General features: G+C 35.0%; 3 protein-coding genes and 1 long non-coding RNA gene across 4 annotated transcripts; 1 reads left to right on the top strand and 3 right to left on the bottom strand.

The window, feature by feature from the left end:
- Nucleotides 1-14,264: 14,264 nt before the first annotated feature.
- LOC142643553 (uncharacterized) lies at nt 14,265-22,841 on the top strand. Its single transcript, XM_075818225.1, has 10 exons — nt 14,265-14,489; nt 15,935-16,002; nt 16,190-16,215; nt 16,787-16,877; nt 19,567-19,662; nt 20,845-20,913; nt 21,196-21,254; nt 21,339-21,461; nt 22,108-22,179; nt 22,265-22,841. Exons 1-10 carry the CDS (start codon nt 14,400-14,402, stop codon nt 22,327-22,329), a joined length of 759 nt encoding a protein of 252 aa, XP_075674340.1. The 5' UTR covers nt 14,265-14,399; the 3' UTR covers nt 22,330-22,841.
- A 14,335-nt stretch (nt 22,842-37,176) lies between these two features.
- Nucleotides 37,177-39,310, bottom strand: LOC142642089 (putative cinnamyl alcohol dehydrogenase). Its single transcript, XM_075816444.1, has 5 exons — nt 39,128-39,310; nt 38,898-39,011; nt 38,496-38,723; nt 37,939-38,378; nt 37,177-37,620 (listed from the first exon to the last, which is right to left on the bottom strand). Exons 1-5 carry the CDS (start codon nt 39,214-39,216, stop codon nt 37,418-37,420), a joined length of 1,074 nt encoding a protein of 357 aa, XP_075672559.1. The 5' UTR covers nt 39,217-39,310; the 3' UTR covers nt 37,177-37,417.
- Nucleotides 39,311-63,796: 24,486 nt separating this feature from the next.
- On the bottom strand, nt 63,797-64,315 carry LOC142643008 (uncharacterized). The gene is made up of 3 exons (XR_012845796.1): nt 64,211-64,315; nt 64,010-64,117; nt 63,797-63,897 (listed from the first exon to the last, which is right to left on the bottom strand). It is a non-coding gene; the product is annotated as an uncharacterized LOC142643008 (long non-coding RNA).
- Nucleotides 64,316-66,048: 1,733 nt separating this feature from the next.
- On the bottom strand, nt 66,049-69,625 carry LOC142644288 (uncharacterized). The gene is made up of 8 exons (XM_075818932.1): nt 68,641-69,625; nt 67,732-68,487; nt 67,422-67,629; nt 67,031-67,336; nt 66,852-66,939; nt 66,585-66,749; nt 66,170-66,476; nt 66,049-66,128 (listed from the first exon to the last, which is right to left on the bottom strand). Exons 1-8 carry the CDS (start codon nt 69,623-69,625, stop codon nt 66,049-66,051), a joined length of 2,895 nt encoding a protein of 964 aa, XP_075675047.1.
- Between the last annotated feature and the right edge of the window lie 2,464 nt (nt 69,626-72,089).

The following is a 72,089-nucleotide window of genomic DNA, read 5'->3' as shown; positions in this document are numbered from 1 at the left end:
TTAAAGCCAAGGATCCTCAGCTGCACCTAATCGACGTTACAGTATCTGGATTCATCACCTTCCCTCCCTCTGAAGGGACTCATCAATTTGAGCTACCCGACTAATGTATAGTTGAAGAGGAGGTGATTTCTTCAGACTCAGAGCAAGAAGAAAAGACACTCCGAGTGTTTGAAGTGGTGGACTCAAAGGACGACTTTGAAGTTTTTGACCGACCAGATCTTGATGAATCTTCAAAGATTACTCCAAGATCTCTACCCCCTGCCCAAGTCAGCAACAATTAAGAGACAACCGGCGTACTAGAACCAATGGTGCTACAACGCAAGAATACTAGCCTACTTGAGCTGCTGGAATCATATGTGGGAGGATCCACGCTCGAGGTAGCAGTCCATCCTAAGCCTTCAACTCCCCTTCCTTCTAGCACTTCCCCTGCTGAGCCCTTAGAAAAAAAGAGGAAAAGGGAAAATAAAAGCAAGGAGGCTTCTGAAGAAGGTCAGATCCCACCTCCTAAGGACCTAGAGCCCTAGAAAGGGGCAAAAACTACTAAAGGGCCACAAAGAAGAAATACGGCGGAGGGCTCGAGACTGAGATAGTGCCAGATCTCCGTGCTAGGGTTCTAGTATGGAATCTAATGCTCGAGCTGGACATAGCGCCTTTTCCTATGGATTCCTCCATTAGGGATTTTCAGCAAGGGAAGGTAGGCTATGTAGCCAATGCCTTGGAGCAACCCCTACTCCTTCCTTAAGACATGGCCGACTTGGGAACTTTGAAGAAGCATGAAGTTTTCCTGACCTTGAAAAAGGGACTTAACCATGGTAAGAATTTCAACCTGCAACTCGTTTTGTTTCATATTTAAAAATTCTTCTAACTGGGAGTCTAACTCATTTTCTCTTTTCATTTTTTGTAGGCAGCAATTAAAAACCTGGCCTTTATCGAGAAGAAGAATAAAGACCTCGTCACAATGTTGACCGAGGCAGATAGAGAGAGGAAGAGTGCTGAGGTTACTCTGGCTGGCGCCAAGAAACAGGTTGAGGATCAACGTCAGCATCTTTGTAAGGCTGAGGAGCAGCTGGCTATTGCTCAGGAGAAGATTAATTCCCAATAGAAGGAGCTGGAGAAGAAAGAGGAAGCTATAGCCCAAGCAAAGCAAGCTGGCAATGATGTTAGGGTGAAGGAGATAGAAGATGCTTTAAGGGCTTAAGTCACGGAGGTTTGCCAAGGTTATTGCCTCCTAGTATGGACTAAGGCATTAAATCTGGTCGAGGTGGATGCTTTCTCGGAGCTGAGGAAGACTAAAAATATTTTCTACCCTCTAGCCTTGCGGATAGCAGCCCAACCAATCACCGCGGAGGTTGCTGCTCCTACATCTCTGCCCGCCGCCCAACCTGCTAATGCTATTGCTGCTTCCTCAAAGCTGGCCAAAGAAGTAAAGGTTGAGCACTCCAATCCTCCTCCAGCAACTAATAAAAGACATTATATCCCCTTCCCTCTCCTATAACCTTTTGATTAGTTATTGTTGTTGTTGTTGTTGTTTTTTTTTTTTTTTTTAATAAAAAAATTCCTCATGTACTTTCCATATATCAATGAAAAGCTTCTTTTGTTAATGACAAGTTCGTCTTATGCTGATGACTATCTCATGTCTTATGCTGATGACTATCTCGTGCTCTTTCACATATCATTCCCCCATCTCCAGTATTTAGGGGTTCACTTACTTCTGCTAATTACTATGAAACTTCCTTTTGGGAAGTCAAGGCTCCCTCCCTTGACTAATGTCTAATAGCGGTGACAAGGCATTGCCTTGCCATAGCCTGACTTCCTACCAATTCCCTGACCTACCCCCTTGAGGGGTACTTCACCTTCATATGCAGAGTTGAAGACACTGCTCCTATGACATGGAGCCACAATCTAACTAAGATAGCGGTGTAAGGTGAATAAGCATCCACCACTAAGAAGTTTACTTCGATCACCTCAGATCCAGTTTGAATAGGGAACCTAATCATGCCTTTTGGTATAATCGTCTTCCCATCAAATCCCACCAAAGTAGAGTCATAATTAACCAGGTCCTCAAGTTTCAAATTCAGCTTGTTTTATAGGTCGAGATACATGATTTCAGCTCTGGTTCCTTGGTTTACCAGGACTCGTTTCACGTCGTACTCTCCAATGCGAAAGGTTGCCACTAAGGCATCGTCATGTGGTTAATGAGTCCCAATCTTGTCTTCATCAGAACAACCAAAAGTTGATCAGGCTTCCAACCTTCCTTGCTTAGACTCAGGGGCTTGGTTCTCGGTATCTGGTCTTGCTATGGACATGACCCTAGAATGGTACCCCTTAGTCCGAACTGAGGTTGCAAAAATAACATCAATAGTTCCTAAGGATGGCCTCGACAAAAATTCCCTTTAAACCCCGACCTTGTTTGACCCCCCTGCCCAGAGGGTTGATGCACGAATTGCTTCAGCTTTCCAGCCTTACCTATTGCTCCAAATGGTCATGGAGAGTTCTACAATCTTCAGTAGTATGCCCATGATCCTGGTGATATTAACAGTAAAGACTCTGATTGTGTTTGGTGGGGTCACCTCCCATTTTGTTTGGCCACTTGAAGTAAGGCTCACTCTTTATCTTTTCTAGGATCTAATGAACTAGTTCCTTGCATTGTTATGAGTACCGTTTCGGTTTGTCTATTGGAACAGAATAGTTCGGTATTGGCCTATTTCGGCGTACCGTTTTAAACCGTTTCAGAATTACCACTTTATATATATATATATATATATATATATATATATATATATATATATATATATATATATATATTAGTAATTAATAAAAAAAATGTTATTACTCATTGCTATTCTTAAACCAAATTTTATAAATGTAATATCATCATCATTTAATGAATGTAATATGGTGTTTTAAAAGAAATATAATAATAAAGTGATAAAGTGATTAGATTGATTATTTTAAAATTCAAATTGGGGTATTTTTGTAAATAAACATGTTAATATTTATAATATAGGAAGCTTCTAGGAAGCCCTCTTTTTACCTTTTCACCTAACCCCACTCCATCACCCATGTGCAATGAGCCAATGACTTACACTTTTTCCTCCACTTTTTCTTCTTCATTTCATATTCCCATCAGTTACTTACCCTTACAGAAGCACTTCTTGGAAAGTTTCAGAGACCTAGACCAGAATTTCAAGTGCAGGATTGAAGAAGAAAGTTTCAAACGTAGCTAAAATTTGAGCTTCCTCCACAACTGCTCTAAATTTCTGTTCTCTTCTTCCTCCTTTGATTTTTTTTTTTCATATCATTTGGTAGCTTCGTAGTAGATCTGATTTGAACTTCTTCAAGCAATCAGTGTTAGGTGGAAACATGTTGTGTTGATGGGTTTGTTAGTTTAAGTTTTTTTTTTTTTTGGGGCTAAAAACTGCTATCGGCCGAAATTTACATTTCCGCCGAAATTGACCGGAATTGGCCGGAATGACCCGAAACTGGCCGGAATTGGACCCGAGGTGGAACGGGTGGTATTATCGTTCCTGATTGCATCCCGGTACGAAATATTCCCGCCATTCTGGTCGGAACGAAATGAATTTAATAACATTGGTTCCTTGAACACCGAGCTAACCATTTGAGCATTAGGGCACCCAGTGTGACCAGCAAAATCTCTCCTAGGTCGGTTATGGTTATATCTCTTTGCTCGAGAATCTCTACGGTTAGGAGGAGCATTTTTTGCCTTCCCCTTCCCTTGCTGTTGATCCTCTTCAACCCGTTTATGCTCATCAATTCAATCCATAAATTGACGCATATTTTGCGTAGGCTTCATCATAAGAGACTTTCTCAAGTCATCCTCGGAGGGAAGGCCCATTTTAAATGTTCTTACTACTACATCTTTAAAATCTCTGTCTATCTCATTAAACATCTCCCAGTACCTATCTGAATAGGTTTTCTAGGTTTCACATTCTCTCATCACCATAGATAGTAAAGAATCCAAAGGTTGAGGAACTCTGCTACATGTAACAAATTGGGCTCCAAAAGCCTTAGTTAGCTCTTCAAAAGAGCCTATTGACCCTTCATTCAGTCCGTCGAACCACCTCATTACAATGGGTCCCAAATTAGAGAGAAAAATCTTGCACATTAGGGCTTCATTTCTGGAGTGTACGACCATCCTCTGGTTGAAATGACTAACATGCTCCAAAGGGTCGGTCCTCCTGTTGTAAATGGTAAAAGTTGGTTGCGTAAAATGATGAGGGAGTTTAGCCCTATCAATTCTACGCATGAACGGTGACTTGGAAATTTGGCACAACGCCCTACTCATCGCGTCATTCCCCATGCTCCTGGTTGTCAAACTTTTAGCTTTCTTCCTGCGATACCGCTCCTCTCTTTACAAGTGTGAATATATAGAGAAAGATTCGCTTGGGGGTGTTCTGGATCGTGGCCTATAGCTGTAATCTTCATCCGAGTCAATTTTTGAGCTATGAGGAGATGCTTCTCGTTACTTATGATGCAACTTCTTGCGCAAATGATCAATTTCATGTTAGGATGTGTGCCCTTAAATCCTATTGTATGATACTATGTATGACATTATGTATGACTTAATGTTGTAATTAATAAAGTTATTTTATTATTATCTAAAATAATGGTAACATGAATATTAGGACATTATCATATAGTCTATGAGATGCATAGTATGTGATTTAGTCACATAAAATATAAATTACAAGTTCTTTGTAAACTCAGAATTGTAGTTCGTAGTTAGTGATGAAATTGAACATTTCATCTGTGAAAACTATAACATATCAACTAAGATGATTTGTCTTGATCATAGAAATTGAGATTTCTAGTTGGTATGTTGATATGTTTTAAGAGTTAAAATATATTGAACTTGATCGCTGTGAGATTTATTATTCTCCTAACAACTGTCAAATGAATAATAAACTCACGACTTCTATTTACATGAACTGTTAATCCTGAGAGAATAATGGACCTAATCATGAAGTGTAAGTTGCTTTGATATATCAGGAGTGAGGTCTAAAGTCACGATCAAAATCTCAGTATGTTGGACAACCACATTTAGTGTTGATGAAACATATATTCTCAAGATGGAATGCATAGTCTCTTAACGGAGATATAAAATATTGTGTGCCCTTAAATCCTATTGTATGATACTATGTATGATATTATGTATGACTTAATGTTGTAATTAATAAAGTTGTTTTATTATTATCTAAAATAATGGTAACATGAATATTATAACATTATCATATAGTTCATGAGATGCATGGTATGTGATTTAGTAACAGAAAATATAAATTACAAGTTCTTTGTAAACTCAGAATTGTAGTTCGTAGTTAGTGATGAAATTGAGCATTTCATCTGCGAAAACTATAACATATCAACTAAGATGATTTGTCTTGATCATGGAAATTGAGATTTCTAGTTGGTATGTTGATATGTTTTAAGAGTTAAAATATATTGAACTTGACCGCTGTGAGATTTATTATTCTCCTAACAACTGTCAAATGAATAATAAACTCACGACTTCTATTTACATGAACTGTTAATCCTGAGAGAATAATGGACCTAATCATGAAGTGTAAGTTGCTTTGATATATCAGGAGTGATGTCTAAAGTCACGATCAAAATCTCAATATGTTGGGCAATCACATTTAGTGTTGATGAAACATATATTCTCAAGATAGAATTCATAGTCTCTTAACGGAGATATAAAATATTCCCTTGAAGTAAGTTTAATGGGTTTGGTTATTCAGGGTGTTAGGCCTAACTACTTTAGTAAGGAGATACTAAAGTATATATTTATGAAATTGGATTTTATAAATATATGATGAATAGCTTAAATGATTAAATCAGGTACTCAATGAACTAAGATGTAGTAATTTCATAGTGACAGTCTATATTCATGACTTTGTATTACTACGAATATTTTATGAAGGGGTTGCATGTACAATAAAGTCTTGTGATATAATTTATTAATAAGGCCTAGAGTACAATTATATTTATATAGTGGTATTAAATATAATTAATGGTAACTTTGGACTTGTCAAGAGTTGATAGAAAAGCCCAAGGCCCATTGGAGCTAGTGTCTTATTGGTCCCTTTTGGTCCCACTCCAAGCCATACACTAAAGCCCAATTGGAAATGCCCAATAGGCCAGTCCAATTAGATAATTAGTTAGATATGAAAGGAGAAACATACAAAAATTTTTATGAGAGAGAAACATCATTATGAAATGGTGTGTATGTGTGAGTGAAGCCACTCCTTTATTTTTCATTGGAAACTAATTGAGATACCACACTTCTTGGGCGTAAAGTGGACTTGGAATGAAGATTAAAAGTATTTCCAAGTACTTCTAATATTTTGTTTTGAATTTCACTACACCAAGGTATGTTATCTTGTTCTTAAATTCTGAAATTTACATAGTGCATGTTATCAATCATGAATGTAAGAGATCCATGTTTGTTACTTCCGCTGGGTGTTTTGTATGAGATACAAATCAGATTTTTCAACATTTCCAACCTAAGATTCCTCATTTCCTCATCACGTAAAACGTGACTCCTACTAGTATGATCTGTGTACTCCGCGTCAACTTGTACACTAAGAGTCCGGTTGGTTTCACGGTCTCTCCTCCTATCAAGATTGACAAAATGATCTTTTCGCTGTGACCCTATAGATTCTTCTCTGTTTGGTCTTGATCCCACCATGAGTGATTAGTTAAAGTTGCAAGTGTTTCCCTGTTTTCCCACAGAAAGCGCCAATTGTAAGGACAGTAATTTGAACTTCAGCCCACCAAGAATAGTGGATGATAGCCCAATGAGCCCAAAACAATATATTTGTTAGAGAATGGGTCTTACAAGAAAACTTCCTAGCAAATTAAGTGCAGGTCATATCAAATAGGATCCATGTCAATAAGACTAAGGATGCAAATTGATGGAAATAATGTTTCTCAATCAAATTCGAGGATGTGATGTTCTTATATTTAATCCAGCTAATCTGTGTACAATGTTTTCTTCCTTTCTTTTCTTCTTAGATTCCATGCCCCATTTTTATGGTGGCCATTTTTCTTATATATTCCCTCACTTCTACATCTCAGCCCTTTACCTGTTGATTATTTAGGAAATCCCTTGGATGCTTGTCCCATTAGGACCTCCGAGAAGTTTTATGAGGAGCTATGAGCTAGGATGACACTGTTCATGTGTCATTTCTCCATAAATACGACCTGTTCATTTGGTGTAGTGCATTTATTGTGATGGTGACAACCTCATTCTCAAATATTTTTACTTTTGTTGTTGGCTTAGCTCTGCTACATTCCTTAAAACTTATCTTTCTGAAATGGTTAACTCCCTAAAGCTCTCCCGAGATGGCTCGGCTCCTCGGGAACCTCAGCTGCTTTGTCACTCTCTTCCTTTCTCCTCGGCCCATTGAGTTAGGCTTATACAATCCCTTTAACCATCCTCGAGTGTTTGTTCATCCTCGGGCATGGTCCATAACCCAATAAATGTGCTCGGTTTACTTGTCCTCACACACACACACACATTATAGTGTTCATGTATCATATGGTACATGATGTGATACAAAACACCATACACCTTTTTAATTAATGACTTCACCATAAATGTTCTGATGCATATGTTAAAAGGAGAGGTCATAAAAGATGTGAGATGATCTCCCTCATCAATACGCGATTATCTCGTTTGTAACCTAAAAGTTACGTTCACCAGCCAAGCATGAGGTCAAATGCTCAAATTGGGTTAACATCACTAATCACTTATTACTCCGCTGACTTGTTTATCTTTTTTTAAATAATTTTCTTGAATTTTTTCCTTTCCTTTTTTATATGTCTTAATATGTAGAACACAACTATTGTTTACATCTTTCAAATGACAAGTTTTAGGAATCTTAAAGTATTAGATTCGAGAAATTATTGAATATATCAGGATGATCACATCAAAAATGTTTAGTGGTCCTCCAACACAATAATGTATGTATGTGTGTATGTAAATACAATGTGTCTGCATGAATGAGTATTTGATCCACAATCGAAGCCCTAGTTTTTTATTCAATGAGATTTGAATTGTCTTGGGGAACTTTTCTGGCAACCAATGTTCCAATCTTTGATAAGGTTCTCAGATATATTTGTTTCCTACTAAGAAATGTTAGATCCTTTTGCCTTTGTTCACCTCTAATGCAAAACTTGGTTCCATAAGACGAAAATGAAATAAAATTCGGTATACAAATTTGTTAACTTTTGTATTATACTTAGTAGATTTTGCAATGCTTTTATACACTCCTCTACACGCTCCTCTACCCGGTTACTTTTAAGATCGTTGATGTCTTCATTGCCATGGCTATCCACATCAAGTTCTTCGACTGTTACTTGTTAAATCTATTGCAAAAGGATTCATTGTAAGAATTTTATAATGTTTGTTTCATTATAAAATTTGGTCAAATCTATAAATAACCATTGACTATAAAAATCTGTAAAAATTTTTACAACAAAACTTTGTAAAACATTTTACAGAGTCACATAGCGACACTCCTCCCTCTCATTTGGTGATTGGGTCGCTGATCTTGATGATTTGACCATCAATCTAGTGACTAGGAGACACCAATTTTAGTGTTTTTTTTAGTTGAAAATTTTATGTTGTATACACCAGACACTTAAAATTGTTACGATGTAAAATGTTTTAAGCAAAACAATTAGGGTGTTGTGAGGAGGGAAATTTGCGTCTGGTTCTCCTTATAAATGAGAACAAGCAATACCCTTGAATTATGAGTTTTTTAACAGTTTATAGCTAACAAATGCTATCTAAGGCAATAAATTTTTTACCTCACTATCCTATTAATTTATTTAGTAAGATTGTTGTATATGGTTCGTCCAGTTCAGTTAAGTTGGAATTCTTCATTTTTTATTTCACATAAGGAACATTCTAAAAAGGATTCCTCTGGGAGCATTCATCCTTATCGGGCTAAGCGATTTACGCTTATGTCCAAGATCAAGATAGAATTGAAGAAAGATAAGTGCAAGAATGCTCCTTATCAGGCTAAGCAATTTACACTTATATCTAAGAGCAAGATTAAATATGAAGAAAAAGGAATGCGAAACTTTTTCATGTTTAGGATTTTGGTTGTTTGGGAGAGTTTGTTTGGTTTATTGGACTTATAAAAATAAGTAACAAATACTTAGAGAAGTAAGATTGAATCAATTTTATGTGATCTTATAATTTTTCAAATTTTGAATTGAACCTATTAATCTACAAACGTGGGAAGGGTTTTTAAGCAAGGAAAAATGTGTAAACCTAAAATTCAACTCAGGCAAAATAGTTTGTAAAAGTTTGAGCCGTTATTCCAATGAGCTAACATGTCAAAACAACATGATACATATGAAAAGTATCAATTCACCGTGTTGATGTGGATCATCCAATTCATAAACATGTAAATTTATGAGCTTAAGCTATATCTTGTTTAGTCCAATAACTAAAAAAATAGTTTTTTTAATATAAATAATATAGGTGTATAATGCGCATATACATTAAAAAAAAAAAAAAAAAAGGCGTATACACATTTTATGCCTCTTTTTGTAATGGTGTTTTGTCTTAATTCTCTTCATCTCTCTCTCTTTCTTTTTTTTTCTTTTTTTTTAATTATATTGTTTTATCATTTCCTTCACCATCTCCTCCTCCTCCTCCTCCTCCTCCTTCTTCTTCTTCTTCTTTTTTAGGAGTCTTGGAGCTTAACAACACAACCAAAATATAACGTTTTAGTGTGACTAATTTAATGGTAGATATTATAAATATATTTATGATTGACACATTTATTTAAAGTTTTAGAAAATAAATATGTAAAAATAAATTATTAATTGAATATGTCCCAGGTTTGTATCATATGGTACATGATATGATATGATACACCATACACAATTTTTTTAATAAAAAAAAAAAATTAATTAATGACTTAACCATTTATGCTCTGATGCATATGTTAAAAGTAGAGATCATAAAATATGTGAGATGATGCCCCCTCCCATCAATATGTGATTATCCTGTTTGTAACATAAAAGTTAGGTTCACCAGTCGAGCATGAGGTCAAATGCTCAAACTGGGTTAACATTGTTAATCACTTATGGCTCCTTTGACTTTTTTTCTTTTTTCTTTTTATAAATATTTTGCTTGAATTCTTTCCTTTCCTTTTTATTTATGTTTTGATATATAGAACCCATCTATTCTTTATATCTTTGAAATGACAAGTTTTAGGAATCTTATAGTATTAACTTCGAGAAATTATTCAACATATCAGGATGATCACATCAACAATGTTTAGTGGTCCTCCCACACAATAATATATGTGTATGTATATATAAATATTGTGTGTTTGCATGAATGAGTATTTGATCCAGAATTGTAACCCTATATTTTTTCTCCGATCAGATTTGAATTGTCCTCGGGAGCTTTTCTAGCAACTCATGTTCGAATCTCTAATAATGTTCTCTAATAAATTTGTTTCCTACCAAGAAATGTTACATCCGCTTTTGTTCACCTCTAATGCAAAACTTGGTTCCACAAGCGGAAAATGCACTATAATTTCATATAAAAATTTGTATTATATTTAATATATTTTTTGATGCTTTTCTACACTCCTCTACACGGTTGCTTTTAAGGCCGTTGATGTCTTCATTGCCATGGCTTTCCACATCAAGTTCTTCGACTATTGCTCCCTTGTCAAATATGTTGTGAAAGGATTCATTTGTATAGAGTAGTTGGATCTCCCTCACCACCGGTCTAGTCCTCCGTCACTTCCAATTGGTTTGCTGATGGTGCCAATAATCACCACATCCCCTAATTATTGGTTCTGGCATGTTACTCACCTTCTTGTTGACAAGTTAAAAATAGAGATTTTAACAAAAATAAAAGAGGAGGGCGTTAGCGATGAATGATTTTGATGGCAATGGAGACGGAATCTTAACGCCTAAGTCCATGTTCTTCAAGGAAAACTAATTTAACCAATTAATTAAAACTAGTATATATTCCGTGCATATGCACGATACAATTAAAAAAAATTACAATAACACATATATTAATTCAAACTAGTATGTAACCCATGCTACCGTACGAAAATAGATATAATTTAATAAAATAATAAAAATAAATATATTGCATTTTATTATTTAAGTGATACTATTGGTTTTGTTTTTTATTCATTTATTTATTAATCATGAGTTTAGTCATGTTTAAAAGACTTAGTTTATTCATGTTTAATAAAACTTAGTATTATGTAATTTTTTAACAAATATTTTTATCATACAAAATTCTAATGAAAGAATGCTACATAGGCATATATATTCAAGGTTGATTCATACACGATACATGTAACTATGATTAAGTTGCTTTATCACAAACCATTTTTAACAAAATATTTTAATCAATTAAATGTGAATCTCATAACGTGAATCTCATAAAAAAAATTTATCAATTAAAAATCACTAAAATTATGAGCATAAAACGTAAAGACAAACAAATATGATAAGTACTAATTCCTTAAAAGAAAACTTACAGTGAGTTGAGAAAACTACACAAATAATCTTTGATATTTGAAGAATAATGAGATTACAACTTCCTTTCGAAATTGGGTAGAAACTCGTGCTGATAACGTGTTATGAAAAAAAAAAAGAAACATGCAATATCAATAATAGGAAAACCAAACAATTTTATAATTAAACAATAAAAATTATTGACAAAAAGGAAAGAAAGTATAGGCAGATAAAAGACAATAAACATACAACATCAATCATAGAAAAATCACAAAATTATATAATTAAACAATAAAAAATTTACACAAAAAGGAATGACAGTATAGGCAGATGAAAGAAAGCAGTAATCAAACCTTAGGAATGGTTGAAATTCATTTTGCAGAGCATAAACCAGGACCATGAAAATTGTAAAGACAAGTACAATTGGAATATCTGGAGAACCTTTTCTTATATAAGATACAAAAATACCCAAATACATGCATCATTAATACCGAGTGATTCTTTTGAAATTCCATGTGGAAAGGGAGGTGAATCTGAAAATACGTGGGTGTGGAAAAGGGAGGTGAACCTGAAAATACACGGGTGTGGAAAAAAAAAGAAAAAAAAGAAGCACATCGGAATTACAAATTAGACTCTAATTTCATATTTACATTGACACATGGCACAACAATAGATTAGAATTCTAATTTAGAATTCCAATTGGAGTTTCTCTCTGTTTCACCTATTATATATATATATAGATTATATTCTCTCTCTCTCTTTTATTTTTTTTAATTTTAATTTCTTTTGAATATACACATGAGTTTACTATTTTTTTTTCTTTTTTTCTTTTTGTTTATTGAGTATTTGATAATTTATTTATATTAGATCCTTCTTCTTTTGTATCTCATTAACTCAACTAGAACAAAAATTAAAAAAAAAAAAACTTAAATAGGATAAGTGGTGCAAAGTTAGACAGCAATTGGAATCAAATTCAAAACCTAATTGAATTTTCTCTCAGTTTTATATATATATATATATGTGTGTGTGTGTGTGTGTGTGTGTGTGTGTGTGTGTGTTGAGTTGGGTTTTTTAAGTGCTACATTGGGCTTATAATTGTTGAGTTAGTTTTTTATTTATTGATGTGGCTTAATTCTTTTGGACCATTGTACAACATTGTTGGAGAAATGCTTCCAAATTTATTTTTTTGGGGAAATGTTGCTAAGATGAAATAAAGTTACTGACTGGCTGAGAAGGATATGTTTATAAATTTGGCATGGAGTATTAAAAGATTTTGTTAGGTGTTAACCCAAAAACAAATGGTAAAGCCTATTTGTCAATTCCTATATTTAAGGTGGTCGATTTTATTGTTTAGGGAGATTGTGAATTACCCAATAAATAATGTGGGAAAGTATAATTTGCACATTTTCTAAGGGGTACACTATAAGCACCACAATATGTCTAAAGCCACAAATTTTTCACAACTGTGAAAATTATAAGTTGTTATTAGTAAGTAAAAATTGATATTAGTGGAGAATCTAAATGAGAATTAGTAAAAATATATCAACTCAACTTTTATGAAAATTGTTATATTAGTAGTATTATTACCCAATACATGACATCTCAAAGAAAGATTAAATTGAGTAAGAATTCAAAACTTTTAAGGAGCATCCAAACCTCAGTTAGAATTTGTAAATATCAGGATGCAAATCTTAGGATCCAATTACATAATTCTTTGCATTCCTTGTATGACACAAATTTCTCGCCTACATTCAAATTTCAATATCTAGCAAAAGTTAGGGAGAAAATCGATCCCACAACAAGTATAAAATTGAGGGAATAGAGGAAGCAAAAAAGACGTGACTACACATCTCAAATGGGCATAAGAGAGTCCTATGCTAGCAAACCATGGTGAACTATTTGATGTCTTTCATTCGTCCTTGTAGATACCTGTGGACTCGAGTAAGCTCATGCAATCAATTGTATCACTTGTATTGATTAAAAAAAAAAAGATTTTCCCCCTAATAAGTCATTAGGATGTGGATTCACACCTTTTAAAAAGGCAATCTCTATATAGTTTGAGCTATATGCAGCCACACATGGGAATTCTTAGAAATCTAAACAAAAAACCCCCAAAATTTTAAATTATTACTTTGAACCAAACACTACCTTAAGATGCTAACAAATTTTGTAACTGATAGATTGTCTTGGTGTGCATTTGGAAGCAACTTTTTATTATGCTAGAAGTAGTTAAAGTATAATCGCATTTAGAAAAAAGAAAAAGAAAAAAGAGGTTTTTAAAAAAGAAAAACTTTGATATAATCGATTGCGAGTATTGGAAAAAAATACCGGATTTTTGTGAAAGTGATTGTTTACTACTTGTAGTTCACCACCTCGATAAGTAGTGACTAAACTTACGACAAATAGTATGGATTGTGTGGTTTACTAATCTTAGAAGAACTGTTTTTAACTCAAGAAGTTGGTCTCGTAGTTACTAAGGTCTCATAGCATTCATGAGATTTTGAGTTCGAAACTTCTAGCTAGTGTATTAAGGCTACTCCCTAAAATTTCTCACTGTAATAACTTGGTACATATAGGACAGCAAAAAAAAGAACTATTTTTTTTTTATATAAAATTTTTAAGGTAATTAAGCAAATAATCAACCAAAACTTGGGCCGTAGCCGAAGTCCAATTCCAACCGAAAATCCATCTATACGATTAAAAAATTTTAGGCCCAAACTTTACTTGTTCATAGGTCGTCGTCGTTTTTACGTATCCTTCCTCATCATCCGAACTCCACAGAGAGAGAGAGAGAAAGCTGCGGAAACTTCACAGATCTTCTTCGATCGAAGAAGAGGAAGAAGAAAGAAGAAGAAAAAAGAGAGGAGATGTTGCCCACAGTCTCGAAAGGGCGCTCGCAGTCCTCTTCATCTCGAGCTAACCCCATGTTTCCCCAGTACCTCCGTCGAATTGTCAAGGTCTCTCTCTCTCTCTCAGTCTCAAATTTTCATTCTCTTTTCGGATCTGATTTCCACGCCAATCGAATTTCCAATTATCACAGAATTGATTACATTATTCACGTTCGTGAACTCGATCCACGAATACTTCACACTCTCTAATTACCATCTAGAATTGGCGTTTGATCTAAGTCTTTGTGAATGTGATTTTTGATTTTTTTGACTGCTTAGCACAACGCTGTGTTTCTATCTATGAGCTGAACTATCTTTTTGTATATGATTACTTACAGTCACTAGTACATTTAATTGTGTCAATTATTTGTATTATCAACATAGAAACATTTTGTGAATGACATGATGATTCATGTGATTCAATAATTTTCTTGCTATCGCATTTTCCTTTTTTGTCATGCTAGTAAAGTGCAAACATCATGATTCATGTGATTCAATAACTCGTGAACTGTTTTATTTCTTTATGTTTTTACACTAGATAAGTTCAATTTGTATGTAATGTTTACCCTAGTCTGTTTTGGGTTGCGGAAAAATGCGTGCACTGAGAGTGCAAATCTACGGTCTGAGAAATTGAAAAATGCAGATTCTTGATGCTTTTGTAGATCTTAGGGTGTTTTTGGCATGCTGCCAATCAGAGCGCCGGGGCATGACCCTAGGAAACAACACATGAATGTAGTGATGCCATTTTTAAAAGGACATATGAATCAAATAGATATAAATCTGAAATGGTCAAGTAAAGAAGAAGAACAAGTTCCAAATCCAGGTTTTAGTGATGGAAATGTCATCTGTTTACCGCTAGGATACTGTGAATTGCTTTTTTCTATTCTGAATATTGTGACATTGCTTGCTTGGTTGCTTTGAGGGAACCAAAAATGGACTACTTTGAGGGAGTCCATAGTCCTCCAAGTTAGATTAGCTAACAATTTGTCACGTAGAAAATCATGACTTCCAATTAGATAAATACTAGCTTCCCGTAAACTATCAATGAAACTAATTATAATTCATCCTAATCTGAGCTAACTTATTTGAATCAATAAAACACAACTCTATCATTATTTATACGACAGTAATTAAAATAGACTAGGCTCATAATAGACATAATATGGATGCTCTTTTAATAATACCCAACAAAAAGCATAAGATAAGAGAACTCCCACATTTTAAACTCTATAATAATGATTATACATGTATACCAACACACAATACGCTCTCAGTCCTGAGACACTTTTGTGTCCATTTGTTGTCAGGTTTCCGTACTAGACTTGTTTCATTTTCAACTTGATTCATTGGGAACTTTCCCTGACTGTTGGTTATGAAAAGATTTGTTCTTCTTCTTCAGGGCAAGGGCATTATGTTCGAACTCATTTGATATCTGCACTTGATCACTCATATATTTACTTCAACTTGTTTGATTTTCTCATCAATTTATTTTTGCTTTTGGTTGCTTGATTTAGTGGCAACAAATGGATGTTGAGTATACCTTTTGGCAAATGCTTCACCTATGCACCTCACCTAAAGTTGTGTAAGTATCTGCACTTAAGGCTCATCGTCAGTGTTTTTCACCTTTTCTATTAATAGTAGTTATCCTTTTCAAGTAAGAGGTTTTTTTTTTTTTTTAAAAATGCTGTGGATCAGATGTTTTGTGTTTATTAATGAACAACTTTTTATTAACTCTGTATTTTGCATGTTGAACTTTACAATGGATGTAGCTATCAGCACACCAAGTATCACAAGCGTAAGTCCACTTTCCATTGAATAATCATCTACTAGTTGTCATCTGTTTTGTGTTGATGAATGTTTCAGTGCTGTAGAGTTAGATTGTGGTATCTGGCTACTATAATCATCTAACTGACTATACATGTGTTTATCTGGATTGGTTGTTTTCTAATTAACAGAATGTTCAAATGCACTAACAGTTTGCAATTATCAACAATGTATTTCAATGATTTGAAAAGTTATGACAATAAATGAGGAAAATTAGATACCTGGTGTAATTATAAAGAATTTTGAAGTTCAAACTAAACCTTTTTTGTTATTTACTTCTCTTTTTGGTGTTTAGTTGCTTCAAGTCAGTTGTGTCTCTTAAGTGGTTAGGGCTTTTATATTATCTTAAAATATATAATGGAGAAGATCATTTAGTTATCAAATATATAGGAGAGAGTAAATGCATTTGTGAAATTGTCTACTGGTTGGTATTTTTGTACTTCCTTAATTATAGTGACTGTAAACACTGGGCATGTGGTAGTATGCATTATTTCTTATAATGTCGATACAACTGAGAAGTTTACCTCTGCTTTTGATCCCAGAAACTAAGAATCAATGGGCACGTGATGATCCTGCTTTTATTGTGATCTGCAGCTTTCTGTTGACTGTTGCAACATTGGCTTATTGTGCCGCGTAAGTTTCCGGCTACTTGCTTTCTCTGGCTAGTTTTTTAGTGCAACAAAGTAGTGACAGAAATACCACTTTTGAACTGAGTTACTGATTTGTTTAGCTGATTGAGATCTATAAACGTAGGACAGATGTTCATATTACAATCTGATGCAAGATTGTGTTGATTTCAGCATTTTATTGGGATTTAATGGTTGTGGTTTGAATTAAAATGGTCAAGTATTTGGTAGCAATGGGTTTTGAACAAAATCAAGGCTTTTTAGTAAGCTTGATGTAGTGTGAACAGCTTTGGTTAACTGCAAAAGCACATTTCAGATCTTGCTTTTCTGATTTTAGGAAGAATAAGGAAAACAACTTTAGGCCCTTGTAGCCAAGTAATATTTTTCCACTTTTTATAAGTATGTCTAGGATCAATCTATTTTGAGTTGGACATTATGGGGGTAATAGTTTGTCTATAATTTGTCAACTGAAAGAGAAAAATAAAAAGGAAGGGGGGGGGGGGGGGGATAAGGCATAAACGATCACACTTCAAGAAAGAGGGAAATACACCTACAAAGGACCTCTGAAACTGCTGCAAATTTCTCTTTGTTGTTCTTTGAAAAAATTGATAGATTAAGTTGCTTTACAATTAGCAGTGGGCACTCCTTATTTAATAGGACTAGGAATTTAATTTTTTTTAGGAACTACAGAAGACCAAATGTAAAGATTAGACACGCAACTAGTCTCAATATATGGGCCATTGCTACAGTGCAGACAAGTAAACCTGAGAATTACCACCTAAGTATCCCCCCAACCCAAAAAAACAGAAACAAAAACTACACACACACACAAAGAAATGTATGAAAATTTGTGACCCTATAATATTCATATGCACAAAGAGTCAATATGGCACTTTCAATGTAGTTTTTTAACCCAAGCCTCAAGATGAATTATCAAAATAAATAAAGTCTCAATATATAATTGTTTTGGATAATTAGTAAAATTTTATTAATATAAAGGTTACTTCATTCTCAGGATGATGAGCAGCCCATAATCTAAAAGAATTACAAAATATTTATGCACAAAACTTAAGTGATTCTGTGAAATATAGAATGGTTTTTGTATTTGTAAGACCCCATGCGTGAGACCAAGCAATGATTCCAACTGATTCTATGATCTGTTATCCCCAGAAGTATGGTTATCTTATTTCACTCCTACAATGTCAACATCTACATAAAGGGACAAAGTTCCAGATGTATGATGAATGTGTCCCAAACTGATTCATCCTCCCAAACAAAAGGCGATCCTCATTGGTAAACCCTGTTGGACCCCAAAAGTTCTAAATACCAGGCTTCATAAGTCATAGGCTATATCACAAAGAATCAACAAATGGTTTATTCTCTCCATTGCACTAGCACATGCAACACCATCCAACTAAGGTAAATCCTTGCTTGATAAGATTATCACAAGTCCCCTAGGCTGCTGTCCAAACAAAGAGTGAGACCCTCTTAGGGGCCTTTACACACAAAACACTCTTCTAGGGCAAATAATTAGCTGGTGCACCTTGGATAGCCTCATGATTAGGGCAAACTTTAAAACCACCACTCCCTTTCAATATCCATATCGTCTCATCACACTCTTCCACATAGGAATACTGGAGTGTAGAAGATCCATGAAAGAATGATTTACTCCTAACTCCCAAACATGAATTCCTCTTTGAAATCTCATGCTTATCATGAACTTCCCCACCTATTGGGCTATCAATGATTGAATGGATTGAGGCAATGCAATCAAGTGAGCAAGCATACAGGCCAGGGTACAATTCTTTTAGAGAATGACTCCCACTCCATGCATCATGCCAAAACTTTACACGAATATCAACCCCCACCTCAAACAATACGTATAGTTGCAAAGTGCCCCATCTTGCCTCAAAACTTCTCCAAGGATACACCCATGAGGTCCCCTAACTAAACTCAAAGTCCAAGCACTCTATTCCTTTCCATATTTCGTAGCAATAAACCCGTTTCCATAAATGTCTTACCTCATTCTCTTACTGTCATAACCACTTTCCCAACAGGGCTTTGATTAAAACTCCCTGTCCTCTGAATCCCCAAACCGCATGTAGCAATAGGAGAACAAAATGTGTCTCATGCCACCAAAGGGAACTTAAACTTCTCATTCGAGGCACTCTAAAAATATTTGCTCTGCAACCTCTACAACCTTTTGCCACACAAGTAGGAATAGTATATAAAGAGAGATAATAAAATGGTAAACTTGAAAGCATACTCTTTAATGGCCACCCTTTTGACAGATAAAGTTTCTTCCAACCTCATAATCTACGATAGATTCCAGTTTCTCCAAAATAGAATTGCACACTGATTTCGCCTTAAAAGAAGCTCCTAAAGGCATCCCAAGATAAGTCATTGGTAATCTCCCAATTTACAACCAAGAATATCAACTAATTCTGCCAATTATCCACATTGCCTATCGGGACCACCTTGTTCTTACCCAAATTAATATTCAGACCTGTAGCAGTTTCAAAACAAGTCAACACCATTCTGATATAACGTAATTGCTCAGTATTAGCATCACAAAATAAGAGATATAATCTGAAGAATATGTGTAAGATATTACTCCTAGACTGCTCAATCAATTTCTGCATTATAAGTTCTTTAAACTGTGCTGATTCTAGTCTTGTTATTTTTCTTTATATCAGGTATGACCATAGTGCTGCACATGCTGTTTATGTTGTTATCTCAGTATTGCTTTTCCATTTTTTAGTAACTGGAGTAGTTCTGGCTACATGTTGTTGGTAAGAGCACTTCCTACTAAATAATATTTGATTCTTGTCTTGTGTCTTATCTCTTAATTGTGAATTTGTGATGCCAATATTTATGGAGGTGCTAACGGTTCCTAGCCGTTATTAGCTTTATAAAGCATGATATATTGCAATGTTTTTATCCGGTGCTTCTAAATTTGCTAAGGCCAGTCTGTTTGTGGTGATATTTTATCAATGTTCATCTCTTTTTCTCTTAAAAATCACAAGAATTATTACAGTGGTTTATATATTATATTATCTAAACCAATTTTGAAATTTGAGCCCCTTACTAAAAAATAGGGATTTTGAAATTGCTTGGGCACCAATGGTGTGAATCACTCTGATTTGCTTTCACATTACTCAATATGTTATCATGGAAGATGTGTAACTGGAGCTTACATTACTGACTGAGATCAAAGATCCACTCTTACCCAGGCTCTGAGGTTTTTAGTACTTCCCAATTTTGATATTTGTTTCTTTCGATCTTATGCAGACTTTTTGCTAATTCTAGCCAAATTGATTCATGTACATATTTTAATTTTATTTATATGGTCTATGCTGCCTAATTGTTACAAGGTTGGTTTAACCATTGGGTTGATGTTTTCCCCAATTGCACAGGATTGTATGGGATGTGGACTGTCTGTGCTGTTGGGTTCATTCAGGTCCCTTGAATGACATGCACTGACAGTCAGTCCTCTGCTTTAACTGCAGAGGCTACGGTTGCCTGGCTATTGATGTAAGCCAGGTTGAGTTGTCTGGTTGTTTGAGAGTCTGAACAGCATCTGGTTCAGGCAATAACCATGGACTAATTGTTTGTTAGGGTAAGACAACAAGATAAATAGTTGTGCAGTAATGATTGTGACGATATTGCTATGATATGTTTTGAAATCTATGTTGAATCCAGGTCTTTGTAAATTAAATAATTGGCAGGAATAATTCTTTTTTCACCTATAATAATATAAGTACTCAGTTGAAGAAATATGCTTTTTTTGGGGGTAATCTTTTTGATCTTTAAAATAATTTGTCAACTAATTCAGAATTAGGTAGGAAAATGGGGCTGACATAAATATTAAAATGATTGCTTTTGGTACCTTACTATAGTGCTTCTAGTGTCTTAAAGATAGAAATGATGTTGTGCAGTATTGTAATGACAAATGCATCTCAAACTCCATGCAGGTTCCTGACTAATTCTTACCTTCGCGAAGAGGCTCCCAACAGTCATGTGGTTGAGCAACGGGTTGAATGGCAAGTCAGAAAACTTTTGCTTCGTGATTCATTACAAGTTTAATTCTAATTTCGGTTCAACCAAGTTTATCCTGAAAAGAAATCATCGCTTTTTTCTGAAAAATATACATGTTCATTGTTTTTATGTTTTGATAATATTGAATGATTTTTTTTTTTTTCAATATTAATATTTCTCTATCTCAAAAAAAAAAAAAATTTGCACATAATTTTGCACTCACTTCTGCCTTCATTATGTACTTTAAAATCTAATTAATTGCTCTGTGCTGAATTTTTTGGTTGTAGGCTGTATGCTTTTGATGTTCATTGCAACTCTTTCTTCCCAATGTTTGTTTTGCTTTATGGTAATCACTTCTTAAAAATGTGTCTTGTTCTTTAGTTTCAAAACTTGGTTAATGGCTCTTACTGATCTCTCAGTTTTGTGGCAGTGATACATTACTTTCTGTCACCTCTTTTGGTTGCCCATGGCTTCATTCCTATATTGCTATCAAACCTGCTTTACATGGTGGCTGGTTCCTACTACCATTATCTCAACTTTTTAGGTTATGATGGTAAGTCTTGCTTTTTCGCATTCAATCTTTTTCTCTGTTTGTTTTTTTTTCTTCCATTTTCTTTTGGGGAGAGGGAAATAGGCCCCGTGCAGGGGTGGGGGGAGTAAACAAGGAATATCTGGTTCCAGATGGAGCTTCATGTAATAGGTGTCATCACTATGAACAGATTACCCTGGTGTTTGATCTGTTGCTTTTTTGAACATAGTGAAATTGTATTGGAATTGAGTACAAAAGCAGTCTTGTGTCTCTACTGAGATGATCAAATTTGATGAATTTCCAAACGGTGCAATCAAAATATATCATTGGATGTATGAAAAATGTTGAGTGGCGGTTAGGCTTAAATTTGCATTTTTCTTTGGTAAAGATGGCAAGTGTTGCATCTTCCTTGAATATCATTCCTGAGTCCACTTCATTTTCTATGGATATTTGGAATTTATGCTTTTGGAATGATTTTTAAACCAATGTGGTTCCATGGCATGTTTTAGTGGATTCTTTATTTCATTCTGTAAACAAAATTAATTAATTTGAATTTCTTGTGGCTGGAACATGTCTTATCAACTTGTTTGCCTGGATTTGGCCTTTTCGTTTTACACATGGAGACCAAATCACATGTATAAATTGAGGTGTGATATATTTTGTTTTGCAGTATTGCCTTTTCTGGAGAGGACCACTTTCTTCCTATATCCCATTGGTGCTGTCATTGTCCTTTCTCCTATTTGTAAGTGTTGAATGTGACTCCTGATTGTGTTTTTGCTTTGGATTCTATTTCTATTGCATCTGAATTTAATTCTTTTTCTTTGCAGTGATATTGAGCGGCTTCAATCCTTCAAGATATTTAATGAACATGTACTTTAGTCAACGGTTATGATTCAAAAAGGCTAACAGTTCAGGTAGCATATATACTGGGGTTTGGGGGCTAGTTCAGGGACTGCAAAAACATGAGGAGGCATTGATGACAGCTTTGATTGTTTCTCATGAATGTGAAAGGAAAGGCACAGCGCCGCATGAATCAACTTTTGGTGCTTTCTTTTTGGGCATCTTACTACTACAAAATGGAAGTTGGATTAGGTCAAGTCAGGGCAGCAAGTGTATATTTAGCGATTGGGAATATTGATCAAAGGGATCTGTTGAATGTATTGATTTTTTTTGTTTGACCTTCTTGTCACGTCTGTGTTTTCATTAATATACATTTGGAAAACTCAAACTGCCAGCCCCATTTGAGTTTCTTCTTCTTCTTCAATCTACAGATATATTAGGTAAATCATGTACTCAGCATGCCTGCAATCGTAATGCGGGTTGTAGTATTTCACTTTTCTTAGAGACCTGCTGGTTATTGATCTTAAAAGCGAGAAAATGCCTTGCCACTGATTTTAGTTGTAATTTCGATGTTTTGGATGATTTGGTAAGTGTGATGGTTATGGCCAATCTGTTAGTTGTAACCTGATGATTTGGATGTTTTAGTTTTAACCTTCTAGTCTGACCCAAGACCTAAATGCATATATTCGTTTGTTATTCTCTAGTCAAAAAGTTTAAAATTTAAAATTTATATATATATATATATTTTTTAAAGTCAGACAAAACAGATGGTTTGCTCGATCATTTCAACTCCAATGTGGCTGTTTGTAAAATTGCTGGAATGACACCAAAAGTCTAAAACTTTATATAATAAGATTTATTGTTGAAATTATATTATTTAGACTTTTTCATCCACCTTTAAACTTTATATAAAAAGATTTATAGTTGAAATTATATTATTTAGACTTTTACTATTTATAGTTGAAATTGTATTATTTGGACTTTTACATCCATCTGTAGACTTTATATAATAAGATTTATAGTTGAAATTAAATTATTCAAGTTTATTAGATAAAATGAATTTCGTTTATTCAGTTGTAAAAATTAGATTCATGAATCTTTGAAATTATATATAATTTTTACAACTACTTGGGGTTTTATATTATCTCACTTACAAATAATAGTTAAATATTTTATATAAACTTATTTACAAATTTACACAATATAATCTCAAATTTATATAAGTTTATTATATTTACACTCAAATCAAACCTGCCTTTTAATAAAAAAAAAAAAATCATGATAGTAATGAACTTGTTTAGAAATATATTATTATGTATGAGGTTATCTCATTTAATAGTTGAGTTTAAGGTTTGAGCTTTGGCTGATTTTCTAAATAAATGAGTACACAATCAAAATCTTTTTCACTTAAACCATGCTGCTGTTTATAAATAGTTCAATTTATTTACAACTCTGTTATGAATAAGTGTTTTACGCGCAACGCTACATAAAAAAATTTGATAACATTTTTACAATCATTAAGTTAACAAACTTGTATTGGTTCCTGATGAAGTTGAAAAATCACCAGTAAGTTGCAAGCACTCCTCACACCAAAGCAACACCTGCAAAAAAGGAAAAAAGAGGACCTAAAAGAGAGCACCGGTGTGGTGCCGGCCAAAAACCCTCCGAATGTCAAGTTAGAGTCTTATTTGTCAACCCTAGAGTGCCAGAGTTGAGATAATTGTGCGTACCTTGATGCTAGGGTTTCTGGGGTATTTATATTGGCGTAGAATTTCCTTTCCTTTTAGGATTCTGCTTCCTTCTTGAGCTCTTTTCCATATAGGAGTCTTCTTATTATGGTCAAACGTGTAACGCAAGAACTCCAGGTGTACACGTTTGCGTGGAGATAAAGCAAAGCCAAGTCAAACACATCGTGTGACAAACAACTAAGGATTTATAATCAATCAATTATCGGACGGGTATTCAATGATCGGCACAGTCCTATACGCATTCCCACGGTATTAATCCGTCTACTTACCCTTCGTCCACCTAAGACAGAGGAAAGATCTGTCTCATGTTTTTCATCCTCTTCAGTTGCCCCCTTCACTCCTTGGATCCGTCTTTCTATACTAGACGGATTCATGGAGTGACGCATATGTCAATTTGTTGAGATAGGACGGATCTGGCTTATGAAGGACACGTGGCCTATATTTATGACGAAGGACACGTGGCCCTTATTGATTAGCTGTTCCCCTGAAACAAGGCGTCCCCTCGTATTCTGTGCCATTCGCTCTATAAAAGCCTGCCTTTTCTTCCTTCATTTTTCTCTTCCTATAAAAAATTTGCAATTAGAGCGCCACCGTCATCCCTATTGTGCATTCTTGTCGTCCCTCTACTTTATCCGTCATTTCGTATTTGCTCCAATCGATCCGGTATGTACTCCTAACCCTTCTTTCGTCTATCTCTTTATTTTATTGTTTTATATATATGCACTTTCTTTAGATTCGTCAGTGTCTTAGGTTATACCGTCATAAATGTAGGTAATGTCTAGTGCGTCAAGTAATCAATCGTTTGTCCGCGACGGGGCGGGTACGATGAGAGATTCCCGTCAGGTCCAAGAGTTCCTGACACTTCAAGTGAAGAGAGGAATCCGTCCAGTACCTCTTCTTCCCTAGATGATGAAGGTCTGGAGGTGGAGAGTTCAGAGTCGTCAAGTAGTAGCTTAGATGTTGTGGATCCCCCCGTTCAATCAGTGATTGGTCCGGATGGTCTTAGAGAGTTCGTCATGTTACCCCTCTGGACAGTGAATGATTTTAGGTCTTCAATCACTGAGTCCCACCTCAAAACGCTTAGAACCAAGTATCAAATACCCGATAACATCCGTCTGCGTCTCCCCCACAAGTCCGAGAAATGTTACTACAGCGGGGTCGACGGTGCTGGAATCTATGAGCAAGCCATGAAGGCAGGGCTCAGATTCCCTTTGAGTTCTCTCCGCCGTCATCTGCTTCAATACCTTGGTCTATCCATCACTCAGATCTCCCCAAACGCCTAGAGAGTATTCATAGGCGTAGAGGTTTTATATGGGGCCATGTCCGACGGTGCCCGAAGATTGACAGTGGAAGAATTCTTCCACTGTTACCGTCCGACGGAGATCGTCAAGTCAAAAGGAATGTACAATATTGTAGCCAGGAGTCGGTTGTTGAGGCTAGTCAGTGATACACCAGACTCCAATAAGGACTAGAAGAGTAGATATTTCTTTTTGGAAGGGAATGAATGGATGTGTCGTCCAGGAGATGACACGTATATGCCCATCGACACTACATGGGGCATAATGCCTCCGTCGAGTATGCTATTGCTTTGGTTTCCGTCTAATTGAATCTTGAAAGTTATTTCATTTTTTCAAAGTCTAATCGTCTTTTTTGCAGCTCGGGACCGTCCACAAGTTACCTTAGAGTAGTGGAGTTTCCTGGAAAGAATTTTCAACAAGACGAAGCTTCAAGAGAGGACGTGGGCACAACTCGTCACTCTTGATACCCTCCATTGGTATTGTGACGGTCCTAAACCTTCATCTGTCGCTCGTCGTTACGATAGCAGAGTACGCAAACGTAAGTCCGTCGTGACTATATCCGTCTTTTTTTATCGTTTTTATTTTCTACTCTTGCCTTTCCTCACATCCGTCTTCGATTTGCAGAGATGAACGCTGCCAAGAGAAGAGCCTTCATCAAACAACAAGCGGCGAAGAAAAAACAAGAGGCTAGTCAAGCTAAGGCGACGGTTCCATCTCTTCCATCAAAACGGAGTCAACCAGAGAAGGTGGACCTTCTGCCTAAGAAGCAGAAGACCACTCCAGAGCCCGTCATAGCATTGGAGGCCGAGAAGCCACCCGTCAAGCATGGCAAGGGTAAGGGCTTGATGAAAGGCCTAATTCCCACCGGTGAGAAACCACCCATTCTCTTTCGAGAAGACTCAAGTTACGCCCTGGAGAAACTTTCGTCCATCCTGACAGTTGACGATTATGAGGACCTCGGCAACCATGCGACGGAGGCGATGGGAGAGATGGGCCTCTTTAATATTGCGCAGGTACTTTCGAACCCGTCCTCTAGCTTTGTAATCTTCCTTATCATCCGTCATTTACATAGTATTCTATTTTGTTTTCAGGCCATGCTGATGATGAAAGGGCTAATGGGCCGTTGTCTCAATCATGAGACAATTATGGACCGTGTTAGGAAGAAGAATAAGACGATGAAGGATGAGCTTCACGACCTGAAGACTTGGAAGATCAATACGGATAGAAAGCTTAAGTGCTCGGAGTAGGTTAGAGGTGAGCTGGAGAGGGAGAATGAGCAGTTACGTCAAATTTTAAAAGACAAGGAAAAGGAGTTGACGGACACGAAGACCCAACTCCGCGATGCAAAAGAAGTTGCCGTCCAGGAGTATCGCGACTCTGACCTTCTTTTGGCAGAGCTTGGGAGTTCATTCGCTGATGGATTCGACGATGCCATCCATCAGGTCAAGTCCTCGTATCCCGACCTAGACGTCTCTTATGTCTCCATCGATGCTCAAGGGCAAGCACTTGCGCAGTCCGGCCGTTCAGATAGTACAAACGATGTGCTTGCCGTCACTGCTCCAGCTGACGAAGGTCAAACTCTCCCTCCAATTCAACCAGATGACGATCAGAGGAATGAAAATACATCCCCAAAGCATCAGTAGCGGCTTTTTTTTATTTTTTTATTTTATTTTTATCACGGTCAAAACTTTAACTGTTGTAATTTATTTGATTGAACCGTCATATTTTAATTGTGAACATTTCATTTTATGAAATTTTACTTAGCTTATTTTGTTGAATCGTCGTATTTTGTGAACTTCGTTCCGTCGTATATTATGTGATAATATGATAACAATCCTTGTAGGTTGATTCGTCCATTATATGGACAATTTTCATCCATTTGGGTGGTCCGTTCACAATACGGATTTAAAGATCTCTTCATAATGTGGATGACTCGTCCACAATGTGGATGATTTTACTTTTGTCCATTTTGAATGACCCGTTCATTATATGGACTTAGTAGAGGTCCGTCCACTATGTGGATTTAGTTAATGTTCGTCCACTATGTGGACTTAGTAGATTTCTTACCTATTTTTGGATAATCCCGTCCTTTGTCTGGGTTTAGTAGTCGACCCGTCCACTTTGTGGACTTTGTAGGTCTTCATCCTATTGGATGATCCGTCCACTTTGTGGACTTAGTAGGTCTTCATCCTTTAAGATGATCCGTCCACTTTGTGGACTTAGGTCGTCATCCTTTTGGATGATCCGTCCACTTTGTGGACTTTGTAGGTCTTCATCCTGTTGGATGATCCGTCCACTTTGTGGACTTTGGTCGTCATCCTTTTGGATGATCCGTCCACTTTGTGGACTCTTGGTAAATTTTGAGCACCATACATTTCATATGTTCTGAATAAAAACTCTTTCATAATGTCAGATCGGTAGACCATATATTGTTCATGGAAAAGAAAACTTAAGTTCTAATAATTAAAAACTACAACTGTTTAAAAATGAACTGGAAATATGGGAAATAAGGTGGTGGGTGTTGTCTTATGTCCTGCTACACTACTGGTAGTACTTCTTCAGGTGCTCTGTGTTCCACGGATGGCTCAGTTTCCTTCCGTCTAACGTCTCCAAATAGTACGTTCCTTTCCTATGCCATGAGATGATTTTGTACGGCCCTTCCCATTTAGGACCCAATTTTCCTTGCGAGGCATCCTTTGTAGCGCCGAGTACTTTTCGTAATACCAGATCTCCTACCTAGAAGTCCCTGTGCTTGACCTTGGAGTTGTAATGTTTTGCCATCATGTCCTGGTATCGCGCTTGTCTTTGTGCAGCTGCTGCCCTGACCACGTTTATAAGGTCAAGTTCTAAACGCAATGCTTCGTTATTCTTGCTCTTGTTGTAGCTTTCCACACGGTAGCTCGCTAATCCAACCTCTGCCGGTATGAGGGCCTCAGTACCATACGCCAATCGAAACGGTGTCTCTCCCGTTGGTGTTCTTGCCGTTGTCCTGTATGCCCATAAAACGCTTGGTAGTTCGTCTGGCTAGATCCCCTTTGCCCCCTCGAGCCGGGTCTTGATAATCTTCAACAAGGACCGGTTCGTGACTTCAACTTGTCCATTGGCCTGTGGGTGGGCAGGCGACGAGTAGTGATTTTTGATTCCCAGCTGAGAACAAAAGTCCCTGAACGCGTCGTTGTCGAATTGCTTCCCATTGTCTGAAACGAGCACCCTTGGAATTTCGTATCTGCAAATAATACTTCTTCACACAAAGCTACGGATGTTTTTCTCCGTGATAGTAGCCAGAACTTCTGCTTCTACCCATTTGGTGAAGTAGTCAATACCAACCACCAAGAACTTCAACTGCCTTACCGCTGTAGGGAATGGACCCATGATATCTAACCCCCATTGTGCGAACGGCCATGGAGCCGTCATAGGGGTGAGTTCTTCCGTTGGCTGCCTAATGAGATTGTCAAATCATTGACACTTGTCACAAGCTCTAACGTATGTATGGGCATCCTTTTGCATTGTTGGCCAGTAGTATCCGGCTCGGAGTAGCTTGTGCACTAGAGACCTTGATCCAGAATGGTTTTCGCAAACCCCTTTATGGATCTCTCTCATCACGTAGTCTGCTTCTGCGTGGCCGAGGCATCTTAGATATGGTCGGGAGAATCCTCGTTTGTATAGGACGTTTTTGATTAAGACGAAACGGCCTGCTGTAACCTTCAACTTCCTCGCGTTCTCTTTGTTATCAGGCAGCTTGCCCTCCTTGAGATACGCCATAATTGGAGCCGTCCAGCAATCTTCATTGCTTACCACCTGCATCTGATGTCATCTAATAATGATGAAAGCTGGACAAAGGACAATACCTGTTCCGGGACGATCATTGGTTCGGTCGAAGCTGCCTTTGCAAGTCGGTCTGCTTCCTGGTTCTCCTTTCTTGGGATTTGAATCATCGTGAATTGGAGGTCACTCGTTTGACCCTTCACTTCCCCAAGGTACCTTTTCATCCTCTCATTCTTGCAATCATAGCTCCCATTAACTTGACTGGTCACGATTTGTGAATCGGAGTAGACGACCGCCTTCTTTGCTCCTACCACTATTGCGAGTTACAGTCCCACAACAAGGGCCTCGTATTCTGCTTCATTGTTAGTAATAGGAAATTCCAGACGGATCATGCATTCAATCTTGTCTCCTTCCGGGGTGTGGAGTACGACTCCAGCACCCCCAGCGTGCTTATTGGAAGATCCGTCCGTGTGAATTCTCCAAGTGGGCGTGTCTTCTGCCCCCTGCTCCTCTGCGGTAGTGAATTCAGCAACGAAGTCCGCCAATATCTATCCTTTCACTGCCGTCCGTGGCTGATACTGGATATCGAACTCACTTAGCTCGATTGCCCATAGAGCCATCCGTCCAGCCGATTCGGGATTGCTCATTGCTCTCCGTAGGGGTCTATCTGTCAGGACGTTTATGGTGTGTGCTTGAAAATATGGCTTGAGTTTCCGGGCTGCAGTCACAAGAGCAAATGCGAGTTTTTCCATTGGTGGGTATCTTTCTTAATGCCCGGCTTATGAAGTACACGGGCTTCTGCACCTTTCCTTCTTCTCTGATCAGAGCTGCACTAATCGCTTTCGAGGAGACAGCGAGGTATAGGAACAATTCTTCCCCTGGCATAGATGGGCTAAGCAACGGCGGAGCGGAGAGATATGTCTTCAACTTTTCGAATGCCTTTTGACACTCGTCTGTCCACTCGAAAGATTTCTTTAGCGTTCGGAAGAATGGGAGGCATTTGTCCGTTGCTCTTGATACGAACCTGTTTAAAGCGGCTATCTTTCCGGTCAAGCTTTGCACTTCTTTCATCGTCCTTGGAGGAGATAGCTCTATAATTTCCTTTACCTTCTCTGGGTTGACTTCGATGCCCCTTTGGGACACCATAAATCCCAAGAATTTTCCTGCAGTTACTCCGAACGCGCATTTGCTCGGATTTAGCTTCATTTTGTATGTCCGAAGAGTATTAAAAGTCTCTTGGAGGTCCTTCAGATGATCAGACATCTTTACGCTTTTTACCAACATATCGTCCACGTAAATCTGCACATTTCTGCCAATTTGGTGCGCGAACATTTTGTTCATCAGTCTCTAATACGTGGCTCCTACGTTCTTAAGCCCAAAAGGCATTACCTTGTAGCAAAAAAGTCTCTGGCTCGTCACAAATAAGGTTTTTTCCTTATCAGACTTATCCAATTTGATTTGATTGTAACCGGAGAAAGCATCCATGAAGCTCAAAAGTTCATGTCTTGCGGTGGAGTCTACAAGGGTGTCAATGCGTGGGAGTGGGTAGCTGTCCTTGGGGTAGGCTCTATTCAGATCCGTGAAGTTGACGCACATCCTCCACCTCCCATTGGACTTCTTGACCATTACTACATTCGCCAACCAATCAGGGTAGTACACCTCGCGTATGAAGTCCGCTTCTTGTAGCTTCTGCACCTTCTCCGCTATGGCTCGATCTAGTTCTGGGGCAAACACCCGCTTTTTTAGTCGGACCGGAGAGAAGGAAGGTGATACGTTCAACCTGTGAACTATGACTGTTGGATCTATTCCTGGCATGTCCTCGTGACTCCACGCAAAACCATCTTGATTTTTTTGGAGGAATAATACGAGCGCTTGTAGGATTGTTTGGTCGGCGAGGGTGCCGATTCTGGTTGTTCGGTCGGGCCTAGAATCATCCAGTTGAACTTCTTCCAACTCTTCTATCGGTTCCGCCGTTGTTCTCTGTTCCTCGATATTCATTGCTTGTAAGTGATCATCCATTTCCATCATGGCGACGTAACATTCCCGTGCAGCCACCTGATTTCCCCGCAGTTCTCCAACTCCATATTCGGTAGGAAATTTGATCATTAGATGGTAGGTAGAGGTTACAGCCTTCCATGCATTGAGAGTGGGCCGTCCGAGGATGGCGTTATACGCTAAAGAGCAATCAACCACGAGAAAAGAAACATCCTTGGTTATCTGTTGCGGGTAATCTCCAACCGTCACAGACAACGTAATGACGCCTAAATGATAGACCCTTGTTCCTCCGAAGCCAACAAGGGGTGCGTTCGTTGGGACCAGTCGTTCTTTGTCAATCCTCATTTGCTGGAATGCGGGGTAATAGAGGATATCTGCAGAGCTCCCATTGTCCACCAAAACTCGATGCATGTTGTAGTCCCCTGCTCGTATGCTGACCACAATTGCGTCGTCATATGGGTGGTGAAGGCGTCGCGCATCTTCTTCCGTAAACTCGATGCTGGGGCTATCTTGTCGTGTCGCTTTTGGTGAAGCACCTATCGACTGGACGCTTTGAACTGTCCGTAAGTAGGTTTTTCGGGCCTTTTTGGATGACCCTGCAGAAGTATTGCCCCCTACAATCATCCGTATATCTCCTACGGGTGGCCTGGGACGCTCATTTTCTCATCTGGGATTCTGCTCCTGGGATTGATCCATTCTCTCCTTCCTCAAGAACCTCTGCAACCTTCCTTGCTTGATAAGGGCCTCAATCTGTTGCTTCAGGTCATAACAGTCCGTCGTATCGTGGCCATGATCGCGATGAAAACGGCAGTATCTATCTCTTGGCCTCTTGTTCGAATCGCCCTTCAACTTGCCCGGGAACGTCAAGGTTCTTTCATCTTTGATCTGCATTAACACTTGGTCAATTGGGGCTATGAGGGGGGTGAAGCTTGTAAATTTTCCCGAAGGTGGTTTGGGTCGCTGGTCTTCTCGTCAGTCTCTGGTTCTTGCCATTTTTCGTCCATTGTCTGGTTTCGCATCTTCCTGTCTTTCCCTTTTTCTAGGCTTATAGTCCTCTCGGGCTAACAAGGCATTCTCTGCATTCATATACTTTGTCGCCTTGTAAAACACGTCAGACATAGTTTTTAGGTCATTCTTGCATAGAGAGAATAAGAACTTACCCTTTCATAGCCCGTTTGTGAATACTGCCACAAGTATCTTATCATCCGCCTCGTTTATAGAGAGGGCTTCCTTATTAAAACGGGCTATGTATGATCTTAATGTCTCGTCTTCTCGTTGCTTAATACTCAATATACACGCAGTAGACCTCTTATGCCGGTGACTTCCGATAAAGTGTGATACGAACTGTGCACCTAATTCCTTAAAAGTGCCAATAGAATTGGGCGTCAGTCTACTGTACCAATCCCTCGCATGCCCTTTCAAAGTGGTGAGAAAAGCCCTGCACATGATTTCATCATGTACACCCTGAAGATGCATTAGGGTTCTGAAAGATTCCAAGTGATCCAATGGGTCCCTGGATCCGTCGTAATTCTCCACATGAGGCATGCGAAACTTTGGAGGAAAGGGGCATGAATTTACGAGCGCTGTGAAAGGCGAATCCGTTCTATGGACTAGGTCGTCCAGGTCACTGGATACCCGTCCTCTAAGGGCATTCATCATCACATCCATACATTCTCTCATCTCCTGCATTTCAGCAACTATGTGAGTCGGCAAAGTGTCTGAGACGGATGGTCGGTTGGTTTCTTGCCGCTCCGGTCTAGTTGGAGCGTTGCTACCCTCAGGCCCTTCCACGTTCCTTCCTTCCGGACTAGCACCCTCCTGGTCTTCCTCCGGTGCACTTTGGTGTGCATTCCTTTGTCGCAATTGTTCTTCTAAATCATGATTCTGCTTGGTGAGGCGCTCAACCGCCGCTGCAAGCGTTTGGACCTGCCTCTCTAGAGACGTGGCGTGCGGTTCGTCGCCTTGATTGTTGTTCGTTGCCATTGATCGAGTGAGTACCATGCAACTCTTTGTCTCAGGAATCGAGCAAAGGTTGAATAGTCGATTTCTCGTTCCCCACAGATGGCGCCAACTGATGAAGCCGAAAAATCACCAGTAAGTTGCTAGCACTCCCCACACCAAAGCAACACCTGCAAAAAAGGAAAAAAAAAAAGACCTAAAAGAGAGCACCGGTGTGGTGCCGGCCAAAAACCCTCCGAAGGTCAAGTTAGAGTCTTATTTTCCAACCCTAGAGTGCCAGAGTTGAGATAATTGTGCGTACCTTGATGCTAGGGTTTCCTTTATATTTGCGTAGAATTTCCTTTCCTTTTAGGATTCTGCTTCCTTCTTGAGCTCTTTTCCATATAGGAGTCTTCTTATTATGGTCAAACGTGTAACGCAAGAACTCCAGGTGTACACGCTTGCGTGAAGATAAAGCAAAGCCAAGTCAAACACATCGTGTGACAAACAACTAAGGATTTATAATCAATCAATTATCAGAAGGGTATTCAATGATCAGCACCGTCCTATACGCATTCACACGGTATTAATTCGTCTATTTCCCCTCCGTCGACCTAAGACGGAGGAAAAATCCGTCTCATGTTTTTTCATCCTCTTCAGTTCCCTTTTGAGCCCATTATTGACATTATGTTTTTTTACTTACGACTAATAATTTGTCACATCAACAAGTGTCAAATGTTAGCCAACGAAGCCCAAATTCACTTACATCAAGCCATGCAAAAAGTTAAGTGATTGCTACAACTTTGAAAAGTAAGTATATAGAATAGAAAAAATAGATTCTTATACTAAAATAAATAATAATTTTTGTGGCGAACAACTCTATTAAAAGTTTTTAATTTTATTTTAACACCCTATTATGAACAATTTAAAAAAAAAAAAAAAACAGTTTTTACTCTGTAAGAATTACAAAAATCATCATTTTCCTCAAACCTTGAAAAATTGGACGAATTTCTTAATACCTTTGACTGCGGTTTTTACGATAATCACTCCTATCCTATATCAATTATCATATTCCAATTTCCATGGCCATGACCTGACTTCGCATTATGTAATGAACAGCTGAGAATGATTGATTGATTCTTCACCTTTTTGACATTTTCGCTCAGTTCTAAAAAAACCTATGGTTGTTGAGATAAGTTTTGATGACCAACCATATTATATTTATATGTGTTAAGTTTTCAACGCAATTGAAGGCCATAAAGTCTATCCTCTTTACTAGAAGAATTTATATTGAAGTAGAAGGCAAGATACTTATCAAAAAAAAAAAAAAGGAAGTAGAAGGCAAGAGATTCTCGAAACATAGCTATCAAAACAATTTCAGTAGGTAGAGACTATAGAGTTTGGGGGTGAAGTGGAGCCAACGTTATTATGGAAGATGTCCAGAAAGAAAAAGTCTTTGTACTATTTATTAAATTACAAAGTGTCTAAAATGGTTTATGCAGAAGCAAAGGATTTTTTATTTTTTAAATGTTATTTTCAAGTATAGGACAGGGACTCTTAAGTCTTACCCAAACTTGGTTTTAAATTGTTGTCAATTTATAAAATATGCTACAACCGTTAGGGGGCTTGATCAAAACATTTTAAGTACTATTTATTATTACTTGCCAAGCCAAAATTTCATAAATTGATTGGATATATAAATAGGTTGGTGATATTATTTGACTGCGACAATAGTTTTGATTTGACTACATAAAAGCTGCTTACATTGTTTCTAAACCAAATTCATATCAAAAGATGAATGACCTTTGTAGCATTATGGTTTTATTCTTCATTTTCAAGGTCATTGAGCACTTTTAAGGACAAAGTTTGGCCACAATTTTACTTAATATTTTTTATTAAATGTAAATTTTGACAAATTTATTATTAGATTATATTTTCTTTTTATACCTCATTGCTTACAAAATCCCTAAAAAATCAAAGACTACTAGCTATGTTATTAATTAAATGTTTAAATTTTAATTTTTTGTATTATAAAATGGGAAATGTTAAGGGCATTAGTTTAGAAATTATTTTTAGAAATATTTTATTGGAAGAATGATAAAATAATAAATGTTGTTGATAGCCTTTTATATTTCATTATTTCCCCATGAAAGTAGTGTTAAAACTTTTCTATTATGCTTTATTAGCAATTGTCCTAAGGACATCCGTTAACATAATCCTTATAAAATTATGTATAAAAAATAAATTTATAGTGAATAATAAACAACATTCGATTGACACATGATAAAGGTAATGTAGCACACCATCATGATAATGATAAGGCTCATTATTCAGATAGAGATAAGGGCATATTGCATAATGACAAGGCTCATCATTCAGATAGAGATAAAGGCAAATTGTAATCTACTCTGTAAACTATCTCTTACATGTTTGTAATTATCAATTGTAACAAACCATTCTATATATATTACATTAACTCCTTGAGCTATTCATCAAGGGAGATTCATTCACTATTTGTTTATAAACTGTTTTAGTACAAAATTTGATATGCGTATTAAAAACATGCAATTCAACCATTATCTACAAACTAATTTGTAGCAAAAAAAAAATGTCCATATTTTAATAGGTTATGGACTTTGGGTTCAATATCATCCTAGAGGTGAGATTAAAAATTAAAAGTTAAAAGTTAATTTTTAATATGAATAATTAGATAAAAAATACAGTTTAAAAAAAAATTCTGAACGAAAGATTAAGATTAAAAATTATATTTCTAACTTTTAATCTTAACTCTTAAATAGTATTGCATCCAACGCTATCTTAGATATTCCACTTTTGAATCTCAATCTATGCAAATTTATTAGGTAAAAGGATGATGAAATTATTTTTAGGAAAATACTATATTCATAAGGACACCTACAGATACAAGCAGTTGTCAACATGCCTCCTCATAAACTTGTTCTCCTGGGTTGTCGTCCTTTTTTTTTTTTTTAAATGGATGGACATAGTTGAGAGAGAGAGAGAGAGAGAGAGAGAGAGAGAGAGACAGTGTAGTAATGGGATTCGGATTTAGTGCAACACTCATGTAACAGTGAGCTAATGACTGAGATTAAAAGTTATAAATTTACTTTTGATTTCAGCTTTTAAATAATATTTCTTTCTTGGATTTTGTTAATGTTGTATTTTTAGGGTATATATTAATCATTAATTTTAAGAGAAAACTGAATAAGTTGTCAAGAAAGTTCGTCAATTTTTTATTTTCCCGTAAAAAATTAATTTCTTAAAATAGTTTTATTCCCATAAAAACTTAAACCCTTCTTTAAAAAAAAAAAAAAAAACTTTTACATCTCGCATACATTGTACTGTGAATCTAAATTTTAGTAATGGATGATAGTTGTAAACTGTAATGTATACCTCCCATAAGACAAGTCACATGAAATGACACCTCCCTTAAATAGAACAAATTGGTGAAAAATCCTTTAAATTTGTTATATATTTCTATATTGAGTGAAAATTTTAAAAATCTAACTGTTGGATTGTATTTTTTTATTATATCCTTTATGTTTGCAAAAAAAAGATCAAAGATCAAGTACTATGTCATCAAATAATTGTTAAAATTTCAAGTTTTTATGATCTAAAATTATGTATAAAAAATAAACTTATTAATGAAATAGTAAATAACATTAAATTTGGACGAAATTTAATATGCTAGTTAAAATATAAAGAAAATAAAATTTAACGGTTTAAATTTTTAAAATTTAAACACTAAAAGAGATATATAAAAATTCTAAACAGCTTCTTTTTTTAGATACATGAAATTTTGGAAGAGTTTCTAAAAAGAAACTTTGTTCACTTAAATAAGAGAACAACTTTTTTTTGGTATACAATTTTGTTTTAACATATATGGAAAGATAATGCATCTAGTGGCTGTGGGTCCGTGTTGGGTTGGACTCACACTTCACACTTCTAATACCGACGTGTTGGTAGTTGGTGCTCTGTACTACTGAATTTAAGCGATTATGGGTATTATCGTTGAGTTGTCTCTCACAGCAACGTTAGCTAGGTTATCACAATTCTTTTCCATCCAAGTTTGGTATCTATCGTTGTCATAATTTCTTTTCTAACCCCAGGACAAACATTTAGGACCACATAGGCACATACCAATAACACCACAATTGTATTTAATTATATTTGTTTGGGTATTGGGTAAGATTACATTTCATTATAATTTAAGAATTCACAACACAAACATCAATATTTAAGAAATACTGTCTTAACTTCTTATTATGGAAAAACACATTGAAGTCACTCAAAAGAAGCAAAAAAAAAAAAAATGGCATTTAGTTAATGTCTTCAACAGGATGGAATCTTTGGTTTCACTCTCAAGTGTATTTTGTTTTCACTGATCAAGTTTGCTTCCAGCAACATCCACTACGAATCTGTATCTAACGTCATTCTTCTCCAGCCTTTCAATGGCTTTGTTAACATAGTCCATCTTGATGACTTCAATCATGGAAGTCAGGCCCTTCTCTTTGCAGAACTCAAGCATCTCCTCTATTTCCTTAATACTTCCAACAAAGCTTCCAGTGATTGTCTTCCTTCCTGAACAAATTGAACCAAACAAATCAGCTCACCCATAATTAGAAACAATAAAATGCAACAAACAGTTTCAGTTTTTGTAATAATCAGAGAAAGAGTCTTTTGACATTAAATTCTTAGAGAAAAAGTCTGTAAGAGACAAAACAGCCGCCCCAAAAAGCAAAAAAATTGATTAGAGCAAAAATATTCAATCTTTCCCCAAACCAAAATAGCATAATCCTCAGAAATTAGAAACCCAGATGAAAATTTCCAAAATTTGCCTAAGTTTTCTAACTTTATTAGAGCATTAAAGGCAGTTGAAATAGAGAGACAGAGGCTTACCAAGCATAACCATTGGAGTGAGAAACTGCAGAGGAGTGTTAATAACACCCATCAAGATCAACTTCCCATCTAGCTTCAATAAAGAAAGGTAAGGCTCGAGAGGGTGAAACACAGGCACAGTATCAATGATGTAATCCAGTGTGTCAGCCTTTTCCTGCATTTTAGTGGCATCAGAGCTGACCAAGTACTCATCAGCGCCAAGATGGTCCAATGCCTCCTCTCTTTTCTTATCAGAAGAGCTTATCACAGTCACATGGTGGCCCATGGCCTTGGCTATCTTTACCCCCATGTGTCCCACTCCTCCAAGCCCCAATATCCCTCCTCTCAACCCACTCTGCTTCAACCCAAAGTGAGTCAGTGGACTGTAAACTGTCACTCCTGCACACAATAGTGGTGCTGCCTGTTCTGGGTCCATCCCTTCTGGTATCTTCACCACAAACCTATAAATCAAAAGAAATAGATTTTAGAGTTTTGCATATCCATATCTTGCTTTAATTGCAAGAAAGGTCAATTTTTTTATATGATGGAAAAGGGTTTTGGTTTTGAGTGTGAATTACTTTTGGTCTACAACCATGGAGCTAGCAAAGCCTCCTTGGGTGGGTTTGCCATCAGTGTAAACATCGTTATAGGACCAAATTTTCTTGTTGCAGTATTGCTCTATGTCCCTTTTGCATGGATGGCAGTTTCTGCAGCATCCAACAATGGCTCCCACTCCCACTATGTCTCCTGCTCTGAACTCGCTCACATCTGAACCCACCTCCACTACCTCACCAACCACTTCATGCCTGTTTCAGTTTTCAACAATAAAATAATGATAAAAGTTAATAAAGCAAGCACAAAATGGGGGAAAAAGAGACTCAGACAGAAGATAAGAATCCAATCATGACTAGCATTAGAAGATGGCTATAAAAAATAAATAAGGAAAAAGGAAGTGGGGGGTGTGTTTTAGTTGCATGTACCCAGGAACCATGGGATAGTTGGACATGCCAAGATCATTCCTGATCTGATGAAGATCAGTGTGGCAAATTCCACAGCAGATTACCTTGACGTAAACATCTTCTGGGCCAGTGTTTCTGCAATTTTAAAAAAAAAAGTTTGATTTTGGAGAAACCCAAATGAGACTAATGGACTATATTTGTCAAAAATTAGAGAATGAGAGAATCAAAAAACATGGTTTTGAAATAGTTACCTGAGAGTGTAGGTGTAAGGTGCTAGAATTCCAGTAGGGTCAGTGGCTGCCCAGCCAGTTATTGTCCTTTGTGCCTCAATGCTACCCATATATTTTTTTTCTTTCTCAAACACACAAATGAGAGATAGAGAAAGAGAGAGAGAGTAGATGGGTGAGGCTATGGAGGAGTCAGAAAAGCATATATATATAACACACACACCATGGAAAATGAAAGCAAATGAGAAAAGTTGACGTTTCAGCACAACAGTGGGGTTACGGTGCGGTAGGTGAACCCTGGTTGGTGGGGTGATCCACTGCTTCCAGAACCACACCACTACTTCGTCCACATCCACAAGATAAATTAAAATGGGTCCCTTTTTAACTTTACAGGTTCATATATATATATATATATATAAACATTTTTTTCTTAAAATAAGTGGAGTGCAATTGGACTTTAAAGAGCATTTACAGCTGGGCTTGCAAATACCCTAGGTAAGCATATTTTAGCATTAAGGTATCTATTTGGATACAGTTGAAAACTAAAAACTGAAAATTTTGTAGCAAAATAATTTTTAAATGTGTGAATAGTACCATGAGATCTATTTTTAATATTTTTTTTGAATAAAGTGGTTATGGATCCCGTGAACAGTGTCAAACACTAAATCCGTATCCAAACCAACGCTAAAAGTGAGCAACATCTAGACTTGCAAAATCTTACAATTGCAAAAAAATTTGCAATTGTGCTACAGCTCCTAAGAGCATTCTTATTAAGAATTGTAAATGCTATTAATTTTGCAATCTAGCTACAGTGGGCTACTATCTCTAGCAACCCACTGTAGCAAAATTGTAAAAAAAAAAAAAAAAATTAATGGTAGTTGCTGAGTACAGAAAACATGGTATGAATGGCTGGGTACAAAAAATGATTTATTTAATGGTAATTGTTGTAAAGAAAATATAAAGAAAGGATAAAAAAAAAATTTAATAAAGTGGTAAAATAATAGAACCTTTGATGTTGGATGTATTGTAAAGTGATGTTAAAATGAACAAAGTAACTTTTTGAGATGTTAAATGCTAAATTTTTTACAATTCTTAATGAGAATGCTCTGAATGTATAATTGCACTGTAGCACGATTGTAAACAAAAATATTATATTTTATTGATTTTACTTTTTTGTTTTCTCTCATTTAGTCATTCTAACTTCCTCTCTCTCTCACAGCTCCTCACTCCTCACTCTTCACTGCCTCTCTCACATATCTCTCTCTCTCTCTCTCTCTCTCTCTCTCTCTCTCTCTCGTTCAAAGCTTGCACCGGAGCTGGATTTTGGATTTTGGATTTAGGATCATCGTGGATCGGCGGAGCTCAGAGATCGTGGTGGCATGGGTTTGGATCGGTTGATTGATGGGTTTGAATCGGTGGATTTGTTGATCAGTGGGTGGATCGGTAAACACAAACACCATTCGGCCATACCTAACAAAAATCCCTCCCTGAAAACCCAAACCCAAATCTCCAAAGACACTGACCAAAAAGAGAGAGCTTTGAACAAAAAAATAAAGAAAACAAAGAGATAAAAAAAAAATGAGAGAGAGAGAGAGAGAGAGAGAGAGAGAGAGAACCCAGAAGAGCTACTGTGATGTGTGCTGTGTGTGTGGTTTCGTCGGTAGCTCCAATGGTGATTTTTTAAAAAAAGTGGGTTTGCTGGGATATGTAGGGTTTTGGCTTGGTTTGAATTGATACTTTGATGGTTTTTTTTTTTTTTTAATGTGGTTGTGGTTTTGGTTTGATGGTCCGGTGGGGGTGACTATGTGTTGGCAGTGGCATGGTGGCTATGTTTTTTTTTTTTTTTTATCTGTTGTGGCCGGTGCTAGAGGTTGAGGGAGAAAGAGAGGAAAAGGAAGAGAAAAAGAAAAATAGTAAAAAAAGGAATAAAAAAGAATATTGAAATAAAATGGGAAAAAAATAGAGTTTTGGGATATTGGGTGTATTGTAAAATGGTATGATATAATTGATAAAGTAGCTTTTGAGGATGGTAAAATAGGATAAGATGACATTTGCCATTGTGAATGCTCTTAATGAGAATCGAATATTCTTAACTAGATAAGTTTGTCAGTACATATAATGTTTTGTTCATTAGCAACAGTGTGTATATTTTTAGTTAATTTTTATTTTTTAAGATATAGTTATATTTTTATGCAACTTATAAACAATTAATCACTTTTATACATCATTAATTCATCATCTTCATCTTCCTTTGATTAAAATTGGTGTTCTATAGAAGCACATTAGTGAATTTTTATTCACAAATGCAAACACTACAATTTGATTGTAAAAATCTAGTGTGGATATGATGCATGATTTGACATGATTAGTGAATAAAATACAATAGTGTGAAATTTTAGTATCCGTAGAATAGTTTATCTAACTTTTTGCTGAAATTTTTTTGATAAAAGTGTACTAAAGTATACTTGTACCTTAAAAAAGCTGGGAACAATTTATCTAATTTTTTGTTGAAATTTTTTTTATGAAAGTGTGCTGAAGTATATATGTACCTTGAAAAAGCGAGAAAAGTGAGGTTCTAAAAAACTATAAATAAAAATTTGGCTAAAATCCAAAACACATCCTCTAAGTTTCTTCAGAATTCATTTCAGTTTTTTAACTTTGTTTTCATTCATTTCAGTTCTTTAAGTTTCAGATTTATTCAATTAAGGCATTTTTGTCAACTTTTGTTAAATATTTTTGAAAAAATAAAACTGAAAAATATTTTTTAATCATTAATTGAATTTTTTTAATTTAAAAATTTGAAGAAAAATTTTAAAAATTAATCACAACATATAACAAAAGTTGATGGAAAATACTTAATTGAATAAACTTGAAAAATTAGAAAACTGAAATAAACAAAAAAAAAAGTTAGAATACTGAAATGAATTTTAGTGAAGTATAAAGGATGTGTTTTGCATTTTAGCCTAAAAATTAAAAGCTAAAACTTAAAATTGATGTCAAACTCACCTTTAGTAGTTGAAAGGACCATTCACATGTACTTTTACTTTTAGTAACATTACTTTTTTAATTTTTCATGTAACTTATTTAAATAATACACTTGAATAATTTTTGAACTGCCACTAATTGAGTTGAATAAACACTTCGTCCCTTCTCATTTTCATTCTCAAATTGTATTATATTGATAATTGTTAAGTAAAAGCGCCCTTGATGATTATTAGAGAGTAGAGTGGTTGCGATTGCAAATGGGATTCCTAGCACCCGTTTGGAAGTAGAGAAAATGTTAAGAACGATTTTTTTTTAAATTTTTGCTTTTGCTTTTAGATTATTTTTCTAATTTGCTAATATCTTTTAGGTTATTAATTGATGTAGCATAATAATTAAGTGACATGTGGGTTCCGGCTAGATCAACTAGTAAAGTCTTTGATGTTTGAATAAGAGATCTGAGGTTCAATCCTCGCCTACACCAAAAACTGATTGATGTCTTGATTTGATGATAAATGACTATCATCATGAGCGGACGCCATAAGTTACAACTCTCTCTCTCTCTTAAAAAAAAAAAATGACATGACATAATTTGATTAAACTAATTAATACACATGGCAAACGTTGGATAGTATTTAACAGCAAGCTCATTAATTGGTGTGGGTAGAATAACATTCTTTTTCGAAATACTAAATAATATTAGGGACAAATCAAAATTTTAAAAATTTAGGGATCAAAACTAAAATTATTCCAAATTTTGAATATGTAAATTAAAATTTAGTCTAATTTAAGATTAGGAGGATCCGTTTGATTTTGATGATCCAAATGAATCTTTTTATACTTTCTATAATAATAAAAAAATGAAATTGTCCAAATATTATTGAAGTTCGAACACGTTAACGTTATACAGTTGTAAGGCTGGTTCTGTTTCATTGGACAAGCAATAATAGGAACAGGAATTGTACGAGACAGACGTGTCTTAGACTCTCAAAATACCATTACTGTCTCTATGGACTACGGTTGTGCAACGTTAGGTACACCAAAATTTTCCCCATTAAACAAAAAATAAATAAATATTTGGTAAGATAGCTTTTTTTTTTGTTATTTATTTATTTTTATTTTAGAACAAGATTTCTCCTTTATAATCTTCACAAGTCACAATAGATGTGAGTACCAAAAAAATAAAAATAAAAATCTTATAAAAGATAATTAATTAATTATTAAAAATAATGAAAATGTTGTGCATCAAAAGAATAAACACTAAAAAGAAATTATGATTGACTAAGGAATCCTTGACCTCAACAAATTATTTTGCATAAATAATTTTTTGGATTTTATTGAAATAAACTATTATTCATTTTATACAAGATAATCCCTACATATTAGGAACAATTTATCTTAATAAGACTCAAAGACTAGCTTCACCGTTGTAACCAAGTCAAATGATTAATAAATTCTCTTATCCTATTACTAGCCTCTTTACACGCCCTTTGTGTGTGCGATGAGGTTTTTTTTGGTCCAATGTCATAATTTCTTTTCTTTAAAAAAAAAAAAATTTGGATAAGTTTGTTTTGAAGACATGAATTAGTAGGAGAGTGTCGTATTTTGTAAGCATTTTAAGTGGAGTTGGAGATATATTTTTACCGGATTATCCTTAAGGATTTTCCCTATTATATCTAGGGTTTAGGGGTATTTCTGAACCACATAAAAGTCCAGTCCAAAAAAAGAAATCCTCTTATAAATAGTATAAAAAATGCAAATACATATACAATTAATCCTAATATTCCATCCAAAAAAAAAAATCCCAATATTATGCAATAACTTATTCTGATCCAAATTAATATTATGCAGCAAATAGCGTAGCAAAAAAAAAAAGGTTACACTTCTTTTGCACGTAACACAATCTATCATTGTATTTATGTGTTATATAATTGAGAAATGTTGTTGTTATGTCTATAACACATTCACAACAAATCCTAGATAGTAGGTTGTTATTGGTGGATAAAAAAATAATTTTCGTGTGAGTTCAAATTATAACTAGTAACAACTTATATACTACAAACTCAACTCAAAAGAAGAAGAAAAATGGTAATTTTTAAGGGTTAGGGTGACAAGTTATGCTGGACATAACATTCTCTCTTAAGTAATGTGAAAATAATCCAGTCTCTTTATATAAAAATTATTTTTATATAACATTTGTTTGAGAAGGTTTATATATATATAAAACATGTTTTAACATCATTGTGATTATCTTCACTGTTATCTTTGTCTTATAAAATTTTATTATCTTCTAACCCTTAAATTTTCAATAAAACTAATTAGCCCTTAATTTTGTGGCCTTTTTTCTTATTGGGAAGAGGAGAAGGGGGGGGGGGGGGCGCTCTTAAGAAAAGGCCTAAGCCTAAATTTGGTCATGTTGCCCAATTTTAATTTCAACCATGTGACCTCATTGATGCAACACACAGTTGAATATAATTGTGCTTAAGAAAAGATAATACTAATTGTGTTGCATTGATCAATGCAACACATTAGAAATTGTACCTAAATTACCACCCAAATTTTGAAGATGTTTACTATTTGGTTCTTTTTAATGTCACTATTTGGTTCAACTTTTCTTTTTTTCTTTTTTTTTTAATGTCAAATTTGCACATGCTCTCTGATCTAATAGGATACATTGTTCACAAGTGTCTATAACATAATCGAATATCTATTTTACTACGTTTCTCATGCTCGTTTTCATGGATCTTCCATATCCCTACTAATCACACTTATTGCATGAGAAAAATCAGGCCTAGTACTCACCATAAAGTACATTAGACAACCTACTGTTTTTGTACACGACACTTTAAACATTACACTTTTAGTTTTACTCTTCATTTGACTTTGAGAATAACTTTAAAACACACTTTAAAATGGCCAGTGGTAGTGTATTGAACCTTTCTAAGACAAAAGGAACAATAAATATTCAGCTAAAGCTAATTCATAAAAGTTTTTTTGTTTTTTGAGAGATAATTATAACATGCTGCTAACCTCGCAGTTCGAACCATTTCCCCATAGACCCCCAAGCACTTTGTTCATGAAGAGGTGCTAGAAAAGTTTGATTCCATGTGCTAGGTGCATTGTAGATTCTGCACTATCTATTAATTTAAGCCACACCAACATTATCTATGGAAAAAAAAAATCAAGAAATAATTGATCTGTTTTTATGCATCTTCATCATCCTTTGATTTTAATGTAGAGTGAAATTTATTCTAGGCGAAAAACTCATTTTAGTCCCTACATTTTTACGCGATTCCCACTTTGGTCCCTAACTTTTTTTTCCACCGATTTTAGTCCTTACCCTCGAAAACGCGTCTCGTTTTAATCCCTGACGTTACATCAGAGAAGGAAATTGCACAGCTGGCAAACGGAAAAAATTAAAAATATTAAAATAATGCTCATTGTGTCCACGTGGCTTTACAAGTCAGCCTCTAAATTAAAAAAATTAATTTATTAATTTTAACTAAATAAAAAAAATTAAAAACAGAAATAAAAACCAAAACCAGCAAGAACAACAAATTTAAAACCCAACCAGAACAAGATCAACAAAACACAAACCTAGCAAATTTAAAACCCAAAAAATTAAATTCAAACTCATATTTCAAACCCCCACACCACCAAAACATCAAACATAAAAATCAAATCCAGATTTTTGGCCCCCAAACTCAAAACTCAAAACCCAAATTTTCTTATACTCTCTAAGAAACTAAACACAAACCTCAAATCCAAAATTTAGAGTTGAAACCAAACCACCTCCAACCTCAGATCGGAGAATTGAGTCACGCCCTAGATCGCCGACGGGTCCATCCTTTGGTGTCAGCGCGCTCTCTTCAGACTCTTCTGGAAAACCTTGAACCTGAAATTGTGCTCTTCTTGGTTCGTGTACGACTTGCCGTACTTCTTCTTGAACAGCGTGAAGTGGTGCTCCGCCTTGAGCAGAGGGTCGTCACTCAAAGTCTTGCTAACCCCGGCATCGGCGTCGACAACTTGTCAGATCAACACGTCGTCGGAGTTTTTCGGCAACGACGTCATTGAGGAGATCAAGAGAAGCGCAGAGATGAGAAAGAGAGAGAATCGGTTATCCTTTTTTTTTTTTTTGGCTTTGTGAGTTTGTGCGCTGTGAAGAGCTTTTTTATAAAGCTGAAAGTCCTCGTGAGGGTGGGATCTCATATGAGGTGAGCTTGATTTCATTTGGGTTTGATAGTTTTGAATTTGAGGTTGGAGGTGGTTTGGTTTCAACTCCAAGGTTTGGATCTGAGGTTTGTGTTTGGTTTCTCAAAAAGTATAAGAAAATTTGGGTTTTTGAGTTTGGGGGCCGAAAGTTTGGATTTGATTTTTGTGTTTGATGTTTTGGTGGTGTGGGGGTTTGAAATATGAGTTTGAATTTAATTTTTTGGGTTTTAAATTTGCTGGGTTTGTGTTTTGTTGATCTTGTTCTTGTTGGGTTTTAAATTTGTTGTTCTTGTGGGGTTTGGTTTTTATTTTTGTTTTTAATTTTTTGATTTAGTTAAAATTAATAAATTAATTTTTTTAATTTAGAGGCTGATTTGGAAAGCCACGTGGACACAGTGGGCATTATATTAATATTTTTAATTTTTTTTGTTTGCCAGTTGTGCAATTTCCGTCTCTGATGTAACGTCAGGGACTAAAACGACACATGTTTTTTTAGGATAGAGACTAAAATCGGTGGAAAAAAAAGTTAAGGACCAAAGTGGGAATCGTGTGAAAATATAAGGACTAAAATGAGTTTTTCGCCTTTATTCTAAAGGAGTTGGATCAAAATTGGCGCTCTCTATGCTAATAAATTAATGATTTTTTATTCATAAATGCAAGTGCTACAAGTAACTGTTAAATCAAATATGGATGCATCATGATTGACATGATTCAGCCTTGCTTCTTTTTTTTGGTGTAAATGCACTTTTAGTCCCTACATTTTGACGTTTTTTCATTTTAGTCCCTACATTTTATTTTTACCACTTTTAGTCTTTAAATCAATTAACGCGTGTTATTTTCGTCCTTTCCTTCAGTCAACTGACGGAAATTGTTGAGATGGCTGTCAGAAGAATTAAAAAATTATAAAAAATTCCACCTCATCATGACACATCAGCATATAATTTTTTTAAAAAATTTTATTAATTTTAACTAAATAATAAACCTTCTCAACCAAAAAAACTAAATAATAAAATTAAAAACATAATTAAAAACTAAAATTCAATTAAGTTCATGTTCTTCAGATTTTTTCTTCATTTTATAGAGCCTTCTCTCTCTCTCTCTCTCTCTCTCTCTCTCTCTCACTCGAGCCTCCATGGCCCAGTACTTTGAACTCATCACTCTGATCACCAGCACCACCACCACGGTGGTCTTCTCCATCACCGAACCAACTATCTCAACCTCAAAATCTCCGATCTGAACTGTCTTTGTCTCAGACCACCATGGCAAAGCCTCTCTGATCTGGATCGGTCTCACCCTCTCTTTGATCTAAACGAGGCACATCCTCCTAGCTTTGTCGTGAAGCCTAGCCACCACCACCACGACGATGGTGGTTCCCAACCTCTCATCCTTTCTCTCTCTAAACCCGAGCCAAACACTTCATATTTATCTGATCTCTCTCTAGAACCTAGAACTCAACTTCTCGATCTACTGCCTAGGATGGCGTGTAGAATTATGGAGGAAAAAGGCTTCACGGATCTGCCAAGAATCGTGATCGTGGCGACGCGTGAGATCACATGTGGCGGCGCGTGAGTAAGGATGTCAATTATTCCCCGCCCCGCAAAGGTGGTGGGACGGGGATGGGGCAAGATTTTAGCCCCGTACCACGGGGCGGGACGGGGATGGGTTTAGACTTTTTAGACCCACCCCACCCCACCCCGCCACGCCCCGTCCCTCCCCGTCCCCGTCCCCGCCCCGCCCCGCGTTGCTAAGTGTTATAATTGTAAATTTTTTATACCCTAAAACTCTACTATATTAAACAAACATATCAATAGTAGCTTATTTTATTCTACTCAATGTGGTTCTCTGCCTTTATTTTGTTATGTTTTATATATGAGATTTTTTTATTTTTTATTTATGATTGTCTTATTATACAATTTGATATATTATTCAATTTTTTCTAAAAATTGATTTGATTTGATGGGATAAATTTAGTTGTAATTTCAACTATGTTTTTATTAATAAAATAAGTTTCATTAAAAAAATTATACTAATTGTAGGGAAAATTAACAAAAAGTAGAGTTTTACGGGGTGTGGCAGGGCTTCGTGGGGCCCCAAGGGGCGGGGATGGGGTGAAAAAGTTTTTCCCGTCATGCGGGGCAGGGCAGGGATGAGGCAAGACAAAACCTTGTGGGGGGGGGGGGGACGAAGACCCCATCATTAGGCCCTGCCCCGCCCAATTGCCATCCTTACGCGTGAGCTTGTGATCAATATAGGTATGACAAAGGGTAAGGTACTGTGATTTTTGTGCTCATGTTCTGTGTTTGTGAGGATTTGTGAACATGTATCAGAGAGTGTATACACACATATGAAACAAAGGTTTTCAGATTTACCTTCATATTCTTCAAATCGAATCTCTAAGCGCGATGAGGAAGAAGATGGAGAGGCTGAGGTTGGACAGAGAGAGAACGGAGAAGATGCTGAGAGAGAGGGACTTGATGTTGGAGATGAAGATTTCTTTGTTTTTGTGTTTTGAATTCGTTTAATTTTTGAGATATTTTGTTTAATTTTTTCATATTTTGTTAACTGGGTTTATGGGTTTGATTTGCTGAGAATTCATTGTTGATTGTGTTAGAATTTGGGGAAGAACATAAGAAGATCTTAATTTGTGGTAGATCTGATGGTGCTGGGTTTGATGATCTCTGAGGTGTTGAATTTGGGTTTTTTCTTCTTGTTTTGATTTATGTCCTAGTGATCTGGGTTTGAGTTTTTGGGTTGCTGGGTTTGTGTTCTTGTGCTGGGTTTGAGTTCTTGGTTGCTGGGTTTGATTTGGGAAGATAGGAAGAATAAGTTGTAAAATGAAGAACAATACGAAGAACGTGAAGAGCAACCTTAATTAATGTGAATTTTAGTTTTTAATTTTAATTTTAATTTTATTATTTAGTTAAAATTAATAAATTATTTTTTAAAATTTATATGCTGATGTGTCATGATGATGTGACATTATTTATAATTTTTTAATTCTTCCGGCAGCCACCTCAGCAATTTCCGTCGGTTCACTGACGGAAAGGATGAAAATAACACACGTTAATTGGTTTAGGGACTAAAAGTGGTAAAAATAAAATGTAGGGACTAAAATGGAAAAACGTCAAAAATGTAGAGACTAAAGTGCATTTACGCATTTTTTTTTTTTTGGGATAAGTTTTTGTTTTTGTTTTTGGTGACAGAATATCAACCTATAGCATCCACTTTTGATAATTGTGTTCTTTATCATTAGACTAAAATATCAATCAGTTTTTGGTGAGTTATTTAATTATCAGAGACTTTACAAGTTGAGTTAATTGGTAAAAGACATAATTAAGAATAATTATAATTAAATATGCATTAAACTTTCCTAATTAAGTCTAATATTACTAGTGTTCATTTTATTTTATTGTTTCTTCTTCAAAGCTTTAGAAAATTATGGGGGGGCAAGGGCCGGGGTTCAAGTCTCCAAGAGGGAGTTTCACACACATATACACTTAGATTAGGCTAGAGTAGAAATTATATCTTGTATAAAAAAAAAATTATGTGAAAATATCATTTATTATAGTATGCATTATGCAAAATTTTTATTTTTTATTTCTCCATTTTATTAAAAAATTAATAACTGATGGTACACTACTTCCTTCAGCTCATGCTTATAAGGCAGAAAGTGGGGAAGTATTTCTTCGATGTGGGACAAAGGTGTCAAGCCGAAGAGGGTTACAAGGCAAAGCCCTTGGCCTTAGGTGAAAATCCTGAGTACCTACAATAAAAGGAAACTTCTTTTTGCGTGGCTTTGTACTCTCAGGGAAACTATTTTTTGTACTCCTTGGGGAACTTGTCCCAAATTGAGAAAATCTCCCCCCACTTTCTCACTTATAAGCTTGCGCCAAAGAGAGGAGTGTCCCATCAGTTATTAATAACTGATGGTACACTACTTCCTTCAGCTCACGCTTATAAGGCAGAAAGTGGGGAAGTATTTCTTTGATGTGGGACAAAGGTGTCAAGCCGAAGAGGGTTACAAGGCAAAGCCCTTGGCCTTAGGTGAAAATCCTGAGTACCTACAAATATGGTTTGTTAAATTATTTATATACTTAATTTTTTTATTTATTAACGTAATTTTGTTATTTTGATATAATGAATTTTTTAATACTTATTAAATATATTTATTTCAAATAAATTATGAAGATTCGGTCATTAAGAAAATATATTGGAAAAGGATACTCAAATTTAAAAATATGATATAATTTTATATTTAAATTAATGATAGTTTTTGATAAGAAAATTTCAATTATTTTTTTAAAGAGTATGAAATATTAAAAATTAGAGTAACACTTTTGGATTTGGAACCTAACTTGGCACACTTGACATATTAGAGTAGATTAGCTTAATCTTATCATTGGGATTCCACTTGAATTATATTATAAGAGAGATTATTGATTTAAATTAAATAGGTTATATGGCTGGGATAATTCCATTGTGCCTGTGTGTTATTCTTTTTGTTAGGACATATGTGGAAATTGTTAGAGATATATGTGATGTAAATTGGCTAATCTTTTGACAAAATACACTTTACTTGTAATTGGGTAGATTTAGGATGTGTTTAGTTCTTCAAGAAACAAGTGTTCAAGTTTAGTATTGAAGCCATGTAAGTCTGACCAAGAAACAAGTGAAGGAAGTGATTTTCATTAAAGCTCGACAGATGTCTTAACAGAAGCCTTTCTATCGAGGTTTAATGTTGAAACTTGACAGAAACTGTATCAGTTGAGAATTACAAAATTGGAATTTTCATATCTGATTTCACGCATATCCATGAGCATTGTTGTAAGGTTTCTTTTCTCACAACCCTAAACATATATAAGGATTATTTTAAGGGTCGTCACAAGTGATGCAAATGGTGTTGCAATTGTTGTTACACGCATATTGTGAGTGGAGACAAAATTACCGTAGTTCATCATATTCTCTGTAGAAGGTACTGCGCCTTTGCGTTAAGGGTTTTGTAATCAAGGAACTTCCTGATCTTCATTGTTGGATAAACTAAAGAACTTTGCAGTCAACAACTTTCTCAAGTTGGTGTATTAGTCACGTACTGCGATCCGTGCATCATTAGTTAGTTACGTATTGGAAGTCGTGCATTGAAAGGAGAGATTGTCACTACAATACAAGTCAAATTGGGTATTGGGATAAGGGTTCAATTGTAGGTTGGTATTAGGTACTGGGATTAGGGACAGAACCAAGATTCAAACTTAAGGGGGGCCAAAGTTCTTTATTCAAGAATTTTAGAAAGTTGGAATATTAATACTAGAGGCTGACAACGATGCATTATTAGAATTAATTTTTTAATTTTTTTTGTATTTTATGTATTTTTTAAAATCAATAATAGATATTTATAATTAGGAGTTCTGTAAGTCAATTGACACGTCTTGATATTTTCAAGGTCTGAGGTTAGACCAATTCTTTATTTTGTCCACATTATAATTTTTTTAAAATCTATTTATTCTTTTTACATAATTCTATTTCTAATAACTTCATAATGCTATATATAAAAGATTCTAAAAAAATAAATACAAAAACTATAGTTAAAAGTTCAAATCCATGTCTAGTATTACATTAATAAAACAACTAAAATAATGGTTAATCAACATAATGCACTAATACTCAGCGAAAAAAAGGGTGAGACAATTATTAGTGTCTTGGTTAAAGAATTTTTTATTTATAATTACTTGGGTAAGGTTGAGGTAGCATAAAGATGTGAGATCTTTTCCATAAAAGATTTTCCATTTTAAAAAAGTAGTAAAAAAATAAAAGGAAAAAGAGATTTGTTAAACAATCACATAATAATGAACGGTAACTTTGAGTCTTCAACTATGTAAATAATAAATCTTTTCCCATCACTACATTAATTTTAGCTAAGGCACAAATTTTATTACCAATAGACTAATTACACACATGTTTTGGTGGCAATTTAGGTAAGGTACAAAACAGTAGATTGTTGTTTCACACGTGTATTACATTTATGCATGCATGCCAAGTGTGTCCCAAAGTTAATAAAACATTAAAAATTAATAAAATTCTATCATTCAAAGAAAGTAAAAATTTTCCACGGGTTGTGTTAAAGAGTAGCAGCTCTTTAAAAAATTAATTTTTTTTTCATGGGTTGAGTTAAAGACACTAACTGATCCAAGTTACTAGTGACACTAATTGGTGTGTGGATGGAGACATGGAGTAATTAATAGCGTAAGAGTTGTTTCTGTGACTATGGGATGGAGTCATTTGAGAGGGACAAAGTGCTCTCAAATTAAAGGTAAAAATTGGGTAAAGATTATTGGGTTTTTGTGATTTGTTTTGCTAGGATTTATAATTGATTTGTTATAATTTTTTTTTTTACTAAACCGTGTCCAAAGATTTTTTTAATTATCTGAATATGTGAATTGTTTTGTAGATTTTCCTTGTTGTCCGGATTTGTAAATTGTCCAAATGTTTAGCTAAATGTTTTCCTTGATATTCTTGGGACAACCAGACAAGGGATGATTTGATAATTTTTTTCATTTTTGGTTTCATGGGTTAGCTTGTAAATTGTTTGGGAGAGGGGGGCCAAGTATATTAATTTTAGGGCCAAAAATAAATTTTTATGCTAATATATATATATTAGGAAATTTTTTTTCAAGGGAGGAGGGGGGCCATGGCCCCCCTTAGCCCCTAGGTAGCTTCGTCATTGATTGAGATTCCTTTTACTTGTAACTGCTTATTTTGATAATAGTGGATTCTTGAGAATGGTGACCTTAAATTCACCTAGTGAGGTTTTACCTCGGTGGTTTTTCCCATTCGTAAACAAATCACATGTGTCAAATTTAATTTCCACCCCATTTAACTTAGTTGGTGATTTGTTTGTGCTATCACGCTATTGCATGTTAAATTGACTTAATTAATTCACTTGGATAATTAATTTATTAATTTACTTGGATAATTAATTTATTAATTTTTTAAAAAAGAGTCAATATATTTTTGACCTATCACTTTTGAATTGAACATCAGCAAATTGCGCATTATAATTGAAAAGTTTTTATGCTGATATTGAGTGGCATAGATGAAGGTTGCATAAAAGGACTACGATGAAGGAAGCAGAAGATCGTTATTGCACTGTGATGTGTCATGCATATGTCACCATATTATGTAGTCCAGATATCTAGAAGTTGTTGAAATGTCCGCTGGTTATATATACCTGGCATTATGTTATTGGACCAGCGCATACGAATAAGAGTAGCTTGTCAGGTTTATGATTAAGTTATACTATTTCATTTGGCAGGAGACATATCTTGCATCAAATTAGTTTGTTTGCATTGGTGTTTGAAAAAATGCTTGTACTACAACGTAATTAATAATTTTTGCAAAAATAGCTTAGAATTGTGAGTGATAAAGGAATAGTCTGTTTAATTAGAGGTATAAAAAAAAGAATAATAGAAAATATAGAAGGAGTATCAATGTAAAAGAATAGAAAATATTTAGTTTTTTTTTTATGTGTATTTAGTTGGGAAGGTAAAAAAAGTAGAGGATGAAATTTAGTGAGATAAAAAATGAGAGGATAAAAAATAGAATATATATATAAATTTATTATTATGTCCAACTTAGATAAAACAAAAAGAAAATTATATTTTTATTAAAAAAATTATGTTTGAATGATTACTTTTTTTTTAAAAATAAAATAAAAATAAGATAAGAAGTTCAAGAATCCAAAACTTTAAAAAAAAAAAAAAACCAAAACAATTGAGAAAAGAAGGTATGAGCACAAATGAAAAGAATTATAAAATATGGAAGAAAGGATAAGAAGAAAAAAACCGAAGAAAAGATAAGTACCAGCTCGCAACTTCCCATAAATAAATAATTCTTTTAAAAAAGATCATGTATAGGACGTCAACTTTGAGGGGTAAATGTGTAATTCAAGAGGTAAGCCCATCTTTTCTCCTCTTTTCTTAAGTTTTCCTCTCAAATTGGGAGAAAACAATTTGCGGCCCAGGTGGATTTCCCCCCTCCTCCCCCTCCCTTTGTTTTCTATTTTTTGTGTTTTCTTCCTTTAACCAAAGAAGGGAAAACATCATTTTCTCTCCTATTCTCCTCTCTTTCTTTTCTATTCCTCCAATTTTTACCAATCAATTGGAGCCTAAAAGCAGTGGTGGTGTCACATAGACTTTTGGATTTTTTTATTATTTTTTTACATATAATAATATTTTTAAAGTTTTTGTTTTGAACACCCTAAATTGAAATTTTGAACTCCCCTTAAATAAACCCAATAACAAATCAATTCAACACCAACATGTATCTTGGCTTTTGTATTAAAAAAAAAAAAAACCAACAACAAACCAATTTGATCTAAAATCTCATAAAAAAAAAAGCAAACTTAACAACAAAAATTAGTAATTTGTTGATCTTAAATCTCAGGAAAAAAATTAAGTGGGCAGTAAAGTGTAAACAGTGGGAACTGGGAAGTGAAACCAATTTTTATTTTTTTAATGATTGTATTATTGCGTTGAAATCTTGATAGATTATTGCAAAAGACACAAACAAAATATTCTTAATAAATTATAAAGACTAATAAGTTGTCAAAGTTGAGTTGAATCGTTGAATAAAATAATTGAAAAGAGTCAAGACAAAAACTAATAAATAATAAATTAAAATATTCTAAGCAATAATAATTAAAGTTCACTTAACAATAATAATTAATGACTTTGTTATAATAGTAAGAGACAATTGATGATTTCCAAGATTTAATTTTAGCAACACTAATCTCCAATATACTAAGGAACAATATGCTCAATGAACTTCTATCCTTTATTCTCTTGCTGTATTATGGATAAATTTTTTATTAAGAAATCACGTATATTGCAAGATTCATCTCCTACTTAAAATTTATTATTTAAAAGAACTCGTGTTGACTTGAAAAATATTCATTCGAATCATAGATTGCAAAAAATCTCATCTTATTATCCCAATAATCAAGATGAAATAAGAAAATATTATTTACAAAGAAGTCATTAACAACTTCATAAATTTGAATGACCCCCCTAAAAAATATTTTTAGAGCCATCACTGCCTAAAAGTAGTGGGTTTATATGAGTTAACAACTCCATCACTCATGACTAGCCAAGTAGGTAAATTGCGATAAAATTATGAATTATATTGTGATACTAACATTATTTATGTTTGATTGAGGTAGGCGTCCTCAATAACTCATGATAAATAAATAATAAATAGTAATTGCCTTTTTACATGAAACATTCATGTGAGATTATGTAAAAGTTATTGTCTATTTTAGAATAAGAACTATTATTATTTTTTAAAGTCCATATTTGATTATCTATTCTATACATTATTTCATTAAAAAATCATTTTTTTCTTAATTCTTAATCTTTTTTTTTTCTCTCTTTACACAATAATCAACGTCCACTTTTTTCCTTTACCCTCAAAAAGAAATAATATAAAATCATTTTGCATAAACTATAGTGACTTGTATATTTGCACAACCACTATAGTAAATCCTATTTTGCACAAATTGTTTAGAATTTGATATGGGTAATTTTTGAATTTCATACAATCATACTGTTAGAGACCATAATTTTTTTTTTCTATTTATTTTTCTAAAGTAAAAATTTGGCGAAACTACATTGTTGGTCCCTAAAGTTTACCTTGTGAGTATAATTGATCTCTCAAGTTTCAAGTGTGTGCTATTAGTCCCTTAAGTTTTAAAAATGAGTAGTATTAGTCCTTATGTTAGATGTTGTTAGTAATATTGTTTAAGTGACTAACAGAAAAGTGATTAGTCATATTTTTAACAATATGACATTTTCTTAATGAAAAGATTAACAAAAATGATCTTACACGTAAGAAACAAACTGACCCTGATTACAAAATTAATACAGGTTCCAAATCAAAACCCCATTCAGCCATTCCCCTAGTCCCCATCTGATTCTGAGATGCCGGAGAGAGAGGGAAGGTGGACTAGACCTAGATGCCACTGCGATGCCGCCTCCCTCGCTGAAAATGGTGACCTCTTGCCTCAAGCTTCCTCCAAGCGACAGCCACTGCCATGGTGGCCTCCTCCTTCATGCCGCTTGCACAGCCTTGCTGGTCCTTCCTCCTCCCATCTCCGGCCAACCCATCTTAGGTATTTACCCTTTTTCCTCTTTGCAACCCAGTTAAGCACAAAATGTATGGCCGTGCATGAATTTTTTGGTTCCTCAAAAAAAAAATGTTTGAATTTTTTGTGTTTGTGTTCGTGTTAAGTTGGACACTTTTGTGGCTAAGTGCATACAAGTTAATACAAGTTGGTCATTGCTTTAGCTTATGTGAGTATTAATTAGCTTAAAGTGAGCAGTAGTATTAAAACAATGATGGTTTAAGATTAAATAGAATAATGTGAATGTTGGCAGATAGACAGAACATCTATTCTCGGAGATACCATTGATTACACGAAAGAGCTCCTGGAAATAATCAATAAATTGCAAGAACAAGAAACGGAAGAGGCTAAAAATTAACCTAACCTAATGGGCATCTACAAGGAGCTAAGGCCAAATGAAGTTTGGTGAGAAATTCCCCCAAGGTAATATGTCTTGTGACCCTTGTACTTTTTTAACCTTTAAGACCAATATATTACTCAGTTCTTGAATTGAATTTTAATTATGCCAGCTTCCATGGTTACAGCTTGAAGTGGAGAGGAAGGACATGGATACCCAGATTGGTATATGTCATGTAGCTAAGCCAGGATTGTTGCTATCAGGCTATGGAGGAAGAGGTCTGTAGAAGAAGAAGATAAAAAAATTACTCTGGAGTAGTTTACAAGGCTTAAAGATATGGTTTTTTAAAGTTGTTCTTCTTAGGAATTTTACAAGTGAGAAGGTTTAATAATAATGTCTTCTAAATAAAGTGTTGCTTTTTTTTTCTTTTTTTTTTTGAGAATGAAATAAAGTGTTGCTCATTTATCTGGTTCATCTCAAATCAATTATGTATTGTCTCCTGGATTATTATTTTTTTCAATAAATAAATAAATAACAAAGTAATTTTGTTATACAATGTAAAAATATTCTTATTGTCAATTGAAGGATGGAAAAGAGGATGGAAAAGTGTGAGGCGACAAACTGAAATACTTAGATCATGCAATGTTATTGACATGGAGTTGGCAGATGGAGTAGCTTCACTGGTAGTCTGGTACCACTGTCTCCACCTACATTTAATCTATCAAAGCTAATGGAAAAATTTTCACATTCATGTTATTGTACCAAGCTTAATGTTGATTAGGGTGATGTCAACTTATGCAAAAGCATAGCACAATGGCTGCACATAAGATTCAGTACTAAAGTCTCCAAAAGGTCCACTACTTTGCCATTGTTAGAATTTTATGTTGATTTTGCCTTCAATAACATAGTAATGTAATTTTAAAGGCGAAATTATACTTTACCACCCTAAACTATGCACCAGATTACACTTTGTACCTTAATTTATTCGAACGCACACTTTGCACCCTAAATTAGCACACTTATCACACTTTGTACACTCGGTGTTATTTTTCCTATTATGTTTAATGGAATCCTACTGCACATGACAAGCACATAATTCTTGCTTAGGCGAAACAAATTTAAAAGACTGAAACACCTTATTTCAATCAATTAAAACAAAACCCAGTCCTTTCCACATCTCTCTTGGGTGTGTGCCTCTCCCAAATTCAGATTTTGTAAACCCTAAATTTCTTGCATTGATTCTTATTTCAACACTTTAATTTCTCTTATTGCTTCATATTTTCCATCATAATCTTTCTTCAAAGTTTGATTAGGCTCTTAGCACTGCACGAAAAAATCCAGATTCTGTCTGTGCCCTAAAAGGCCAGCTTCCACATAATAAGATGTAGGTTATAACTCCAATGCTCCGTATATCTTCTTGCTTTTAGACTATATGACGTATGTAGGACTTCAGGTGCAACATAGTATGCACTTCCAACAATATCATTAAGTCTTTCATCTGCACAAGAATCTGAATTTGGGTCTGGGCAGTGGGTACGAACGCGAGACAGAGAGATATAGAAAAAATTGGGTTTTGTTTTAATTGATTTTGAAGAAGGGTGTTTTGGTTTTTTAGGGGTAATTACACATAACCCACCTATGGTTTGGGCAAAAATCACTTTGCCTACCCGTGGTTTGAAAAGTGTCACTTAACCCACTTGTGGTATATTTCTATCAATCTTCGTAACCCACCTTGAGCCCAACCGTTACAAAAACACATCTTAACCCTAAAACACAACATAACACGAATCAAAACACCCAAAATTCAGAAACTTTTCGAGAGAGAGACCTGTGGTGAGATCAATATGTTCCTCGTGGTTTGAAGTGTCTGGAGGGGGATAAAACACAAGTTTCTCGCCATTAATGGGTTGTAGCTCTCCATTTGGTGGCTGTGTCACCATTTGTGGGTTTTGTTGGTTTTTGCATTTGGGTTTGCTTTATTTTTTTTGCAGAAATTATGGTGGCCAGTGGTTATTGGTGGATTTGGTTATGGGTTCACAATAGAGAGAAAAGAAAGATAGATGTTTTGGGTTTTAGAGAATTTGGTTATGGGTTCACAATCTCTCAATCTCACCACAACCATATCAAACACCAGGCTTCTCTAAATTCTTTTTCAAATCGTCCTTGTATATTGGTAAGTTTTTTTATTTTTTTATTTTTTTTAGGTTTAACACATACCCATTATTCAATTTTCTCTCTTTGTTTGGTTTCCAAGAAAATAAAAGGGAAAAAAATATTGGGTATTGTAGTTTGTGCTGTTTGAGCTTTATATTGCTGTGTAAAGGTTGAAACTTTTGATTTGTTTTCAATTGGGAAGGAGAAAGAAATTCTGGGTTTTGTGATTTATGTTGTTGAGGTTCTTGTAAAGATGAGAGACTTACTGAAAGTTGAGCCAAATGAGTGTTTAAGACTAAGATTGAAGAGTTTGATTTCTTTTATAGTTATATGGTTGCTGAGAAAATTTGAGACAACTTGGAAATGTGGAAAAAAAAATTCTGAGTTTAATGATTTATGTTCTTCATGTTCAAGATTTCTGTGAATTGAGAGAGAGACCAATACCACTTTTTGATTTTGTTTCTCTTCATTTTTGTGCTATTTTTTGTTTTGGGAGGAGAGAGACATAAAATTTGAGCAAAAATACCTATTTACCCCTGATTTTAATAGAGGTAGGTAACAGAAAACAAATGGAACATACCACAAGTGGGTTTAGTGTAATTACCCCAATTTTTTAAGTTTGTTCCATCTAAGCAAGAAGTATGTGCTTGTCATGTGCAGTAGAATTTCGTTAAAGATAACAGCAAAAATAACGCTAGGGTGCAAAGTGTAATGAGTGTGATAGTTTAAGGTGCAAAGTGTAATCTAATGTATAGTTAATGATGATAAAGTGTAATTTTCCCAATTTTAAAAGAGAGACTAGCCAACTGCATCATTTGACAAGGTTTCAACAAACATCATTAAATTCTTATATTCAAAATGTTCCAAATAGTAGTAATCCTCACATACTGTTAGACAATAACAAAAATTTGTTCCAAATAGTGGTAACCCTCGAATTGTTTCAAAAATAACAAAGAATATCTAAGTATTCCACCTACTTCAAAATACACATTTATCTCCATAAGGGCCTACACTTCTACACATTAATTCACAAGAAATCTTATTCATTTATGCTTTTGTGGATTCATATAAAATTTTGTAATTCTTTTGGATGTCTCGCAATAGCCATTGTTTTCGCTAACACTTCAAAGCTATAACTTCTTGTATAGGGCCGGCCCTAGGCTTAGGCCACTTAGGCCCCCTACTAAAGAAAGACCCCCAAATTTTGGGGCAAAAATTGATATATATATATATATATATATATATATATATATATATATATATAATATCTTTTTTGAGATATAGGAAAAAAAATAATTTTACATTTTTCTTCTACTTTTAAGAAGTATCAAAGAATTGAGTAATGCTACAGATATTGCAATTTTAAATACATAGGGCTTACAAATATGTGTCGCTAATTACAAAAAATAATTTAGATAGGAAAATACTATAAATATTATAAGTTTTACTTTAAAACCTTTATACAAATTGATATGGCAATTAATATAATTTGTAGATGTCAACAATCTATTAAATGCACTTTTAAATTACTTAGTGATACATATTTATAAACATCATGTTGTAAAATTTATAAGAGAGGTGCTACGTCCACAACATTTTTACAACATTTTTACAACAAATCATAGGTGGTTAGTTGTTATTAGTTCAAATTTGAACCTAATACTAAGATTACTTTTTTGCCCCAACAATAACAACCAGTAACATCCTGCCACTTAGGATTTGTTGTAAAAATGTTGTAAAAATATTGTGGACATATCATTTCTCTATTTATAATATCCCTAACATCATTCATTTAAATACTTGTTTATTATCTTCTTGAAGTGTCATTAATCACATTAATTGCTACAATATTTGTACATTTTTTTTAGTAAAAATTTGTTATAGTTTTAGCATTTCTTCAAAAAAAAAAAAAACATATTACAAGATAAAAAGAATGCATTTTTGTTATATAAAAATTATGATATTGAAAACTAATTAAATATTATTTAATTAATAACAAAAATGCTTCATTTAAATTTATTGCCTTAGGCCTCAAAGTTTGTTGGGCCGCCCTGTTCTTGTAACTCTTTGTGTCTCTAACCTAAGGGCTGAGAAAGTATGCAAAAATATTAATCTAGTAGAAACAATGAAGGAAATTTTGTTGTTACTTATCAAAAAAAAAAAAAAAACCTGATTTTGATGTACTCCTCTCGTTTGTGCTACTTGACATTGGGGTGATGGCTTACTTTGTGCTGTGACATTTCATTTCCTAAACTAAAATGCATTAAACTTTCATTTTAGTACATTAACAACTATAAATATGTCGTTTTCATATGAGACTAACAAATATAAATATGTACTTGTTTTCATATGAGACAATCACTCACAGGTTTTTTTTTACTGCTTTGACTAACATGTTTTTTCTAGACTAACATGTTATGTTTTTTTTTTTTTTTTTTTTTATAAATATATAAATATAGAGTGCCCTCTGCCTCTAGTGCAGGGCAGAAAGGGGAAAAGGAATACTAGAATTCATGAAGATATTTAAGCATTCAATGCTTATTGCGTAATATAACATATAGTTTTGGGATGATATATTGTGTAATTAAAGGGTTTCATATGACACTCTTTTACTAATGTAAGCATTTGCCACCATCTTAAAACTAGTATACAACTGAAGTAGCAACCACCATTGTACATTAATTGTTTTTGTGTGGGCTGCAAGGGCAGGTGGAAAGACAGATTATATTTATATTTTGTATTGATGGAAATACTTTGAAGAAGCAGTAACCAGAAGAGTAGCACCAAATTGTTTTCTCCGAACTGTTCATCTTAAAGTAATTGGTTTTTTTTTTTTTTTTGGTAGCCATACAAGTAGCTTATGTGCAAAGTATAAAGATTTTGTTATTTTCAATTTCCTCAACTTTCCCACCAAGCAAAACAACCCAAAAAAAATGCCAAACCTTCTTTTATAAGTTTATCACAAAACAGAATTTAAACATAAACAATATGTCGTTCATCTCCTCGTGTGGTATGAATTCACAAAGGGTTCACCATTAATGAAATGCTGTTCTAATGTGTATGGATTTATTCTAAAACAAATTTTTCTAAGCTACACAACACATTGCATAAAATAATATGACAAATTCATAATTTCAAAAAAAAGATGAAAATATTAACTTGTATGCACTTAGTCACAAAAGTGTCCAACCTGACATGAACACAAACTAAAAAAATTCAAACATTTTTTTTGAGGAATCAAAAAATTCATACATGGCCATAAATATTGCGCTTAACTGGGTTGCAGAGAGGAAAAGTGTAATACCTAAGATGAGTTGACCGAAAATTGGAGGAGGAAGGACCGACAAGACTGTGCAAGCGGCGTGAAGGAGGAGGCCACTGTGATAGTGGCTGTCACTTGGAAGAAGCGTGTGGGAGGTGGCATTTTTAGTGGAGGGAGGCGGCATCTAGGGCTAGGCCACCTTCTCTCTCTCGTGCATCTCAGAACACTACAACAAAATGTATTTTTAGTGAGGAAAAAATTCGTCACTAAAAGTCTAGTTTTTCGTCACTAAGAACCTTTAGCGACGAAATCGGATTTTTAGTGACGAAACTCATTTCGTCGCTGAAACCCCGTCGCTAAAAGTCCTAGCGACGAAAATTTTCGTCACTAAAAGTCTGATTTGTTTTAAAAAGAAAAAACTTTTAGCGACGAAAATATTTCGTCGCTAAATGTTTTCCTCGCTAAAAACACTATTCAGTGACGAAAATATTTCGTCACTAAAAACACTTCAGTTTATTAAATTGATATTTAGTGACGAATAATTTCGTCACTAAAACTATTTTCGGGTACATATAGCGACGAAAAAATTCGTCACTAAAACTATTTTTAAGAAAATCCAGGCACATATAGTGACGAAAATTTTCGTCACTAAAACCATTTCTTAAAAAATTTTGCTACATTTAGTGACGAAATATTTCGTCACTAAAACAATTTTTTGTTGCAATATTTGTGACGAAAAAATTCGTCGCTAAAACTTATTTCCTGTTTTTATTTTTTTCATAGCTTTGATATTAACCTGTAACCTGTCATTACATTATTAAAACCTCAAATTTGAACAACACATTTATAAAAAAAGATCTATACATTCCACAAGTAAAAAATAAAAGAAGCATCCAATTCAAACAACTTCCATACAATAAAAGTTTGCAATACATACAATAACTCAAGATGTTTTATAACAATACAAAAAGTGTAGCATAATCATGCGTTTGAACTAATGAAAGATGTTCTCATATGTCTTCAAGTAATGCCAAAAGTAAATCTCCTAAAAGCCACCAATAAGAAATCTGCACAAATATAAAAACAATACTACATTAAAATCTTAAAGTAAAAACATTAACTATGTTATAAGAAACATTTCTAACAATGCATTAAGAGTAGCCACACCAATGAATTAAAATCACAACTCCTAATTTATAAGTTGTAGAAAGCAAATATAGATTTTCAAATATAATATAAAGTACTAACCAATAAGTGTTTTAACTTGAAGATGAACCACCCCCATAGGTAAGATCATCATCATAACCCTTGCTCCTCAAAAAGTTAAGAATATTCTGTTGGACCTCTTCTTGCTTAGCTCGTGCCTCTTGCTCCTTAGCTCGTGCCTCTTGCTCCGTAGCTCGCTCCCTAACTCGCTCCTCTTGGTCCCTAACTCGCTCCTCTTGGTCCCTAGCTCTTGCCTCTTTGAGCTCAATTATCTCATTTTCTAGCCGTTGGATATACTCCACCGAGGAATTGGATGAAGCGGTGGTTACTAGAGAAGAAGAAGGCCTCATGCCAAGTCCTTTTACAATACCGGACTTCTTCTTAAAAACCAAGTTTGAAATCTCCTCTTGTGTAAGGGGAATTGCATTAGGATCTTGACAATGATCCTCTTGCACTTTGAGAATAGTTTCCTATCATTTAAAAGAGAGAAAGAAACAAACAATCACAACATTAATACTACATATGTTATAGCTTTACAAACATGATAGAAATGGAATGATAGAGATGGAATGCTACACATACATATGTCACTTCATCCTCATGGTGTATCCACATATTCGTATTTGGATTGAAATGAACATCTTTGAAGATTTTTGCCAATTCAGGAACTTGACCGCCATTATTATTTGTCTGATTAATTAACATTCGAGAGTTAGATAGATATAGTTAATTAATCACAACATGTAATATATCGAGGTTTAAGGAAATGAAAAAAACATTCACCTCCTCATCAACCCTAACAGCAAGTGCCTTTGTCCCGCATCTATGTTTGCCTGAAGTTTTCTTCCTATTTTCAGAGTTCTTTCTTGATTTTTCCTAATACAAAACATTCAAGATACTTATTAAATCATGAATAAAACAATATACATTAACTTCATCTAAGTATTAAGTTAATCATTTGACAACATAATATAGTAAACATTGGATAATAAAAATATACGCATAAATAACTTACCAGCCAATCCTTATTAGTCCATTTCCCATTAATGAGTCCAGTCCACTGCTCAAGTGTGGCATTCTTTGGCGGGTGGCTTCTTGCATAGTCAGCACCATGAGATTCTACAAGCTTTTTATAAGTTTGATGCAACTTGTTGGAGTTGCAACTCAATAATCTTTCACATTTTGTATTTAATGCTTTTGTTACCAAGTTGGAATCTCCGTATAGCTCAAACTGATCCTGTAAAATGAAGTGTATATGTATTATAAAAATATTATTATATAAATTTAATATGCTTAATGAAAACAAAGACAAGTTAGACGTTATCAATGTAAATTTACCGCTATATTTTGAAGCACCACATCTCTAGTAGCAACATCAACACTTTTCCAATTTTTCACATTGTAATTAGACAAATTACTTCGCACTTGTACGCCAATTTGATTGACAAGCTTGCACGCATTCTTCCCAACAGGAGCATCGTACTCTGCAGCTTTACGTATTGGCAGCTTACCACTTTTTTCAACAAGTGCCCATACTGCTATACCTCGTGTTGTTCCACGGGTATTTTTGCTAGCCGATCCTATTTAAACATTATCAATGTTAAATTAAGTGAAGTATAATCTTAATAGTAAATTAAGTGAAGTATAATCTCTATGTAATTACCAGTCGTGCTAGTTAATGCATCGGTAGCCTGTGCCTCTGCACTAGAAGAACTTTGGGCAAGAGGATTTGCCTCAGGAGGTGTTTCCGTAGATTGGACCACCGGAATAGATGCTTCACCTCGCGAGCGTGTAAGCCGTACCGGTGCTATCTGTAACTAACAAACATACATTTAATGAAACAACAAAGTCATTACAAATAATGAAACAAAATTATTATCATCTATTGTACCCTATGGAACATCTATTGTACCTTATGGGTTATAGAATTAGATGACTCATCATCATTGTCATCGTCACCAATAGGTGGTACATAATCATCATCTACCATAACACTAGCTCTACTTCTTTTCCCTTTTGCACAATTGGACTGAGCAGAATCCTTTAGAGAAGTTGAGATGTGCTTCAATCCCAAAGCATCAATTCTCTCTTGGTTTTGCCTCATTCTATTCAATCTTGCCATCTCATACCTTGGTATATTATGAGCGTATTTGGCCTTTTTGGGCATTTTTTGAAACTATGTATTGACATGAAAGATAAGCACAATTGCTACTAACTTAACATTATAGTCTACACCATTATCCATATCAAGCAATTTACAAGTGCAAAATTTGAATACAATTGCTACTAACTCAACACAATAAATGATTACATCAATATCCATATCAAGTTCAAGATAAGTACAGATCACATCAATATTCATATCAAGTTTAAGATAAGTACAAAACATCTCAATAACAATTACTACTAACTTTACATATCATAGTCTATACCATTATCCATATCAAGCAATTCACAAGTGCTAAGTTTGAACACAATTGCTAAAACCTCAACACAAAAAATGGCCACATCAATATCCATATCAAGTTCAAGATAAGTACAAAACTTTAAAAAAATTGCTACTTAGACAAACATAAAACATTAAGACAAACACACAACATTTAAGACAATTATTATGAACTCTACATATCATAATCCATATCAAGATCAACATCAGGTATGTCATGCACTTCATTTTGATTAGCATCTCCTGAAGTTCCACCTTCAAGAACAACCTCAGTTTCAACATCACCCATACAATACTCAATAATATTGTCATCAACATTGACAGAGACAACATCAACAATGCGTCACTATCTTCTGTATTATCATTGGATTCTCCACACCCAACTTCTGGGACATCAAACACTCCCCTATGTTGGATGGATTGCACAATTTTCCAAGGTTCACCCAATTTGGTATCTCGAAGGTAGAAAACTTGTCTCGCTTGACTAGGAAGTATAAAATGGTCATTTTCATACCACCGACTTGTAACATCAATGCTTGTGCAGTGTACATCAGTTCTTATCGTTCTCCTTCGACCATTAGTACCGGTATTGTACCATTCACACTGGAATAAAACAACTTTATGGCGAAACACATACTCCAATTCCCAAATTTTGCACACATGACCATAGAAGTCGTGCATTTCTCCTTCATGGTCCCCTTCGGTACATACACCACTGTTTTGGGTTACACGACGATTGTCTAGGTCCCTTGTATGAAACTTTACACCATTGACCATACAAACTGTGTACTCCTTCACATGCGGCTTAGGACCATTTGCTAATGACCATAACTGTTTAGTTGCTTCTGGTGACTCGCTAACTTTCAATCTATTAATCTATAATGATATACAATAAGTGATATTAATTAGTAATAAGCAATGATGAAACTATTTAAATGTTTAATTTCTATTTGTGTGATTAAGTTTCAAATGTCTTACATGTTCTCTGAACCACTTGGGAAACTCTTGTCGTTGGATTTGAGTTATGGCTTCACCAGTAGGATTATGCAATGTGCTTTTGTGTTCACTATTAAAAATAAGGTGATTTATTTTCAGCTAAGCATTGCAAATAATATTCAAAACTTAATCAAACAATACATGCATATGAAATCACATACTTTAAATAAGGCTCTAACTCAGGACTATTGTACAACAAGTACCAATGAGCAGTATCAAGCAATGCACGAGACAAGTTGCCATCATTCCGCCTACCACCTGTAGGTCGGGCAGTTTGTGAAAAAACTATCAATCTTTCGCTAGATTCACCAAAACCTTCATTTCTTTCTCTTCGATTATGTACAGTTTCGATCCCATCAATATACAAAGACCAATTGTTAATACATTCTTTGAGAATGTAAGCCTCTGCAATCGAACCTTCTGGTCGAGCTCGGTTGGAAACGTATCTTTTCAATTTTCCAAGGTACCTACGAGGAAAAAATACGCACATTATGTGATTTTATACCACATGGGAAAGATGTAATTGATGGATGTATCAAATGATATAATTACCTTTCAATTGGGTACATCCACCGATATTGTACCGGGCCTCCTAGAATTGCTTCTCGAGGCAAGTGAACAGCAAGGTGGACCACGACATCAAAGAATGCTGGAGGAAAGAACCTCTCAAGCTTGCATAGTATAAGAACTATACGTTCTTCTAGTTTCTCCAATTCACTTCGTTTTAAGGTCCTTGAGCATAAGTCTTGGAAGAAGCTACCTAACTCAAACAATACAAGACTAATGTCTTTATGTGCAAATCCTCGCAACCCAATTGGAAGAATTCATTGTAGTAGCACATGACAATCGTGGCTTTTCAAACCAGATAATCTACCATTTTTTGCATTCACTGACCTTGATATATTGGCTGCATAACCATCCGGATATTTGACTGATTTCAAAAAGTCATAAAAACCATCCCTTTCATTTGGACTTAATGAAAAGAAAGCCCGAGGCTTGTCATATGATCCATCAGGACGTTGTTTCAAATGCAACGTGTGCCTAAAGTTCATATTTTGCAAATCCATTCGTGCCTTGTCGGTGTCCTTGTTTTTCCCCTCAATGCCCAACAAAGTACCATAAGTACTCTCACTAATGTTCTTCTCCACATGCATGACATCAATGTTGTGCTTAAGCTTCTTATTTTTCCAGTATGGAAGCTTGTACAAAATACTTACCTTTGACCAATTTGGCTCCCCAATGAGTTGTCTCTTCTTGTTACTTGGATGTTTTCCTAAAATTATATTTGGCATTCTATCTAGCTGTTCTTGTATCTTTCCCACTTGTAACTCTAAAGATCTCTTCCGTTTCTTCGATAAACCATTATGCAACCAACTATATCTCCAACGATGTTCCATAGGCAAATAAGCTCGATGGTTAATGAATCCAATTTTACTTTCCAAAGCTTCTGAATATGGTTCATTGTTGCAAGTGTAACAAAAATGATAACCCTTTGTCCTCCACCCAGACACATTACCAAATCCAGGATAGTCATGTATTGTCCACAACAAAGTTGCACGCATCTGAAAATACTCTTTTCTATAAGCATCATAAGTTTCTACACCTTCTTCCCATAACTCTTTCAACTCATCAACCAATAGTTTTAAGTAAATATCAATCTCATTTCCCGGTTAATGAGAACCAGGAATAAGCAATGACAACATAAAATATGGCTCCTTCATAACCAACCAAGGTGGTAGGTTATAGGGGATAAGTATGACAGACCACATACTATAGTTGTTGTTCATATTCCCAAAAGGGTTAAATCCATCTATAGCCAACCCCAACCTTACATTGCGAGGTACGAGGGCAAAATCAGGATGTTGCAAATCAAACTCCTTCCACTCCTCACTATCAGCTGGATGCCTCATTATCCCATCGTCCACGCGTTTGTCTATATACCATCTCATGTCCTTAGCTCTTTGGCCTGACATGTACAACTTTCTCAGTCTCGGGGTCAACGGGAAGTAACGCAATACCTTATGAGGAATCTTCTTACCTTGGGCACGTGTATCCTTGTACCTAGGCGCCTCACACACCGAACATTTATCAAAGTTTTCATTTTCCTTCCAAAATAATGCACAATCATTTTTGCATGCATCTATATGCTCATATGACATGCCCAAGTCACGTAATATCTTCTTTGCTTCATAAGTTGACCTTGGAACCAAATTACCTTTCGGTAAAACTTTTGTCAGCAATTCTAGCATCATATCAAGTCCCTTATTACTCAAATTGGTCATTACCTTTACATTCAACATCTCTATAACAAACTTCAAGATACTATAATCAATGCAACCCGAATACAACTCACGCTTTGCATCTTCCTCAAGTTTGTCAAAATTACGCACTTCCTCATCTTCGGTTGCATTTCTTGGTTCCCCTCTAATTCGATCACCTACCAAGGCATCGATACCATCCATATGATCATCATCCGACATTTCATTATCATGAATGTTCTCGTTTAATACACGTGGTTCTCCATGATTATACCAATTAATGTAAGATTGCATAATCCCACGATGAAGTAAATGTATACGCACAGTTTGAAGAGATTGTCGATAGCAATTCACACAGTGAATACACGGGCACGGAATATTACCACTACAATCCACAACCGCTCTTGCAAAATTAAGAAATGCATTGACCCCTTCAATATATGGACGACTTAATCTGCCATCCGGTGTCTTACCAATTGTCATCCAACTTTTATCCATGCTCGACTACAATTGCAAAGTGAATGCTACTTTAGTAAAATAAGGACAACTCATTCATAATGTATTCTAACATCTAAGTCTATAAGCTACTTAGATAAAATTCTATCTCATTCATGAATGCATAAATCTATATTAATACTTAAACACTCCCAATATGAAATTAAACCACCTTATCACACCATGCAAGCCACCCGCTTGCTCCAACACAAAAACCCACCACAAATCCAATTTTCAACATCACAAGTATAAAGTTTACAAGTATTGGAATCTAATAAAGTAATGGAATCTAATAAAGTAATATTCATCACATCTAATTAACAATACTCATTCACATTTGCAAGAATTGAAAAAACACTCCCAATATGAATTTAAACCACCTTATAACACCAAGCAAGCCACCCGCTTGCTTCAACATAACAACCCACCACAAAACCAATCACAAACATCACAAGTATAGAGTGTTTACAAGTATTGAAATCAATCAAAGTATTATTCATCACATCTAATCAACAAATTCCATTCACATTTGCAAGAAACTAAAAACACTCCCAATGTGAATTTAAACCACCTTATCACACCATGCAAGCCACCCGCTTGCTCCAACACAAAAACTTACCACAAATCCAATTTCCAACATCACAAGTATAGAGTTTACAAGTATTGGAATCTAATAAAGTAATATTCATCACATCTAATTAACAATACTCATTCACATTTGCAAGAATTGAAAAAACACTCCCAATATGAATTTAAACCACCTTATAACACCATGCAAGCCACCCGCTTGCTTCAACATAACAACCCACCACAAAACCAATCACAAACATCACAAGTATAGAGTGTTTACTAGTATTGAAATCAATTGAAGCATTATTCATCACATCTAATCAACAAATTCCATTCACATTTGCAAGAAACTAAAAACACTCCCAATGTGAATTTAAACCACCTTATCACACCATGCAAGCCACCCGCTTGCTCCAACACAAAAACCCACCATAAATCCAATTTCCAACATCACAAGTATAGAGTTTATAAGTTTTTAACTAAAATTTACTTACTTTGCTCAAGCTAAGCTTACAACTTTCAGAAAAAATCCAAAATTATTGCAAACAATGTATATTTAGCATGCAAAGGAGAAATAAAATAAATAAATAACGTTATAACTGGAAGACATAACAAAATTGAGTCCCTAATGATAACTTCTCTTTGGTGAAAACAATAAATTGAACTCATGATGCATAGCACGTCTTTTGAATACATACCAGTTGTAGCTTCTCTGAATCACATACAGGTGGCATGTCATTGAGTTTAGACAATGTAACATTCAGCCCAATTTCATTACTATTAGAATTTAGAGTTAAATAGTAAGATTGAAGGAAAAAAAATGAGAAGTAGTTCAGTTGATTGAAACTATAGGTGCAAAAAGTAATTAAATAAGCTAAACTACTTAAAACTCAACCTATAAGACAAAATATTTTGACGCAATAATTCCCCTAACAACATTGGCACTTCCAAAACATCTCTATTAAATACCAATTGATTATTAAGTTCACTTCATTCAAAGATCCCCCTTCACTTTCAAATAACTAAATGCATAAACACCCAAAAAAAGAGAGGATAATATAGTGGAAAGGAGAACAGGTACTCCTCTAGTAGTAGTTAACCATAAAACAGAAGCCATGCACGTGCAAAAACTGTCCTAAACAAAAGTGCACGAGAGTCCCACAAATTAATTACGATATGAATCATCAGGATAGCATTCTAATTTCTGACAAACATACATGTCCAGCACAAAGGCACTCATGGTTACATGGTCTACATATGACTTCAAAGTATAACATCATATCAATCATTTGAGCTGATCTTCAAAATTCCAGTTTGAGGAGAAGCATAAATACCTGAGGTTTCAAATCTCTGTGAATGAGGTGTTTTTCTTGAAGCACCTGCAATCCTGCCGCTGCAGAAGAAGACAAACAAAATTGAACAATTAAAAGTCCAAACTTCTTCTATTTTGTAAACACATGCAACAAAGGTAAACATGGGAAGTAACAACTAACATGTAGACTATTAAAAATTGACACTTCTAAAAATACCCCACGAGCTTAATCATTAAAGACATTAATTTGATTACGTTTTTACACAGACTAAAATCGTTAACTTTATGTATCTCTAAGGTCATGCACATACCCAATCGCCTAAACATTTAAAAAAAGAAAAAGAAAAACAACATGAACTTGATTGTAATTCAAGAGCCAAAAAAGTAAATGCAAGTGTGATCATAAATACCCAATTGCCTCATAAAATGTCTAGCGATGGCCTCGGAAACTTTGCCATGTTTATTAATATAAGCCGCAAGGTCACCACCATCACAATACTCCAAAACAAGGTAAATTCTATCCTTAGTCTGCAAAAACCAAAAACCCCCAAAAAAATAAACCCAAATACACACATCATTATGAAC

This window comes from Castanea sativa, chromosome 7, assembly GCF_040712315.1.
Source record: "Castanea sativa cultivar Marrone di Chiusa Pesio chromosome 7, ASM4071231v1".
Lineage (NCBI taxonomy): Eukaryota > Viridiplantae > Streptophyta > Magnoliopsida > Fagales > Fagaceae > Castanea > Castanea sativa.
Note: the sequence above shows the minus strand (reverse complement) of the source record. Positions and strands in the feature narration are given on the sequence as shown.

What these genes read in the sequence shown, in the direction of transcription:
- LOC142644288 (XM_075818932.1), bottom strand. Translation starts at nt 69,625, where the DNA reads ATGGATAAAAGTTGGATGACAATTGGTAAGACACCGGATGGCAGATTA. An exon ending in GAATATGAACAACAACTATA is followed by an intron (nt 68,488 to 68,640) that starts GTATGTGGTCTG and finishes ATGAGTTGAAAG; the next exon opens with AGTTATGGGAAGAAGGTGTA. An exon ending in GTGTAACCCAAAACAGTGGT is followed by an intron (nt 66,477 to 66,584) that starts GTATGTACCGAA and finishes GTTTTATTCCAG; the next exon opens with TGTGAATGGTACAATACCGG.
- LOC142643553 (XM_075818225.1), top strand. Translation starts at nt 14,400, where the DNA reads ATGTTGCCCACAGTCTCGAAAGGGCGCTCGCAGTCCTCTTCATCTCGA. An exon ending in GCACACCAAGTATCACAAGC is followed by an intron (nt 16,216 to 16,786) that starts GTAAGTCCACTT and finishes TTTTGATCCCAG; the next exon opens with AAACTAAGAATCAATGGGCA. An exon ending in AATGTTTGTTTTGCTTTATG is followed by an intron (nt 21,255 to 21,338) that starts GTAATCACTTCT and finishes GTTTTGTGGCAG; the next exon opens with TGATACATTACTTTCTGTCA.
- LOC142642089 (XM_075816444.1), bottom strand. Translation starts at nt 39,216, where the DNA reads ATGGGTAGCATTGAGGCACAAAGGACAATAACTGGCTGGGCAGCCACT. An exon ending in CCTTACACCTACACTCTCAG is followed by an intron (nt 39,012 to 39,127) that starts GTAACTATTTCA and finishes TTAAAATTGCAG; the next exon opens with AAACACTGGCCCAGAAGATG. An exon ending in CACTCCAATGGTTATGCTTG is followed by an intron (nt 37,621 to 37,938) that starts GTAAGCCTCTGT and finishes CAATTTGTTCAG; the next exon opens with GAAGGAAGACAATCACTGGA.